Below are 72,089 nucleotides of genomic sequence, written 5' to 3'. Positions count from 1 at the left end.
AGTGAGGACTCACTAATATAATTACAAGGATTGATCGATGCACTCTTGAGATATTGTAATCAATGTCACTTGTGCCAAAGATCAATGGATCAAGATAAAATTATATAAGCTATAATATTATAAACAACAATGTTTTGAATTTTTTTTTTTTTTTTTTTTTTGTTTATCATTTAAAAGTGATCGTCAATAAATGTCATTTTACAGCTATATATATACACACTTTTTTCGTATGGTAAAAGGGTTTCATTCCAAGTCACGTTCAAACCCCTTCAACTACGGGAGCTAGATAGCATGATCACATAATTTATAAATCAATGAAGAATTGTTCCGTAGGAGTGCGTGCATGTATGGAGTTTGAATTGAAACTCGAGTTCCTCGAGAATCCAATTCAATCAGGTAGATTTGAATCTAGCTAGATATAGTCTTAGAGTATGCAACTCTGCTTACTTCTTTTTTTTTAATTAAATCGCATATTTATTTATTTTTTTTAAAGAAGTACTATACGAGATTTGCATACTCTAAACTTATAAATATCAGTTTTTAATAAATAAATAAATATGATCAACATCATTATTCATGTAACCATTTGTCAATCAATGTAAACGGTAGAAAACTGAGAACGGTGTTTAATTTCCTAACCGGATTAAGACCGTCGTTGTTCATTTTTTTACAGGCTAGCTCCGTAAACGTTCGTCTATGGTATAGAAGATTTACACGCAAACCAAAGCCTCTAGTTTTGCTAATTTTTCAAAACATCATGTGTATGTTTGAATACAATTTTTTTTTTTTTTTAATGCCAATTAATCAATAAACAGTCGTGGAAAATTAATACGTTACGGGTGATCACAATCATGGTGATGAGCTGAAAGCTGCATTGCTTTTTAGGATTGGTGTACCTTTCAAACTGCAATGTCTATCTTGTTTGCATCTCCATGGCAAGCCAGCTGCTTCAAAATTGTCCTAATCATGTAACTTTCACATGAGTAAGTTATATATTTGATATATATTGCGCAGAGATTTCTTAATAATTTTCTAGTACTTTTTACTATAGATATTGTATACATTACTACGTAAATTTCATGTTATTAAATTTTATAAACTGATTTGATATGATACGTTATATTTATTTTATAAAAATTACGATCAAGATAACATATAAAATCACAATAATTTATGAATTTTTTTTTATAAGATAAGTAGATGTAACGCAATATTATGAAGCCTAGCTGGCAGATGTAATGTCTATATACGATCAAAGTCGAATGGAAGTCTTTAAAAATATAAATGAAGTGAATCTTACGGCATCTATAACAGCTGAAACGAACCTCTCGAATCACATTAAACATTCTCATGTAAAAGAGAATATTTTATATATTATATTATTATGTCACTAAGTCATGTGTATATAACGGGTTTAGACTTTAGACTTGATTCTAACCAGTTAAATTCAACAAAAGACAGTCGATCCCATTGGTTGAGAAGTGAGAAAGCAATTAATTGCCAGCGTACATCCACTTAAAAATTAATTAAATTAATCACTCTCTATCTGTTTCTTTGAATTTACAATATTAATCCGCGTGCGAGGAGTAGGTGTCACATGATTCATGGGTCCAAAGTAAACGGAAATGATGAAGCGCGTAACTAAATGCTAATTGCTAATTGGTGTTCTGACTTTGATTCTTGGTGTGAGGGAAAAAAAAATATGCACTTCTACTTTTTCAAATTTTTAGAGATTTTATAGATTAGGGAAAGTTTGTATTTTTTTAATTATATATATATATATATAAATAAACAATATTATCATTTAATTATATGACTCTTAAGATGGGTATATATCGGTGATATGAATCTTGATAGTCAAGTCTTAAAAACGTTGCACATTATAATATTTTAATGATTTGAAAATAAAATAATATTATATAAGTAATTTTGATAAATTTTTGTGTATTTATAAAAACTTATATTATATTATATATAACTGATGACAATCGTTTGTTTTCATAAATGAGATGAGATGAGTTGAGATTAAAGTTAAAATTTGAATAAAATATTATTAAAATATATTATTTTTGTATTGAGATTTGAAACAGTTAAAATTTTAATGATTAAATTAGATGAAATGAAATGAAATAAAAAATTTTATAAAAATAAACGAGGTGGTAAATTTGAAGAGATCAATATATGATCATGACGGTTAATAAACGGATTGACAAATAAGTAAGATGAAGACAGTATGGAAAATAAATGCAATATGTAGCCTAAATTTGACTGAGTAGGATTTTCTTGCAATCATATTCACACCTTGTCATGTCCATTCATTAATTTGGACTCTTGTTGAGAAAGTCTTCAATAATGGAAGGAATACATGAGAATATTTATCATTCTCATCAGCTAAAGATATTGATCACTCCAACCGGTATTGGAAATTGACATTATAGATGATATAATAAATTAATTATATCTAATTTTGTGAAAAAAATAATTAATTATATTTCTAGTTTGGATGATAATTATTTAAATATTTAAAAGTCACTTTCATTAATATATTTTAAAAAGATTTTGTTCTAACCATTAGAATATTTGAGCCTCATGACATGACATGATCATCTCATTTAATTATTACAATTTTCTTAAATTTTCTTATAAATATGATAAATAATTCAATTTTTTTAAATTTTAAAATAAAATTTATATTTTAATAATATTTTATTTAATTTTTAATTTTTATCTCATCTCATATCGTGTGTAACTAAAATGTACCTAACAAAAGTTGGAATTCGAACATAAAGTTTACGCTAATTTTCCGTTGATTAATGTTTGAAAGTTTCTTCAATTTGGTATTTGTCGATAGGAAAAATATAGTTGCAAGCATAATTATGCACTAATCTGTGTACTAGTGTGATGTGATTGGTTAAAAAGTAGATCTTATTGAAAATAGTGTTAATTTAAATTTTAAATATGAATAAATCAATATTAATATATAAATTAGTACTCGATTATGCTTGTATATAACAAAACTCTTGTCGATAATTATCATTATCACTACTCATTCAAGTAAATGATAAAGTTCAACCCGTAGTTTACTTGCCGAACAAAAGATAAAGAATCTAAATTTTAAGAATATAATATAATTAATTAAATGTATATACGTCTTCTCGTCAATTTAAGTTTTGAAGTAGTAATTTCAAATATATATATATATATATATATAGCCATCACAGGCCTAACAAGAAATAGTCAAGTCGAGTGGAATAATATAAGAAGGAAAATGTTTCATCTTGTTATGAAACTATCGAAAAATAAAGAGAGAGATAGATTTATTATAAAACTTTCTAAAAAGAGAGAGAGATAAAACTCAGAGAAGTTATGAAACTTATGAATTTCTTAAAGAATTCAACGATATATATAGGCGTACAAAGGGAACTATACTAGCTTACTATGCAGTACTATGCTGGTACTATGCACTGTGCTATGTCGGCCATTCACTATGCCAGTTACTATGTAGTACTATGCTAGCACTATGCTAACACTATGCACTTGACGACTAGATAAATGTGGTTATACAATTCAAGATAGTTTATAACACTTCCCCTTTGAATGACCATATTTAAAGAATATGCCTCGTTAAAACATTGCCAAGGAAAAACCCTGTGGGAAAAAACCAATGGCGAAGGAAAAAGAGTACAATATTCACGTGTATCGCCGAGTGCTTTAGGATTGCCTCATTAAAACCTTGCAAAGGAAAACCCAGTGGGATAAAACCTTAGCGAAGGAAAAAGAGTACAATCAGCACAAGTCTTCAAGACATTACTTCCCCTGAAAAGTGCATGATAACAGCTCTTCAAACCTCCGCATTCCAATGTTCTGCATAATCTTCTTAAATGTTGCAGTTGGTAGTGCATGATAACAGGTCTTCAAACCTCCGCATTCCAATGTTCTGCATAATCTTCTTAAATGTTGCAGTTGGTAGTGCTTTAGTGAATAAATCTGCCAGATTTTTACTTGACCGTACCTTCTTGATATCAATTTCAACTTTCTTCTCATGAATTGCAATGATCTTCTTGTGTATATCTGAAAGATAACTCGCATCTGTACATCCAACTAACTGTGGACTTGATCCATGTTGATAAAATAATCACAATGGATCTTTCTGCTCATCACTACTCTTCTGGAGTTGTACTCTTCTGGAGTTCTTGTAAATAACACAGTTAGTGGAGAATTCATCAATATTAAACCGCTAACCTCATTTTTTAATAAAAACGGTGGCCAGCCTTTTAAGATCAGACAAGCACCACGGATTTTCAACTTCTCTGTAGGTGTCAGGCGTGCTGTCAGGCACCGCAGCTGTCAGGCGCCGCAGAGCTATGAAGCTATATTTCGTCTCTTTTCTCTTGCTTCACGAGAGATGCTGTATCATAATTTTCTCTATAAAAGAGATATTCAGCTCATTTTCATTCGCATCTCATCTTCTTCACTTTTCTGTAATCATACTGCATTTTTACTCTGCAATCTCTTTCTGCATTCTTATCCTACAATGGCTCAGCGATCTTCTCATAGCCAATATATGAGGTACTCTGCACCTCGTTCATCAGCTGTACCTGCTTCTACCACAGGTGCTATTATGCAATATAATGATCTAACTCATAGGTCAGATAATGAAGCTATCTATGAGCTTGTGAGTCTCGGTACCCGATACTCATCATCCATTGTCGCATTTTCTCAGCGACTGCAATCCAGAACTTGTGGAGTTGACAATCTCCACGAGAATATTGCTATACTTCAGCGACTTCTTCTGGAGTCCAACATGAAGATAGAATCAATAAAGCAAGAGAATAGGAATTTAAAATCCTTACTTAAATCTTCTTTTCGATTGCCCACCGCTTTAGATAGGAATGCCATGCAGATTCTTGAAGAACAAGAGCATTTGAAGAATGAGGCAAAGTGCCTTAAATTTCTTTAATTCTTGCTTCAAGATAATAAAATAATATTTCACAAATATTCATATTTGTGTTTCTATCTTTTGGTAGATGTTCTGTGTGCTCCCTTTCATTTCTTTTTTAATAATGCACACTTCATATCAAACCCATAATATGAATATGAAATATTAATTGTATTAAAAGATGGTATTTCATGATTAATAACATCATCCATCTTCCCCTTGAAGCCGCAAGGGTTTCAGATTTATATTTCAAATATGTGCAGTTTTTATGAACTCTTCTGGAGCCTCAATGACATTTAAATCATATATATAAACTGTAATAATAGCTTGTTTTCATTTGCGTTTGGATTGCTCTAGATCATATAAGGATCTTTGAAACTTGATAGAATACATATTTCCAGATGTATTCATATTAGAAGTTTCAGACATTTTCTATCCTTCAGGGATTTTCATATATATATCATGATCCAATGATCCATATAAATATGCAGTTAATCATGCATATCCAAACTCTCGGTAACTTTCAATCTAATAAAAATCTCAATATGATTTCAACCATTTTAAAATCATATCAATATTGTTTCTTCGAGAAACTAACTTGTGATTTCTATATCACATTTTCATATTAAAAGTTTCAGACTTTTTATATCATGTATATAAATATCCACTGATATTTAATAAAAATCACCTCTTTAGGTGTTTGGACTTCAAGTCCATATTTATCACATTTTACTTAGTGATATCAATTCTGCAGGAATTGAGAAACTGACTCGTGATTTATATATCACATTTTTATTTCCTTTCCATAAATACCCACTGACATTCAACAAGCATCACCTCTTTAGGTGTTTGGACTATAAGTCCCGATGCATCATATTTTACTAGTGAATCAATTCTGCAGGAATTGTTTCTTTCAAATATTGGCCAATATTTTACGTCGGTATTCTTCGACGGTTCTTGATTCACTTTCTCCATTACTTCTGGTAATGTCAATTGCCATCTCATATGGAAATACGTTGTCGACAACGATTTTATTTCTATCCATAATTTCTCCATTATTCATGAAATGTAACGAGATCTCGTTATTTTCAGGTACCTGTCCCTCTTCAAGGGAAGATATTTTTATGAAAAACCTCTTCAGGAGGCACTCTTCAAGAGTTTATATAGGAGAATTTTATACAGAGAATTTGGATGGACTTTATTGCTTGTTTTGTGGGTATGGCCTCTTCAGGAGCACCAAATTATTTGTGCCTTTCTCTTTTGAGATACTCTATCTTTTGTATCGATAAGTCTCACATGCCTTTATACATATTTTTAGACTGCTGAATTTCTTAATTGTCCTACAGGGACTTCAATCCTCGCTGGGATTTTAGCAGCTAGAATATGAGACATTTTTATCTTATTGCATCCAAAATTTAATTATCATCTGAATTTCTGGTTCACATATAATAATCAAGATAACGTTGAATAATTTCATCTTATTTGCTTCAAGCAAATTTTTCTTTCCACTTCTGGTGGTAAGACTTTATAGTAAAAGAATCTTCTGGTTCTTTTATGGACGTCCATATGAAAATCATTCGACTTATCGTAATTGATTTTGGATGATCAAGATAACCATGAAAAGATATAAATATTTTGAATCATATCACCTTTTGATGCATCATAATATTTGATTCAATAATTTGTATAATATCATCTCAAAGAGAAAGCTTACAGCTTTTCCAATATGAGCTTCTGGCCCAAAAAGATATTCATTATCACGTCCAATCTCTTAATTTCTTTGAATGAAACGCATAATTCTTTTCACTTCAGGGAATAGAATGATATAAATTCATTATCATTCAATTCAGGGAATGATGTAGATCTAGTAAGACGTGAATAATGATTCTTATAAAAAACTCATTATTTTGCTCAGTCACTGAAAGACCTGACACAAATTTAGAATATATTGTGAACGTTTGCATTTAATATTACTACTTCAGGAGCATACTCGATATTGCTACTTCAGGAGCATATTCGAGACGTTCATTCAAATATATATTTTTTTTCACAATTTCAATTATGCAATTTCAGGTGCATAAATCATAATAAGTTTTTGGTACAAGTATCACTCATATGAGATACTCAATAACATTATTGATTTAGGGCGATCCTTCAGGGATGCTCCATTTCCATTCTCAGATAAATCATATCATCAATAATTTATAACAAGTATAAATAAATAAAACTTTCATTACTACAAAACATTGTAGAATATAAAAATATTTTATAATAAGATAAAGGAAATACATTAATTAAAAAGGAACACTTTCATGATCAACTCTACCACTAGAATCCTCAAAGAAATCAGAAACATCAAGACTTGTAATATCTTCTCCATTTATAGAATCTAAAGCATATGATGGTTCAGTAAAATTTGTTTCAAATTTCTTTGTTTTTTCTTTTATAGAAGATTGGTATAAGTCAACCAAGTGCTTATCTGTACGACAGATACGAGCCCAATGTCCAGTCATACCACATCTATGGCATCCATCTTCATCTTTTTTTAAAAATTTGTTTTGGGGACCTTTACCCTTCTCTGAGTTGAACCACTTCTGGTGGTATGGTGTATATCTATTATTGTCCCTTTTAGTGTGGTCACTTCTAGGACCTCCACTTCCATAGTTTTTCTTACCACGTCCACACCCTCGTTTTCTTTGAAAAGATGCATCATTCGCTTTTACGAATGATGTAAATCTAATACCATTCACTTCAGGAAATGATATAGAACCAGTAGGATGTGACTGGTGATTTCTTAACAAAGCTCATTATTTTGCTCAGCTAATAGAAGACAAGATATAAGTTCAGAATATTTTTTGAACTTTCGCTCTCGATACTGCTGCTGCAGGAGCACATTCGAGGCATGAAAAGTAGTATATGTCTTCTCTAACAAGTCATCATCAGTGACTTTTTCACCATATAATTTCAATAGCGAGCTAATTTTAAAGAGTGCAGAGTTATACTCACTAACACTCTTGAAGTCTTGCAACCTCAGGTGCATCCAATCATGACAAGCTTTTGGGAGGATTACAGTTTTCTGGTGTTCATATCTCTCCCTTAAATCATTCCACAAAATAAGTGGATCTTTCACCGTTAGATACTCAGTTTTTAATTCTTCATGAAGATGGTGCCAAAGGAAAATCATTGCCTTAGCACGGTCCTGCAGGGACCCTTAATTTCCTTCTTTAATTGTATTTCCCAGGTTCATCGCTTCCAGATGGATCTCAGCATCAAGGATCCAAGATAAATAATTTTTTCTAAAAATGTCAAGAGCAACGAATTCCAATTTTGTAAGATTTGACATTTTTTACATATATAAATCAGGAATATAAAAATATATTGAAAAACTTACTTGAAGTAGATGACTACTAGCTTCAAAATCGTCAGAACTTTCGTGCTGATAACGTGTTATGAAACTATCGAAAAGTAAAGAGAGAGATAGATTTATTATAAAACTTTCTAAAAAGAGAGAGAGATAGAACTCAGAGAAGTTATGAAACTTATGAATTTCTTAAAGAATTCAACGATATATATAGGCGTACAAAGGGAACTATGCTAGCTTACTATGCAGTACTATGCTGGTACTATGCACTGTGCTATGTCGGCCATTCACTATGCCAGTTACTATGCAGTACTATGCTAGCACTATGCTAGTACTATGCACTTAACGACTAGATAAATGTGATTATACAATTCAAGATAGTTTATAACAAATCTTTTATTATTATTTTTTTCTTTTTCTTTTGGAAAATTATCTTTTCTTTTTTCCCAAAACGTACCTCTTACAGTTTGAAAAGGTCCATGGGGATCCACCCTGCAGAGACCCAGTTTTTTCTTGTTAAAATGGATTGCTGCCTAACAATTCCTTTTCCTTGTCATAAATATCCCGTGTCAATCCAATTACCAGTATGACGTGTTCATCGGACGTTCCTTTGATGAGTCCCTACCTCCAATTGACAAGTACTCTTCTGACTTGGAATTAATGTTTGGAGAGAGAGAGAGACTTTTGAGAAAATTTTGGTCTCTCTCTGATCTCTCTCCTTCATTCTAATTTCGATTTCTATTACATTCTAATTATTTTCATCAACAACGATATGAGAAAAAAGATTCGCAATATATCATAGAAACAATGATCTTCTCTAATTCAGTTTCTAACTCCAAGTTGTGAAAATTGGAGAAAGATGAACTCAAATGAACCCCACAAACAATGGCACAATACTTAGAAGTTACTGAAATCCTTAAATTTCATCCCTCCCACCTAACCCATGCATTTTGCTTTTTCTTGGCAGTCATCCTTTGACTTCCTCATGAGAGAATACATACCTAAGAAGGAAGCTAAGTTTAATATCATAAGAATATTACATATAGGGTGGGGAAATCTTTACCAATATCAAAACATGGATCAAAAGTGAGGCTATGAGATGGATTTATAATGCTTCCAAATCTTAAATGACCCTTTGAATTCCTTCATTCAAACATGATCTACTTGACCCTTAATTAATTAATTAGCAAGTTAACCATATATTGTTGCCTCACCACAAGTTAACCATATATTGTTGCCTCACGATCTTGTGGTGATAGTTATTATTATTGTATAGACTTAACCAAGAACGTCTTTAAAATGGGTAGAGGAAAAAAAACTGGTCATTAATTAGTTGATTAGATCTGTAGCTTTGATGTCAATTCAACCTTATTTTTGTGTTGTATTTTCTACTTGTAATTAATATTTTGTAGACTTGATGAAAACAAAAAGGACACCATGTGTAATATGGGTAGAAAATACCCAGATTAATAGGATCAATATCTCAACTTAGAAAATTAAGGCCTTGTTCGTTTTGACAAAACTTTCATCTTATCTCATCTCATTTTATCTCATCTTAATCATTATAATTTTTTCAAATTTCTATATAAAATAAAATAAATAATTCAACTTTTTCAAATTTTAATATAATTTTTTTAAATCCTAATACAAAAATAATATATTCTAATAATATTTTATTTAACTTATCTCATCTCATCTCTGAAAATATTCAATTAGAATTCGTTTAAATGTTGAGTTAAGTTGATATCAGTTAAATTCTTTATAAATAATAGTGAGTTGATATATATGATAGAATGTGTTTTATAGAATTTATCTAATATAAATTTAAATGTATTTATAAAAAATTAAAAAATATTATGAATTATGCATGTAAAAATATATTGAATTGAAAATTAAAAAAAAAATATGAGTCACATATATAAATAAGTTTTGAATTAATATGAATTTAATAATTAAATATTTAAATATTAAACTTAATTTTAAATTAAATTAATCTAGTTCAAGCTCCAAACGGCGCTACAGTTTCTTCTGAAATTTTGAGTGTGAACAAAGTCAATGGTCTTGATGGTTCATGATCTGCAACTTGCAAATAGGGGTGACAATATGTTATACGATCCGTTAACTCAATACGAACACGACACGATAATAACGGATTAAGGTTTAGTCTTAACGGGTTCGGGTCAAAACGGGTTGATCCGTTAAAATACGATTGCTTAACGGGTTGATAACGGGTCAACCCGTTATGACACGTTAAGAAAGTTAAAGTTACAATCATACCCTTATACTTATAAGTAAAATTGTTAGAATTTTAATATTGATATTTTTATTGTTTAGATTGTAATTTTAGACTTGTATTTAGTTTTATAATTTTTATAAATATTGTGATTTTTAAATTTATATAAAATTATGCTAAATTTAATTAAGTCAAACTAGTTAATTTCGGACATTTTTAACCTATTTAAATAAATAGTTTGAAACGGATCGTATTGTGTCGTATTAACTTATTTCGTAATATTTACTAATGGGTCAAAACGGGTTGACACGATACGACTCGTTATGTTAACGAGTCGTGTTAAGATTTGACATTTTGATACGATAAATTTAACAGATCAAATTTAAATTAAATTATATAATATAATATATATATTTTGACACGATATGAATATCATCAGTTAACACAATTTGACATTTTTACTTGTAAATATTTGTGGTGCGAAGAGAGAGAGAGGAGGAAAAAAAACAGAGAGGGAGAGAGAGAGAAGAAGACGACGAAAATAATTGTGGTTGCAGAATGTGGAATGCAGATATTCGTTTCGTTTTGTGTGAAGACAACTTCAGTCCTTTGGCACTTTCCGTCGGGTCCAGCTGCCGTCTTATCTTCATTAAACATGAAAACCTATGACTTCAAAAATAAATAAATAAATAAAATATGTCCAAATGAGAATATTCCTCTTTCCTAAAACTCAACAAATGGGTTTAGGCTGTAATTTGAACACAATGATAAAATATCGAACCGATGAATAGTGAGTATGAGCATGAATCTCCACTGAGTTTTGACTTTTGGGTGTGAAAGCTTTACCACTAAGTCAATAGATCACTTGATAGTTCATCCAGCCACAGTAAAATACTTGTGCTACCAACAGAGGAAAAAATAAAAATAAAAAAATAAATAATAATAATTGTGCTTGCAGCATGCATGGTAGAACTTAGATGTCTATGTATTCAAAACAAAATCTCCAAAAATTAAAAAAACGACAACGTTCACCCAAAACTTATATAAAACATAAGTTACATGCTAACTTATGACCTATTCTTAATTGAACAAAAAATTAACTAAAAAAATAAACAAAACATAGAATCGAATGACATGGTGCAAAATCATTTTTACAAGATTTTGTATAGACCAAATAATTTGGTTTTAAAAAAATCCAAAATAATAACAAAATTAAGAATCAAAATCCATGCAGAAAGAAAATCTTCTTTCCTTGAAGCTTTTCAGTACGTGGTGATTTAATTGGAATTGCAATTTATGTTTATAGATCGTATTTGTATCGTGTCAAGTTATGGATATTCGATTATATGAATCAATTCCAACACAGTCTGTTAACCTAAACGAGGTACTAAACCTTCAAATCCTAACACGACCTTTTTAAATAACGGGTCATGCCATGTTACCTATTTTTATCTGTTTAATAATTAATTAAAAATATATTAATATAATACGATTAATTTCAAGTCGTTTCATGTAAATAGGTTGAACTAACCTACATAACTCATTTCATTTGATTAGCATAATTTCACATAAAAAATAAAATCTAAATTTATTAGTTGCCCAATATCTAAAAATAATAACTAAGACTACCTACTAAAAACAATATCAATATTTCTCAAATTTTAATCTATAATAAAACCAATATTACAAACCAAACATTAATAATAAATATAACATTAGTAATAAACATGAACATAGGTCAAGATTTACAATTCCAATAATAAAATCATATTCATATTAAGAAATATCAATATCACAATTTAATAATAATAAAATGATAATTTTAAAATAAAATTTAAATAAATTAATGTAAATTAATTTTAAAATAAGCAAATTAACTTATTATTGATCCGTTTATTGACTATATATTAACAGATTAATCCGTTTTAACTGGAATCATTTATATGAAACTCAAATTCACTGATGTAAACGTTAAGTTCACGAGATCGTGTTACGTATTGCCCCTGATTCAATATTGACGTACGCCTTTCCGCGTGAGAAGAACGGGATTGACGCAGTAAATTAAATAGATAAATCGGAGGATATGCGCCACCTACCCTCCCCTATATAAATCCAAGGTTCAAGCCCATCCAGCTCAATTCCATTTCCATCAACCCAAACTCATTTCCAAAAAAAAAAAAAAACTATGGCGGCCTTCTTCCTTTCGCTGTCTTTGGTCCCTATGCTTCTTGCACTTAGCATCTTCGTTTTCAGACGCAGGTCCCATGGTCCCAAAAACCTGCCCCCAGGGAGCTTCGGATGGCCTATCATGGGGGAAACTCTTGAGTTCCTGTTTGGGAAGCCAGAAAAGTTTGTCTTTGATAGGATGAAGAAGTATTCCCCGGATATATTCAAGACCAAGATTCTTGGAGAGGAAACCGCAGTCATCTGCGGTCCCAGTGGACACAAATTCTTGTTTTCCAACGAGCAAAAGTACTTCACCGCATTCCGTCCTCACTCGATGCAGAAGATGTTCCGGTCGTACCAGACGGCTGCTCCGGTCCAAATTGCGCGCGATGCCGAGGCACAAATCATAAGGTCACCTGGGTTTTTGAAGCCCGAGGCGTTGGTGCGGTACCTGGGAAAAATGGACTCCATCACTCAGGAGCAGATGCAAATTCACTGGGAGGGAAAAGACATGGTCAAGGCCTATCCTCTCGCCAAGACCCTCACTCTAAGTCTTGCCTGCAGATTCTTCTTGGGTACCGATGACCCCGGTCGTATTGCTAGGCTTGTTAGCCACTTTGATGACATTACGCTCGGGATGCATTCAATCACTCTGAATATCCCAGGAACTATATTTTACAGAGCAAACAAAGCAGCAGCTGCAATCCGCAAGGAGCTGAGGACAATAATTCAGGAAAAGAAGGCTGCCATGGCCACCGGAGCACCGATGCAGGACATACTTTCGCATATGATTGTGGTTACCGACCCATCGGGGAAGCACATGCCGGAGGCCGAAATTGCCGACAAGATTATGGGCTTGCTGGTTGCAGGGTATAGCACAGTGGCTACTGCCATGACTTTCTTCATGAAATACGTCGGAGAGAGACCCGACATCTACGAGAAGATCAGAGCTGGTACGTAACAACCCTTTCATTTGTTTTTTGTTTTTTGTTTTTTGTTTTTTGTTTTGTTTTATTTATTTATTTATTTATTTTTTTTTTTTATTTTTTTGGGACTTTCTTTCGCCCACGTGAGAATAGCTTAGTTAATCAAAATAAAAAATTTTATCTTAATTTATTATTATAATTTTTTTAAATCTCCATATAAAATATAATAAATAATTTAATTTTTTTAAATTTCAATACAAAATTAATATTAAAAAATTATATTATAATAATATTTTATTAATTACTATTCAAAACATTTCATCTCATCTGTGTAACCAAATAAGACTTTACTTTATTGTTAACTTTTTTTTTAGAGATTTTTTTAATATTATTATTATTTTAAAATTTTAAAAATTGAATTGAGGCTTGAAAAAATTAAATTATTTATTATATTTTATATAAAAATTTAAAAAAATTATAATAATAATATAAGATAAGATGAAATAATTTATAAATCCAAACGGGGTAATGTTAGCTAAATTGGGTCATATATGGTCAAGTTCGTCTTTCAAGATGGGATTAATATTTTATAAAATATGAGAATTTCTCTGCAAATTTATTTATTTATTTATTTTTTCAGTTTTGATTTTGTCTGTATCAAAGTTTCCTAACATTAGTCTTTACTGAAAACCAGAGCAATCGGAGGTCTCCTCGTCGAAGAAATCAGGAGAGCTATTGGAGTGGGATGACATTCAGAAAATGAAGTATTCGTGGCACGTTTTGTATGAAGTCATGAGGCTCACCCCTCCACTTCAGGGAACTTTCCGAGTGGCCCTCGCTGATTTTACCTACGCCGGTTACACCATTCCAAAGGGATGGAAGGTACGGCCATGCTCATGCTCAAACCTAATTTCTTGTGCCAATGAACTTTTCAATAATATTAAATGTCTAAGAATTTATATAAGATAAGTGTTACAGTTACAAAAAAAAAAATTATACAATATTAATCCCACAAACTTACATAACTTCATGATATCAATCTATCAAAAACTTGTGTGTCTCAGATGAATTTATGAATGGTATTAGATGCTCAAGTGTTTAAGCGATTGTGTATACCATGCAACCAGGACCCATGAGATGAATATGCTTGATTCATACTGTATGTTTTGGTGGGTATGCAGGTATATTGGACAGTGAGCACAACAAACAAGAACCCAGAATTCTTCCCAGAGCCAGAGAAGTTTGACCCCTCAAGATACGATGATGCAAATGTCTTTCCTCCCTTTACATTTGTTCCGTTTGGAGGAGGGCCTCGGATGTGCCCTGGGAAAGAGTACGCACGCCTAGCAATACTCACATTTGTTCACAATGTGGTCAAAAGGTTCAAATGGGAAGTGGTGCTTCCCAATGAAAAGATTATCGGTGACATGATGCCAAGTCCACAAAAGGGGCTTCCCATTCGTCTCCAACCACACTAAGGAAATCATGTTCCTTTCATCGGCCAGTTTTCCTAATACCACAGTGATGCTATTGGAATTTCTCCAAGAAGTCTACTTTATTTCCAATTTAATTGTCTTGATAATTAGAAGATCTCATGTTCCCAATAAATTATATAGTGGCATATATCCATGTTAATTACAAAGAGAATTACTAGGTACGTATGTTGTTATATGAATGACGAGTCCTGTATTATACGCGTCAAATTAATATACAATAAAAATTATTTTATAATATGATATACTATATGCATATTTAAAAGATTTCTACGTTGAACAACCATTTCTCTCCGTTAGATATCAGTTTGTATTTCATTTTCTTTCATTTTTATTTTCTGGGCTTTGGTAATCAATATTTAGTGGTAGGTTTCGGGCAATGGACCAGAAAAGGACACCAAGTTTGAATTATATATGGACTTTCTAAACACGTCAAATGTGAACGGTTTTGTGTACTTTTTTATTACATTCAAATGTCATGTAAATGTTGTTACGTTTGGTACGCCCAACCAACACCCAAAAAACAGTAAAAAATGAGCGTACTTTTTAGATTATATTGACTTCTACTAGGAAAAGTTCCAGCGGGTCTTCTATGACTTGTGTTTTGGACGTTAGTGGAGGTAAAAAAATTAAACCATCTTTAACAAATATTGTGACAAAAATATAAATATGGTGGCAATTAAATCAATTGAAGAGGCTATTTACAACATAATTTTCCCTAGGAATTATGACTGCTTTGCTATTTACAGCATATATAGCAGCAACCCAAGAGTCTCCCTTTAGAGGAGATCTATGCATTCGCGAGCTTTCTACGAGTACGAGACCCCTTCTCTTCTGAATTATTAGGCGTTCTGTACTCATTTTCTACTACAGTTTTAGGAATTAATACTAGGACCAAGAGTCATCATCATGGTGTGGACTTGTCAGCTTTACTGCAACTAATTAATTAGTTATAAAGTCGAGTACGACATTGACATTTTCACTCCATTCCAAGTCTGCCTTTTCTTTTTGTTTCGGTTTTTGATTTATTTTCATGAGTTTGCCTGATAATTTGAGAGAGATCATCTTCTTTAACATTTACGTTGGGATCAACGGAATTTTTTTTTATAAATAATAATAAGTTGAAATAAAATAATAAATGTTGTGAAATTTATTTAAGATATATTTAGATATTAAAATAAATTTAAATATATTTATAATAAATTAAAAAAATTATAAATTTTACGTATAAAAAAATTTTAAATTAATATAAGATTTAAGTATTTAAATATTAACTTCATTTTAATATTTGACTGAAATCAATTCAATCTAAATTTCAAACGTAGCGTTAATTATTTGGATTACCATTAAATATAAGGTCCGGCTCAAATGCTATACATGGGTTTGGCCAATTCCTCGTGGCATCATGCTGCGCGCTGATGTGTCATGCAGTTTAAAGAGACCAATTCAAAAGAGAAAAATTGCTGACTTGTAGTCATCTTTCTTTCTTTTAATGGTGGGAAGAAAAGTCAACGAGGGTGGGCATGCCATGTGCTCCCTCCTCCCCTCTCCACCCCTTCCAATGAGCACAAAACATTAAACTTAAAAATTAAAAAAAATTAAAAAATAATAAAAAAAATTGTATAAGGAGCGAATCTTAAACATCATGCCAAAGCATCTAAAGTCTACTGATAAAATATTTCTTGTTTACTAGCCCAAATCTATGAGCCGGACAAACCAATGGGGTTGATTTTTTATTATTTCGGCACCAAAATAAATTTATTTTTTAATTGTCAAATTTAATTTTTTACAAAATGTCTATTTAAAATTTATCTATTTAGAGTTTATAATGTTAGAGCATCTTCATTGATTTGGACAAATGAAGATGTTGGCCAAAATTTAAATGATTTGTGTAAAAAATACCTAATCTAATACATTTTAAATTTTTGCTATAGTGATTGGCTAAAAATAGAAGAACACTTTCATTCACTAAAAATTAAAATATTAATTTCTCACTCATACACTTTATTTCACCAATTAAAATATTAAAATATTCTATACTTTTATTTCACTAAGTAAAATATTAAAATATTCTATACTTTCATTTCACTAATTAAAATATTCTATGCTTTCATTTCAAATGATTAAATGACATTTGAAAATATGTTTTTTTAATATTAATTTAATTATAATATAATTATTAATAATATTAAATTGGTAGAATTAATGTGACAAAAATAATTTTTTTAAAAAAATTTAATAATATTTTATTATTATATAAAGAGTAAATGATTAATTTAATATGGAGATTGAATTTATATTAAATAGATAAATATAAAAAAATATTGATATTAATTAAATTTAAAAATAAATTTAATTTTTTAAATTTACACTCTCCAAATTTGATGCATGATCTATTTTGTTGTGCACTGCAATGAGGCCCAATTCTTCATGTCGTTTTGTGAATATATATATATACTAGGTTGGGCTCAATTGGGCGTGTAAAGTAGCTAATTAATAGGCACGAAACGATGAAGAGGATGTTTGGTAGTTGCGTGTTCCTTGGGAAAAACATCCACTTTATTTCCCATTGGATTGTATTGATCAGGTGATCTGATCCCAATAAACTACACTTAATTATAAAGAAAATTATGATGTCATATTTTAAAAACTCTTCAAATCCGATTTAAAATCAGTTTTATATTTTATAATATCGGATCAGACTAGTTTATATATTATATATTTTTTATTAATTTTTAATATTATATATAATATATTTTATATTATATATAATTTTTTATATATAATTAAGTATAAAATAATATATTATAATTTATAACATAACATTTTAATCTTAAATATGAGTATTTATTTGATAATATCTTTTAAATATAAAATATATATTAAATACATTTTATTGTCTAATAAATTCTCAACATATTTCTTTCGATAAATACATTGCAACACTAATATACTTAATGTATTAAAACCAAACTGAAACAGGTAAAATGGAAGTAACAGTTTAGAGGAGTAACCATTGTGTAATTAGTTTTAAAAAATGTAAAATTGGTATTGTGACGCCCCCAAATTCCGTTTGGGATTGGACGGATATTTGAAGCGTCGAGACATGCAACACAAGGTTACCTGCCCCCGTTCATGACATATAAGATGCAATAATCCTAACATGCATCTAACATTATGCAATATTCGTAGCGGATAATTTTTTTCTTTAGCAATACTATGCACCAAATTAAAATATCCCAAATACTTAAAACATACTTCATATATAAAGATACATTGAATAACTAAGATCACAGAACTATTCCAAAATAGTTATGATCTAAAAGTACTGGAGATGCAACTCCATCGTACAAGTAGTAATTTAACTATTATATTAACCTTAACGACGCACCGTCATTCAGTCGACTGTATCTAGTTGGTCAGCTCCTGATCTTCCTTCAGGTCCTGTAACAAGATCTACCATTCGGGGGGAATGGTAGTTGGGACTACCACAGTGAGATTTGATTACAAATCTCAGCAAGTTAACAAAAAACTTCCATACAGACTAATGATGCATGTATGACAGTAAAAGCATAAATGCATAATCAAATTCATAAGTAATTAAAGTATAACTTAGCGTACAACATAGCATAATTGACATAGCTTAAATTGAATTATGAACTAAACTTGACTTGACATGAATTTGATCTGAAACTTGACTTAGCATGAACTTGCTCTGAAACTTCAATTAACATGAAAAATACATACTCCACAGTTGTTGTGGCCCCATGTATTCTACGTGTAAATACATACTCCACAGTTGTTGTGGCCCCATGTATTCTACGTGTAAATACATACTCCACAGTTGTTGTGGCCCCATGTATTCTACACAAACTTGACTTAACATTAAAAATACATACTCCACAGTTGTTGTGGCCCCATGTATTGTACGTGTAAATACATAATCCACAGTTGTTGTGGCCCCATGTATTCTACACAAACTTGACTTAACATTAAAAATACATACTCCACAGTTGTTGTGGCCCCATGTATTCTACACAAACTTGACTTAACATTAAAAATACATACTCCACAGTTGTTGTGGCCCCATGTATTGTACGTGTAAATACATACTCCACAGTTGTTGTGGCCCCATGTATTCTACACAAACTTGACTTAACATTAAAAATACATACTCCACAGTTGTTGTGGCCCCATGTATTGTACGTGTAAATACATACTCCACAGTTGTTGTGGCCCCATGTATTCTACACAAACTTGACTTAACATTAAACATACATACTCCACAGTTGTTGTGGCCCCATGTATTCTACGTGTAAATACATACTCCACAGTTGTTGTGGCCCCATGTATTCTACACAAACTTGACTTAACATTAAAAATACATACTCCACAGTTGTTGTGGCCCCATGTATTCTACGTGTAAATACATACTCCACAGTTGTTGTGGCCCCATGTATTCTACACAAACTTGACTTAACATTAAAAATACATACTCCACAGTTGTTGTGGCCTCATGTATTCTACGTGTAAATACATACTCCACAGTTGTTGTGGCCCCATGTATTCTACACAAACTTGACTTAACATTAAAAATACATACTCCACAGTTGTTGTGGCCCCATGTATTCTACACATCATAATGTACTCAAGATGAAATGTGATTGGAATACGAAAGGACTGAAATCCTGACGTAACATAACGTGACTTGAACATAACTTAGAATACATGACCAACTTGAGATAGAAACATTTCGTAACATGGCATAACATATAATAGACAACATATTTAACATGACATACTTGCAACAGTGAATATTACATGACTTGACATACATGTAATAGATGGCATACTTAGCATGACGTACTTGTAAGGTACAGTAATACATGACAGAATATATTATGTAACAGATAAAAAATTGATGACAGAATAAATTCTGTATAATAGACAATTACGTGATAACTTGGCATGGCATGACATATATGATAACACACATACATACACTGTAGTTCTTTTACTTAGTACACATACACAGTAGACTGCTAGTAAGTTAAAAGCTAACTTACCTCGATCTCCGCGTTTCTTATAAAACTTCAAGTGCGATCACGAGGAACTGTAATTAGTAATTCTAAAAGTTAGAACTAAATCACTAATAATTTGAAATATGGAAAATACTAACTTAAAGAGTAAAATTTTCATTTTACTCTCTACATGTGGAAAAATGACTGTTTTACCCATAACTTAAGGATTTTGCATACTAACTCTAAAAGTTTCTAAAATTTACATTCCTCATGTAAATTTTATCCTAAACTTAAATATCAACTCAGAAAAATTTAAAACAAAACACAACTATGAAGAGCACACTACGGTTGAAACATCCATAGGCCATTTCCCTTTATTTTTGTTGCAATTCCTTCCAACTTCAAAACTCATGCTTAAACCAAAATTTTGCAACAAACATCTTCCAATCCTAAGTTCAAAACCATACTTAAAACATCCATTTAGAAAAAGCTAATAATCAACACCAAACTTTTTTGTAAAAAGATCCAAGCACTTGAATCACAAGTTTTGACATTAAATCAAAACATCTCCAAGAGTTTCAAAAAATCAAATCTTACTTCTAACATATTCATAATATCATCCTAACATCAAACATGCTTTAAATCATCAAACCAAAGTCACCAAAATCACAAAATAACATTTGGAGTTTTTGGTTTTACACTTAATCCAAAAACAGAAACTTTTTCCTCAACTAGTTTTGATAAATATCTTGATCTATGACTTATAAATATATGATCTTCAAACCAAACCATCACATGGTTTAAAAAGATGTCCTAAAACATATATAAGCTTCTAATTCAAGATCACATGGTTAGAAATTAACCAAAACATAAATTTAGCCAAGAATATCCACACTTTGGCTTGTTTGAATATCTCTTTGCATAAAATTTCATATCTTTGAAACTAACATCAAATATCTTCAAAATAATAATATAACATGTATATAAGATACTTAGGATCCTCCAATAAAATTATTAAAGTCATTAGAATAGGTTTATACCACCAAAGAGTTAAACTTTCTCAAAACAGAAACTGTTTTTCTTCTTCCAGTTTCTAAGTTTCTAAATCTAAGTAAATCTTTCATCAAAACCTTTAATCATGCAAAAATCCTCAACCAATAGTCACATATACATGTTAACAATACTCCATAAAAATTTCGGACCAATATCTATCCATTAGCTTGGTCAAAAACTCCAAACTATAACATATTCTCCAGTTTATCTCCCAGAATGACCTTTCTATAGTTTATACAATATTTGACTGACCAAATGATCTTCAAATGGGGCAAATAAGATATCCATGTAAACTAGACTCAAAAAGGAACAACTTATATGAAGGAGACTTTATGATAAAATACTTACAACAGCTTCGAAATGGGCATGCAAAAGACCTCCTAAAAGCTGTCCGAGAGAGAGTGTTTGATAATCTTTTATTGGAAGGTGTAATTAGATAATTTCGTGGGGAGAGGTGGCTGGAGATAATTATGGATGAGATATGGAAGAGATGAGGCTGGAGTTGAGAGTTGAGTGTAGTTTTCTCCTACCCAAAATATCTATAAAAGATTATCTCATAATATTTTATCTAATAATATCTATAAAAATCAACTCAAAATATTTTTACCCAATAATATTCATGAAAATTACCTCAAGATATTTCTTTTTATCCAATAATATCTACAGTTTTAAACAGACGTTTTGACCGAAAATATGAAAAAATGTTATTGCGCCATAAGACTTTAAATAACCCTCCGAGTCTAATGGCACAAACCATAATACATTTTGACACTTCTAACTATCTCCAATAATCAAAAACACACTTCTGATACCATAGTAAATAATAACACTAACTATGTAATTAGACAAAAACCTATATGATTAATGGATTCGTGAAAACTTATGGGGTTTTCACGAGGTTCTTAAAGTTAATAGAAATTTCACAATTGAATTTCTAGCGGGCTGTTACAATCTCCCCTCCTAAAAAAAAGATTTCGTCTTCGAAATCGAAGTAAGTAAGAAATAACAAGTTAAGAAATATGTGTTGCTTACCAACCTGGTGTCTATCCCGTATATATTTACCTTTGAGATTATGTCATTCCTTAACTCTCTTATTTTAATCAACAATTATATTATACTTCTTTGCACAAGGTTGGCCAAGTTGTAACGACATACTCTCCAAACCTAAAACTTTAAGTAAATAATCTTCCGAAACTCTTCTTTAAAAAAGCATAGGTGATATACTTTAAATGTTCTTGTAAATACCATAGTTAGTAAAGAATTCATCAAAATTAAACCGTTAACCTCTCTCTTTTTAACAAAATCGGTGGCACTTTGTTTTAGACCAGACAACTCTGATCCGCGTGATTTTTATAGGTCTTCTGTAGTTGTCAGGCGCCGCATAGCTACGACACTACTTTGTTCTTCTGTAATTGTCAGGCACCGCAGCTATGATACTACATTGCTCTTGTCTCTTGTAGAGAAATGATTCACGAGAGGTGATTCGTCATAATTTTCTCTATAAAAGAATTATTCAGTTCATCTTCTTTCTCATCTCATCTTCTTCACTTTTCTGAAATTAATCTGCATTCTTACTCTGCAATCTCTTTCTGCTTACTCACTTTGCAATGGCTCAGCAATCTTCTCATTGCCAAAACATGAGGTATTCTGCACCTCGTTCCCCAGTTGTTTCTGCTTCTTCCATAGGTGCTATTATGCAATCAAATAATGATCTGACTAATAAGTCAGAAAATGAACTTATCTACGAGCTTGTGAGTCTCGGTACTCGATACTCATCAGCCATTGTCGCATATTCTCAGAGACTGCAATCCAGGACTGGTGGGGTTGACAAACTCCACGAGAGTATTTCTCTGCTTCAGAGGCTTCTTATGGAATCCAACATGAAGATAGAAGCAGTAAAGCGAGAGAACAGAGATTTAAAATCTTTGCTTAACTCTTCTTTTCGAGTGGCTACTCCTTTAGATAGGAGAGGCATGCAGATTTTTGAAGAGCAAGAACGTTTAAAGATTGAGGCAAAGAGCCTCAAATTTCTGTAATTTTACTTTATGATAATAAAATAATACTTCACAAATATTCATATTTGTGTTTCTATCTTCTGGTATATGTTTTATGTACTCCATTTTATTTCTTTCAGGGATTTTCATATATATGACATGATCCAATGACTCATATAAATATGCATTTAATCATGCATATCCAAACTCTCAGTAATCTTCAAGTTAATAAAAACCTCAAGGAGTTCTACTAGTCTAGGACTAACTTACTTCTTTATAATCGCAACAATCAGTCATCTTCCTAGGTGGTACTTTGATAACTGACCAGTTAATAACTTAAACTTGAAACTTTCTATCTTATGATTGTCATAACTCTTCTATCCATCATAAGTTATCAATTATTCTAACTCTAAATAATTTGTTCCTAATGTTCACATAAATCCTCAAGACCAATATTTTACTCTCCATATAATAGTCTTCAAAAGAAGATCGATCTATGTATCCATAAAGATAGTGCTTTGCCAGAAATCATTTACTGGCGGTGTGGTAATACTATTATCATAAATGAATCCTACTAAGGCTAAAGCTTCTCCTAATCAAATTACTCTTCCAAAAATAATTTCTATCGTATTTTTAGAATCAAAACAATTCTCCAAATATGTGGAATACCATTCATCAATCCTACATATCCTTTCTCATATTACTAAAATGTATTCTATATCTACATTGGTATGAACAATAATACTTCTAATGAAAATTGTTACTCTTACCACTAGGGTAACAATTTAACTTCCAAGCTGAATTCTCAAGCACCACAATTAATAGAAACAATGACTCGTTTGAATCAAACAATGTACAATTTACCAACTCCAATGACTTGACCTACTCCAAAATAACAATAATGCAATACTACCATCAATTGCAATCAGATCAACGTTAACTATGTTTACCTCAACTAATTCTTCATCCATCGGGAAAATTCTGATCCTCTTGATTGTTATCTCCCTTAGGATTCCGAGGTATTCTATCACGAGTCATGTGTCCCTTCTTGAAACACACGAGCATATATATTAAAACCACATACTACCCTTCGTACCTTAAGAAATTCAAGCCTACTGACGACTAAAATTTCAAGCCTAATGTTTGGTGCATTTCCTAAGGACATGTGGATTTATTGCCCAGAGACGTATTGCTCTGATACCACCCTGTGACGCCCCCAAATTCCGTTTGGGATTGGACGGATATTTGAAGCGTCGAGACATGCAACACAAGGTTACCTGCCCCCGTTCATGACATATAAGATGCAATAATCCTAACATGCATCTAACATTATGCAATATTCGCAGCGGATAATTTTTTTCTTTAGCAATACTATGCACCAAATTAAAATATCCCAAATACTTAAAACATACTTCATATATAAAGATACATTGAATAACTAAGATCACAGAACTATTCCAAAATAGTTATGATCTAAAAGTACTGGAGATGCAACTCCATCTTACAAGTAGTAATTTAACTATTATATTAACCTTAACGACGCACCGTCGTTCAGTCGACTGTATCTAGTTGGTCAGCTCCTGATCTTCCTTCAGGTCCTGTAACAAGATCTACCATTCGGGGGGAATGGTAGTTGGGACTACCACAGTGAGATTTGATTACAAATCTCAGCAAGTTAACAAAAAACTTCCATACAGACTAATGATGCATGTATGACAGTAAAAGCATAAATGCATAATCAAATTCATAAGTAATTAAAGTATAACTTAGCGTACAACATAGCATAATTGACATAGCTTAAATTGAATTATGAACTAAACTTGACTTGACATGAATTTGATCTGAAACTTGACTTAGCATGAACTTGCTCTGAAACTTCAATTAACATGAAAAATACATACTCCACAGTTGTTGTGGCCCCATGTATTCTACGTGTAAATACATACTCCACAGTTGTTGTGGCCCCATGTATTCTACGTGTAAATACATACTCCACAGTTGTTGTGGCCCCATGTATTCTACACAAACTTGACTTAACATTAAAAATACATACTCCACAGTTGTTGTGGCCCCATGTATTGTACGTGTAAATACATACTCCACAGTTGTTGTGGCCCCATGTATTCTACACAAACTTGACTTAACATTAAAAATACATACTCCACAGTTGTTGTGGCCCCATGTATTCTACACAAACTTGACTTAACATTAAAAATACATACTCCACAGTTGTTGTGGCCCCATGTATTGTACGTGTAAATACATACTCCACAGTTGTTGTGGCCCCATGTATTCTACACAAACTTGACTTAACATTAAAAATACATACTCCACAGTTGTTGTGGCCCCATGTATTCTACGTGTAAATACATACTCCACAGTTGTTGTGGCCCCATGTATTCTACACAAACTTGACTTAACATTAAAAATACATACTCCACAGTTGTTGTGGCCCCATGTATTCTACGTGTAAATACATACTCCACAGTTGTTGTGGCCCCATGTATTCTACACAAACTTGACTTAACATTAAAAATACATACTCCACAGTTGTTGTGGCCCCATGTATTCTACGTGTAAATACATACTCCACAGTTGTTGTGGCCCCATGTATTCTACACAAACTTGACTTAACATTAAAAATACATACTCCACAGTTGTTGTGGCCCCATGTATTCTACACATCATAATGTACTCAAGATGAAATGTGATTGGAATACGAAAGGACTGAAGTCCTGACGTAACATAACGTGACTTGAACATAACTTAGAATACATGACCAACTTGAGATAGAAACATTTCGTAACATGGCATAACATATAATAGACAACATATTTAACATGACATACTTGCAACAGTGAATATTACATGACTTGACATACATGTAATAGATGGCATACTTAGCATGACGTACTTGTAAGGTACAGTAATACATGACAGAATATATTATGTAACAGATAAAAAATTGATGACAGAATAAATTCTGTATAATAGACAATTACGTGATAACTTGGCATGGCATGACATATATGATAACACACATACATACACTGTAGTTCTTTTACTTAGTACACATACACAGTAGACTGCTAGTAAGTTAAAAGCTAACTTACCTCGATCTCCGCGTTTCTTATAAAACTTCAAGTGCGATCACGAGGAACTGTAATTAGTAATTCTAAAAGTTAGAACTAAATCACTAATAATTTGAAATATGGAAAATACTAACTTAAAGAGTAAAATTTTCATTTTACTCTCTACATGTGAAAAAATGACGGTTTTACCCATAACTTAAGGATTTTGCATACTAACTCTAAAAGTTTCTAAAATTTACATTCCTCATGTAAATTTTATCCTAAACTTAAATATCAACTCAGAAAAATTTAAAACAAAACACAATTATGAAGAGCACACTACGGTTGAAACATCCATAGGCCATTTCCCTTTATTTTTGTTGCAATTCCTTCCAACTTCAAAACTCATGCTTAAACCAAAATTTTGCAACAAACATCTTCCAATCCTAAGTTCAAAACCATACTTAAAACATCCATTTAGAAAAAGCTAATAATCAACACCAAACTTTTTTGTAAAAAGATCCAAGCACTTGAATCACAAGTTTTGACATTAAATCAAAACATCTCCAAGAGTTTCAAAAAATCAAATCTTACTTCTAACATATTCATAATATCATCCTAACATCAAACATGCTTTAAATCATCAAACCAAAGTCACCAAAATCACAAAATAACATTTGGAGTTTTTGGTTTTACACTTAATCCAAAAACAGAAACTTTTTCCTCAACTAGTTTTGATAAATATCTTGATCTATGACTTATAAATATATGATCTTCAAACCAAACCATCACATGGTTTAAAAAGATGTCCTAAAACATATATAAGCTTCTAATTCAAGATCACATGGTTAGAAATTAACCAAAACATAAATTTAGCCAAGAATATCCACACTTTGGCTTGTTTGAATATCTCTTTGCATAAAATTTCATATCTTTGAAACTAACATCAAATATCTTCAAAATAATAATATAACATGTATATAAGATACTTAGGATCCTCCAATAAAATTATTAAAGTCATTAGAATAGGTTTATACCACCAAAGAGTTAAACTTTCTCAAAACAGAAACTGTTTTTCTTCTTCCAGTTTCTAAGTTTCTAAATCTAAGTAAATCTTTCATCAAAACCTTTAATCATGCAAAAATCCTCAACCAATAGTCACATATACATGTTAACAATACTCCATAAAAATTTCGGACCAATATCTATCCATTAGCTTGGTCAAAAACTCCAAACTATAACATATTCTTCAGTTTATCTCCCAGAATGACCTTTCTATAGTTTATACAATATTTGACTGACCAAATGATCTTCAAATGGGGCAAATAAGATATCCATGTAAACTAGACTCAAAAAAGAACAACTTATATGAAGGAGACTTTATGATAAAACACTTACAACAGCTTCGAAATGGGCATGCAAAAGACCTCCTAAAAGCTGTCCGAGAGAGAGTGTTTGATAATCTTTTATTGGAAGGTGTAATTAGATAATTTCGTGGGGAGAGGTGGCTGGAGATAATTATGGATGAGATATGGAAGAGATGAGGCTGGAGTTGAGAGTTGAGTGTAGTTTTCTCCTACCCAAAATATCTATAAAAGATTATCTCATAATATTTTATCTAATAATATCTATAAAAATCAACTCAAAATATTTTTACCCAATAATATTCATGAAAATTACCTCAAGATATTTCTTTTTATCCAATAATATCTACAGTTTTAAACAGACGTTTTGACCGAAAATATGAAAAAATGTTATTGCGCCATAAGACTTTAAATAACCCTCCGAGTCTAATGGCACAAACCATAATACATTTTGACACTTCTAACTATCTCCAATAATCAAAAACACACTTCTGATACCATAGTAAATAATAACACTAACTATGTAATTAGACAAAAACCTATATGATTAATGGATTCGTGAAAACTTATGGGGTTTTCACGAGGTTCTTAAAGTTAATAGAAATTTCACAATTGAATTTCTAGCAGGCTGTTACAGGTATTATCGATTTTGTCCTAAATTTTATCCAAAACCGAACTAAACCGAACTAAACCGAACCGGTTATACCCTTATATTTTATACCATGATCTCTCTCTCTCTCTCTCTCTCTCTCTCTCTCTCTCTCTCTTCCCCTTTGAGAGAGTCCTAGGCCCAGTTTGGTTAGCCAGTTTAGATGAAAACATCTTATCTAGAGTTATACTATACAATAGTTTTGACTATCCAAACGTAATATTTCATCTCTTAAGTTTTGAAAATATCAACTTAAATAAACAGTAAATAAACAGTATAAAACAGTGAAACCTGACATGATCAATGCAAAATTGACGTAAATAGATCATGAACAGTGTCTAATTCAGATATTCTATTAATATTATGAGGCTCACACCTTTTTCAAATCTCAAAAACTAAAAATTATCTCATCTTATCTCACTATTCAAACACATATTTTTTAAACAAACTATTTCATGTAATCTTAACTCAAAAATTTCATTATTATCTAAAATATTTCATTTCATCTATTCTGATCTGCGGGGCGTTAGTTTCTAGTTGCGTGAACAACATCATTCAAATTATTTGGCATTTCGCATGCTAATTGCTATTACTGTTGCCTGTCTTTGGGTTTTCCGCATTTTGTTTTTTTGTTCCTCGGCTTTCATAATTAATTAGTATGGTAGGTTTCAGGCGAGGAAAAATGTTGAACAATTTCATGTATTTTTTTTAGCTCTTGAAATTTCATGTAAATATTATTATATTTGGTACGTATACCCAACCAACCCCCCTCCCCCCCCCCCCCCCAAAAAAAAAAACAAAAAGTAAGAGTAATGATAAATATAGTCCTAGGTGTGCAAGCCTTGCTGCTTTGCATAGTGTTTATGCCTCTTGTTGGTTGTTGTGCTTTGTGAAGGAGTGGTCTGCAGGTTACCCGTGAAGATCGTGGGGTGCTGTTAGGAAACTTATGTGCAGAAAGTAGTTGGGCAAAAGGATAGTGGGCATACGGCGCCTATGAAGAGCATAGTGCGTTTCAGTTTGTTTTTTTACTGTGGTTTGTTAGTGTTGTTTTATTTTAGATTCAAATAAATATATTTTTAAAATAGGCAAATCCCTCTCCTCTTTTGGAGATGAGGATCGTGAGTCCTCTCCTCCTATGGAGGGTGAAGGTTGGGAAGTCTCTCTCTTCTTTTGGAGGGTGGGGATGTAATGTATTGTTTTCTCGCAGACGAGTTAAGATAGACACTTCTGTTATTCAGAGTCTCGAATCTCAGTACTGTTTTGTCAATAGAGAGCTTAGAAGTTTTAGACATTGTCCGGTGCAATAAAAGTTATGTGCGGGGGAGCGTACAACTAATGGGTAGTTGGTTTGTAATCGGGACTTGTTACTCGTAATTATTGGTCACAGCTGTAACTTCCTTTATTTAGGAATAAATTGAAGTCTATTTCAAAAAAAAAAAAAAGTTGTGCAAGTCTTACTCATTTTAAAAAATAATGAGACCCACCATTACAAAGTTAGTTTTTTCTTAGAGATTCCAAATTTATCTATTTTTTAAAAAAGAGAATGCGCAAACTTACATACTCTAAAATCATACAAATCATTTATCATAAAATAAGTGCTACATTGGCTATTACAAGGAAAAACTCCCACAAGTCTTCTAGCAATGACTTGCGACGTTTTGGATTTGGTATTTGTTCAAGACTTGTTCCACACACCTCCAAACATGTGACCTGCAACAAAGAAGATGGTAGCATGGTGTGCTAAGAAGACCTCTAATGTCTATGTTAGAAAAGTGATAATGAACAGTATCTATAAATGAATCTTATGCATTACTTTTGAGTATTATTTATAATTACATAAATTGGGTGATGAGTATTAGGAACAGACTAACCGCCAAGCTAATCCTTTATTATTTGAAATGATCTGATAAGATAACCTTAACAGTGAAGGCATTATCTCCTTATTACATTATCCCTCACCTACTTGTTGGTTGAATAATGGGCCTTGCAACCCAACTGGATTATTGGACTTGATTTGTTAAGGCTTGGACTTGGGCTTTCTATTTCAAAGGCTTACTTCTCCTGGGGATCAAATAACCTTTCCAGTTATCATGTTAATTTTCTTTGTGCTAGCTTGTTAGAAATTTATTGATTTGTTTTCTCCTTACCTCGCCGTTTGAGAGCATGTTGAGAAATCCTAGGAAAATTCTCCCCCGCTAATGTAGCAAGAAGTGCTAGTGGGTATTAGTTCTACCAACTAGAAGTGCTAGTAAGTTTAGTGCTTTGGCACTAAAGAGAACATTCAAGTGGAAAAAGAACTATTACAAATTTCTATTTCCAGAACTATTTACCTCAGTTCTTCCATCACGTATCATATTGATAGCAGCTGTGACGCCCCCAAATTCCGTCTGGGATTGAACGGACATTTGAAGCGTCGAGATATGCAACACAAGGTTACATACCCCCGTTCATGACATATAAGATGCAATATTCCTAACATGCATCTAACAATATGCAATATTCGCAGCAGATAAATTTTTTTTTTTTTTTTTAGCAATACTATGCACCAAATTGAAAATATCTCAAATGCTTAAAACATACTTCATACATAAAAACCTATTGAACAACTAAGATCACAACACTAGTCCAAAATAGTTATGATCCAAAAGTACTGGAGATGCAACTCCATCGTACAAGTAATAATTTAACTACTATATTAACATTAACGACGCACCGTCGTTCAGTCGACTGTGTCTAGTTGGTCAGCTCCTGATCCTCCTTCAGGTCCTATAACAAGATCTATCATTCGGGGGGAATGGTAGTTGGGACTACCACAGTGAGATTTGATTACAAATCTCAGCAAGTTAACAAAAAAACTTTCACACATACTAATGATGCATGGATGACAGTAAAAGCATAAATGCATAATCAAATTCATAAATAATTAAAGCATAACTTAGCGTACAACATAGCATAATTGACATAACTTAAATTGAAACATGAACTGAACTTGACTTGACATGAACTTGATCTGAAACTTGATTTAGTATGAACTTACTCTGAAACTTGAATTAACATGAAAAATACATACTCCACAGTTGTTGTTGCCCCATGTATTCTACGTGTAAATACATACTCCACAGTTGTTGTGGCCCCATATATTCTACGCAAATTTGACTTAACATGAAAAATACATACTCCACAATTGTTGTGGCCCCATGTATTCTACGTGTAAATACATACTCCACAGTTGTTGTGGCCCTATGTATTCTATACATCACAATGCAGTTAAATACATACTCCACAGTTGTTGTGGCCCCATGTATTCTACACAAACTGAATGTACTCAAGATAAAACGTGACTGGAATACGAAAGGACTGAAGCCCTGACGTAACATAACGTGATTTGAACATAACTTGAAATACATGACCAACTTGATATAGAAACATTTCGTAACATGGCATAACATATAATAGACAACATATTTAACATGACATATTTGTAATGTACAGTAATACATGACAGAATATATTATGTAACAGATAAAAATTGATGACAGAATAAATTCTGTATAATAGACAATTATGTGATAACTTGGCATGGCATGACATATATGATAACATACATACATACACTGTAGTTTCTTTACTTAGCACACATACACAGTAGACTGCTAGTAAGTTAAAAGTTAACTTACCTCGATCTCCGCGTTTCTTATAAAACTTCAAGTGCGATCTGCAGTTAAATACATACTCCACAGTTGTTGTGGCCCCATGTATTCTACACAAACTGAATGTACTCAAGATAAAACGTGACTGGAATACGAAAGGACTGAAGCCCTGACGTAACATAACGTGATTTGAACATAACTTGAAATACATGACCAACTTGATATAGAAACATTTCGTAACATGGCATAACATATAATAGACAATATATTTAACATGACATACTTGTAATGTACAGTAATACATGACAGAATATATTATGTAACAGATAAAAATTGATGACAGAATAAATTCTGTATAATAGACAATTATGTGATAACTTGGCATGGCATGACATATATGATAACATACATACATACACTGTAGTTTCTTTACTTAGCACACATACACAGTAGACTGCTAGTAAGTTAAAAGCTAACTTACCTCGATCTCCGCGTTTCTTATAAAACTTCAAGTGCGATCACGAGGAACTGTAATTAGTGATTCTAAAAGTTAGAACTAAATCACTAATAATTTGAAATATGGAAAATACTAACTTAAAGAGTAAAATTTTCATTTTACTCTCTACATGTAGGAAAATAACCGTTTTACCCATAACTTAAAGATTTTGCATACTAACTCCAAAAGTTTCCAAAATTTACATTCCTTATGTAAATTTTGTCCTAAACTTAAATATCAACTCAGAAAAATTTAAAACAAAACAAAACTATGGAAAACACACTATGGCCGAAACATCCATAGGCCATTTCCCTTGATTTTTGTTGCAATTCCTTCCAACTTCAAAACTCATGCTTAAACCAAAATTTTGCAACAAACATCTTCTAATCCTAAGTTTAAAACCATACTTAAAACATCCATTTAGAAAAAGCTAATAATCAACATCAAACTTTTTTTTTTGTAAAAAGATCCAAGCACTTGAATCGCAAGTTTTGACCTTAAATCAAAACATCTCCAAGAATTTCAAAAATCAAATCTTACTTCTAACATATTCATAATATCATCCTAACATCAACCATGCTTTAAATTATCAAACTAAAGTCACCAAAATCACAAAATAACATTTGGAGTTTTTGGTTTTACACTTAGTCCAAAAACAGAAACTTTTTCATCAACTAGTTTTGATAAATCTCTTGATCTATGACTTATAGATATATGATCTTCAAACAAAATCATTACATGGTTTAAAAAGATGTCCTAAAACATATATAAGCTTCTAATTCAAGATCACATGGTTAAAAATTAACCAAAACATAAATTTAGCCAAGAACATCCACACTTTGGCTTATCTGAATATCTCTTTACATAAAATTTCATATCTTTGAAACTAATATCAAATATCTTCAAAATAATAATATAACATGTATATAAGATGCTTAGGATCCTCCAATAAAATTATCAAAGTCATTAGAATAGGTTTAGACCACCAAAGAGTTAAACTTTCTCAAAACAGAAACTGTTTTTCCTCTTCCAGTTTCTAAGTTTCTAAATCTAAGAAAATCTTTCATCAAAACCTTTAATCATGTAAAAATCCTCAACCAATAGTTATATATACATGTTAACAATACTCCATAAAAATTTCGAACCAATATCTATCCATTAGCTTGGTCAAAAACTCCAAACTATAACATATTCTCCAGTTTATCTCCCAGAATGACCTTTCTATAGTTTACACAATATGTGACTGACCAAATGATCTTCAAATGGGGCAATTAAGAATACATGTAAACTAGACTCAAAAAGGAACAACTTATATGAAGGAGACTTTATGATAAAACACTTACAACAGCTTCAAAATGGGCGTGCAAAAGAACTCTTAAAAGCTGTCCGAGAGAGAGTGTTTGATAATCTTTTTATTGGAAGGTGTAATTGAAGATAAGTTCATGGGTGTTGGCTGGACATACTTATGGACGAGATAAGGGAGGTGATAAGGCTGGAGTTGAGAGTTGAGTGTGGTTTTCTCCTACCCAAAATATCTATAAAAGATTATCTCAAAATATTCTATCCAATAATGTCTACAAAAATCAGTTCAATATATTTTCCAAATGTGGAGTAGACTTGGAAGAGTAAGGTGGCTAAAATATTTCCATGTGTCCAAATAAAATTTCGCTAATCTAATTTGGACATTACACACTGTGATTTTGAAAAACACTGCGCTTAGTACGTTTACCGAGGTTACTATTTACTCCAAAAATAAACGTAACAAACTTAGTACTGAAAAATCCTAAATATTCAATTAAGCCTAGTGGTGTAGACTATAATGTATTCTGACACTTCTAACTATCTCAAATAATTAAAATCGCATTTCTAGCACCATAGTGAGTGATAACACTAACCATGTTGACATGCTAAAACCTATGCGATTAATCAATTCGTGTAAACTTACGGAGTTTTCACGAGGTTCCTAAAGTCAATAGAAATTCCACAATTAAATTTCTAGCGGCTGTTACAGCAGCAACCTCAACTATGTTGAGCTCTGCACCAACCATGCCATCAATCACACTAGTAATAGCAATATAGTCCACATATTGAGCCTTAGGTTTCTTACAAGCATGAACTTGTAACCAAAAAAATTGGAGAAACATAAAATTACTAATTGATAGCACAAAAGTATTGAAGGGAGACAAAAATGGCAATCTTGCAACACCACGTGCAGTATCCAACATGTAAAGAAGATGCAGGCTAGTAACGAGTGCCTTCAAAATTTCAATACGACTAATAAGGCCAGGCTTGAGGATATATATTTTCTGCTCAAACTGCCCACATCTCACAAGTAGTACTGGATCTAGAATATCTGGTCTATTCGTGGAAGCAATGGTCATCACTCCCCTCTTCCTTCAAATGCATCGAGAAGTTGGGCTTCAAATTTCATTCCCTTTGATTGGTTAATATTTCTCCAACTGAAATTGCCCCTAATTTTGAGGTAGAAAGAAGCTTCCAGAACATTACTTTTTTGTCTTTCCTCTTTGCATGAGTCAATCCTTTTGTCTCCCTTATTTGTTTTTTTTTTTTTTGTTCATCCACTTGACGTCTCTATCTTCATAGTTCTAAACCATTTCCTCCTTGGACTCGAACTTGTTTACTTTACTCTTCAAAAAACATTACAAAAACATGTCTTTGTTTGCTTTCACTTTCCCTCTTTATTTATGTGAGATTGACGAACACACTAGATAAAAAGGATAATGGGGAAATTTTGGGCATTAATTACACATTATCCTTTTCCTTTCACTTTCCGAGTAAGCTTTTATGTATATCTTCTTTTTTTTATTTGAAAATGTTTCCCAAATATAAGTTCTTGTTATTGATGATTCATGCAAACCGCTGTTGATATTGTTGTGCCCATTGTGAGTATTTGAAATCCTTTTTAGTTTTTATATTACTTCTTTCAGCATTCCATCTCTATTCAGAATTTGGACTTCTTAAATTCACCCTTTAAGATCTAATATTTGCAGGAATATTAAGAAAAATAGAGAAATAATAGCAATACCAGATTTTACGTGGAAAACTCCCAAAACAGGAGAAAAACTACTATGTGAAATATTATTACAATCACACAATTTCTCTCATCACCCCAAATACACCCACAAAAATTTTCTCGCTAGCAAAACTTTAACGTCACACATCTTCCAATTTTATAAAAATAGACAACTAAGGAATTTAATTAGAGTCAAAAGTCACTAGCTAAGTATTTGACTGGTACACTTTACCAAGAAGACTAAACCTCATTTTATAAGCCTTGAGCTTTGATCTTTTTTCATTTCCCACCTATGTGGGACTAACTAAAGGAGCAAAAGACCCAACAATTTCTTAGCTTTTGACATGGTGTTCTCTTCTCCCGTTAGCCAACCATTTCTTCAACTCTAGGATACTCAAAATTGTGCAAAAGTTGAAAGCTTCTAGATGTGCCACTTCGGCAAGCCCAATGGAAGGCAAACTGTTTAGTCCTAAGGTAAGCACCATTGAAAAAAGGCTGAGGGGAACGAAAGCATTGGTTCCAAGGCGAGAACCAGAGAAAGAAAAAGTGTTCGCCACCCAAACGAGCACCACAGGAGCTAAAGTGCTAGCCACCTCTATGAGTACTATGCTAGGCAAAATGGTAGTCACCACAACGAGCACCCTGGATCAACCACAATGCCCCTTCATTGGTGAGCATCAAGAAAGAGCATGAAACTCACCACCTTAGGTTTTTGAGAGGGAAAGTGCTTACTCCAAGCGAGCAACATAGCAAGCAAAAGTGCTAGTCACTCGGAAGCACTACGAGAACAAAAGTGCTCCTCACCAAGTTGAGTGTTTGTCATCAAGGCAAACACCCTAGATGAAGAAGCACATTGTCCTCATCTAGGTAAGCACAATGAATGAGCATGAACCTCACCACCTTGGCTCATGGAGAGCAAAAGTGGTTGCCCCCCAAGTGAGAAACAGGAAGAGAAAAAAATGCTTGCCCTTGAGCGAGCACTGCTCTCTCCCCCCACACCCCCCCCCCCCCCCCCCCGGGCTATGGCACCGCCGTGAGAGGTGAGTACCATGGAGAGTAAAAATGCTCGCCCCCAAGATGAACACCATAAGGAGTAAAAGTGCTGTTCAGGCGAGCACCATGAAGGAGCATGAGTCCGGCCATCTCAGCTCATGGAAAGGAAATTGCTCAACCCTGAAAGTGAACACTAAAGAGAGGAAAGGTGCTTGCCACTCAAGTGAGCACCATAGGAGCAAAATTGCACATTAGCGAGCACCATGGGAGGCAAAGTGCTTGCTACCACGGGGAGCACGATGAAAGAGCATGAAGCTTATCGAGATGATGAGCAATTTCCGTCTCTTGGTGCTCACCGAGGTGGCAAACATTGTTGCTCCCCATGTTTCTTGTCTAGGTGGTGAACATTTTTGCTCTCCACAGTGCTCGCTGGAATGCAAGCAGTTTACCTCTCATGATGCTCGTCCCAAGGGTAAGCACGTTCCCTTTTACAATGAAAGGGAAAGTTCTTCCAAAAACCTACTTCCCTCTCACAATTTTGAGGCGAGTACTTTTAATTCCAAAAATTGATTCGAATAGCAAAAATATCAAACACCAATAATCGAAATTTAGTCATGAAAAATATTGCAATATAAGTATTTTTTAAAATATAATTTTTTTATTTTAAATTATACGTATAGGAAAGAATGGTTACTACATTTTTAAAAAAGACAATTTGATTTTAGCTTGAGAAAAACTTTAAATAGCATGTGGTGTGAATTTGCATTTTACACCCTCCAATAAAAAAGGGACACCTAGAAGATTCACATTACTCATTGTGGGTGCGAGTTGAGGAAACATTTTTCCCTTTCTATCTCTGTCTCTCATTCTTCTAAAGCTTCAATTTCTTCTCCCTTTTGATTTCTAGAGTCTCCTCTCCCTTTCAATCACTCTCTTTCTCTCATCTCAAACTCGTTGTCCATTTTTTCCTCACGAAGCCCTCTCTTTTGACAGATCTCATCAGTTGCTCTCTCTCTCTCTCTCTCTCTCTCTCTCTCTCTCTCTCTCTCTCTCTCTCTCTCTCTCTCTCTCTCTCTCTCTCCCCCTAAACTCGTTGCTTCTCTCTTCCCAAATAGTCCAAAACCATTTTGGTGTCACTTTTTCTCTCCTCAACAGTTCGAAAACTCGATTTGGAACCCATCTCCCTCGGCCAAGGACCCCTCAACTCAATTTGGAACCCATTTGACTATGGGTGTAAAAAAAATCGAAAAACTGGTTGAACCGGCCAAACTGGTAGGTTTGGTCCGATTCATAACTAGTCCAAAACCGTTTCGATTCTGATTTGTATACTTTATATAATATAATTTTTTATATTATATTATATATTAAATATTAAATTGCTAATTAATCATATGAAATTGTAATCTTATTACTCATGTCTATTAATCTTATAACATTTAATATAACATAAAATTAATCTTATAAAATTTAATATAAAATTGGATTTTCACCATCGAACGGCAAAAAGTTTTTTTTTTTTTTTTGTTGCTTTTTTTCAAACATTTTTTTAACACTTTAAAAATTTTAAAAAAATACAAAAAAAACATTACAAATTCATTAAAAAACACTTCCTTAACAATTAAGTAAAAAAAAACAACCCAATCGTATGGCTTGTCAGTGGGTTTTGTAGGTAGGTATAGTTTTCCCAAATTTTAATCTTATAACATAAAATTTTAATCTTAAACATGAACATTAATATTAAATTATTAATATAAACCCACTTTATATATATATAGGATAAATACATTTTTGACATAATAAATTATAATATAAATAGTCTTTTCTATACTTGTAAAAAAGAAAAAAGAAGTTTAACCCCTAAGGGTTGGCTTAAGTGGTAAAGGCCTTAGGCTTGGTGGTACACTCCCTCCAAGTCTAAAATCTCAAATCCCCTTGGGTGCAAATAATTTTTAGGGGCCATCGGATTGGAGAATTTTTTCATTGAATTACCCATGGTGCACTTCTGAGAAATTCCTTGCCGAGAGTCTGTGCTCAGATTTAGTCGAGATGTTGTTTTGGACATCTAATGCCAATAAAAAAAATAAAAAGAAAAGAAATGTTCCCTTGAGGAGAACAAGCGTTGGAGGAACCATCTCTCAATTTTGAACTTATCACATGTAAACGGTAAATTAAAAAAACTAGTTCGAATTGAAAGTTCCAGTTTCGATGATGAATTGATTTGTATTGGTTCTTAAATTTTTAAAACTGCTATATATCGGTTTGTTTCCAAAATTTATCAAAAACTAAATCAAACCAGACTAATTATACCCCTACGTACATCTCCCTCAGCCAGAGAAAGAATTGAGTTTTGTTTTTCTCTTTTAAGTGGTTTAATATATTCTGCATATGATTTTTTTATATAGTGCATATGATTTACGTTATACGAGATTGTTATATACTGCATATGATTTTGTTAAATACAAAGACAGAGGAAATGGTTTAATATATTCTACATATGATTTACGTTACATGATATGAGTTTTGCTTTGTTCAGTTGTGTCTTACAGTGACACAGGAAATGATTTTGTTATATACAGAGACATTAATGGTGGTGTGTGTTTGTAACATCTTTCGCATTGGTGTCCATAAATTTCATTAGCCTTTTTTTTTTTTTTTTTTTTCTTTTTGGTAGTGGTTGAGAGTTAAGGTTTTTTTCGCCACTTACTATTTTTTTCTTTCTGTTTTTTTAGGTAATCCTACCATGCCCCCTCAATTTGCCGCCCACTTAGTGTACCCCTCGTCCATCTGCTATTCGACAAATCCCCATTTTATGTCAGACACGAAAAATCCCCAAAAGCTACCACTAACAGCTCCAAAACTATACCTCTCAATCCACGCTATTTCTAAAGAGTGATACTACAGGTATTGAATAAAGATCTCGAAAATTCTCACTGAATGTTTTTTTTTTTTTAATTTTTTTTTTCATTCATTTTTTTATATTCTTAAATATTTTTTTTTTTAAATTCACACTATCACTTAAAAAATTTTACTTAATCACTAAGTTTAAAAAATAAAAATAAAAACATTCGGTTAAAAAAAAAAAAAACTCCCGAATTTAGGAGTTTTGCATTTCTTATTTCGAAAACACTTCCAACAAAACTAACACTCAAAATTCAACTTGGTAGTTCCTTTTTTTTTTTCTTTTCCTCTTTTGGAAAAAAATAAAACAGGTTCCTGCTTGTGAACTTTAAAGTTTTGCTTGAGAGTTAAGGATCATACTCTAAAGTTTAGAATACGTTTTGGTCTCCAGCTTGTCATTCCAAATTGACCAGATCGTCAGCAAGAGGCGGATGGAAGGCAAATAGAGTTGGTTATTATTGAAATATTCTTTGATTTTGAATTCAGTTGTTGACGGATTATTTTGTTTTTGTTTGCAACAATATGGAAAGTAGTGGTCTAGACACTATATCTAGTTCACGGTCTATGCAAACAGAAGATGAAGTGATCACGGGACAAAGACCACTATGTAATCGTGGCATCCCCTCCAAACTTAGATGTCAGGCAACCTAAAATGTTTGGTTAGCAGTTTTTCAATTGTCCATATTATACGATTAAAAAACAGTATAAATTTTCAAATAGATTAATCTTGAAATAGAACAACTAAATTGTTGTAAGTGAAACTTAAACTTTGCATAACCACAAAATGAAAGGATAAATTCAAAATGTGCAAAAATTGAATACGCAAAATTCCATCAATGAAGAATATGTACAAAGATGCCTTGATTGCGTCTTGAGTTGTAACTTGTATTTATTGCATTATTGGTTAGTCTGAAATTTTATAAAGTCAATGATAATATAACTCGATTAATACCATATTAAGATGTATTTGACTTATCAGGACAAATTGTATTTAATTTCTATATCTGTCTATGTGGATTGTATTTATGTATGTAATTTCCAAATCAGTCTATGTGAAACAAGGGTACCTTTTTCGTGTATTAGCGAAAGCAATACATGGTGTGCCTTCTTCATAAACGTCGGCGGCTTTTATATGTTCAAGTCAGAATTTATATTTTCATTTGGCTCACCTAGCTTTTCAACAATAAAAAAAATATGTACTGTGTTTCGAAGTTTAAACTGAGATTATTTTAAGAATCTCATTTAAAACATATGAGATGAATGTTAATTCTGGCCTTAGTGAAAGACAAGCTAGCCTCCCAAGTACATTGCCTGTGGCCCTGTTGGATAGGAAGTTTCTGGGGATTGCTATACTCTGATGTAGAGGGGACAACTTTGCCTGTTGGATTGAGGGATTGTTCTAATCCGATAGAGATGAGGTGTTAATTAGCATGTTCTTTTTCGTCTTATTGTGCTCTTTTTACTACTAACATAAAAGCTGGCAAAGAAATTCCTTTTCAACACGATAAAGGATACATGCACTGCAGCGCAGCTTGGTACAAATCCAACAAAACCATTTCAGAATTGCGTCAAAATGCCTTCTCAGAATGTCATATTCTTTGGATTGTTCTTACAATGCCTTCTCGGCACAAAATCAACAAAATCATTTCAAACAAATTTGAATGAGACTCCACCGGCCCCTCAATGTTTCCATCATCAACATTCATCAAGGAACATTCATTCATCGATGTTTTGGCTATGGACCGTATGTCCCTCAATGTTTCCATCATTAACATTCATCAAGACTTGCCGGATATTCTCAATGCCCCTACAAACATGTTCATATCTCTGAATAGACTGTGACCCCATCTCGGCAATTTCATAAAACTGTCTCATCAAACGATGTTTCATGGCTAATGCAGTTGGAACCGTCTCCACTAGCCCCTCATCGCCACATATCCCATGTACCACACGCCTCTTTGCATTGATCGTCCACCTCTCTAAAACATACGATTGCAATATACTGTTCATTATAGATTTTTTTCCCAAAATATGTAGGCTGTGCCGACATAAAAAGCCAATAAATTCAAACTTACAACATGTACAATAAACATTGTGCTTCTCCCTCCCAAGTGTTACTTCATATGCTGGACTTTCTTTCCCATCAAGTGTTACCAAATATATTTTTTTTCCATCTTCCTCACGTGTTTTAGAGGCTTTGTACCGTTGGCTATTAAATAACTCTTCTTGAAAAATCAAAAATGATTTTCTTGTGTAGATCTTGGCTACTTCCTCTTCAACTTTGTAAGAAGTTCTCATAATTGGTTTGGTAGTTTTTGTCTTCACATCATTTTCTTTCTCAATGAGATAAAAGGCGTCCAATGCTTTATCATATTGATGAACGAAATCACTAACCATCGTACTTGAACGAACATAATCTTTAAAAAACTTGTTCATACTCTCACTTTGTTGAGTTGTGGATATTCCAGCGCAAAATATACCTCTCAAGTAAGCTGGCACCCACTTTGTCCGCCTGGTATAAATATTCTGCAACCAACTATTTTCTTCCAATTTATACTTTAGTAACATTTCAGTCCACTCCAACTCAAACTCTTCAACTGTGAGTGTTTCATGAATACAATGGTGAAAATCTTCTTGAAATTGTGGATATCTATTATAGACATGAGCTAGATGTTCACGAACTTTTTGTAAGAGATGCCATACACACAATTTGTGGGTTGTATCGGGCAATACCTCAGCGATGGCCTTAGCTATTGCCTTGTCATCATCAGTGATTATTGTAGATGGAACACGACCAAGCATCGCTTCTAGCCATGTTTTAAATAACCACGTATAAGACTCAGATGTCTCATTTATGAGCAAGGCACATCCAAACATCACAGATTGATGATGATGGTTAACTCCAGTGAACAAAACAAAAGGCATCTTGTAGCGATTTGTGAGGTACGTAGTATCAAAAGTCACAACATCTCCAAAATATTGGTATGCAGCCCGTGATCTACCATCTACCCAAAAACAATTCCCCATCGACCCATCTACATCGACTTGGATCGAATACACAAAACCTGGATTATTACGTTCGCTTTCCAAAAAGTAAGTGTACAAACTTTGTGCATCTTCCTCTCCAAGAAATTGTCTCCTTCGTTTGCCCAAGTAATTCTGAATGTCTTTACCGATGCAACCAACATTATAGTCACCACTAGACTCTTTACTCAAAACAGACATTATTTTCCGTGTTGGTATCCCTGATTCATTTAGCGTATCTATTAAATTTTTTTGCGCTGGTGTCACCCGTCTATGCCCACGAAGCAAACTTGTACTCCTAGGTGATAGCAACTCATGATTATGCTCGAGTACAAACTTGGACACAATCCATTTTTCTCCATCCTTTCTTATTGTCATCATCGCCTTACACCCAATTTTTGTTTCTGCAGTCTCAGGTCTTACTCTTTCTTTCAATTTAGAATAATGGCGACGGAATCCTTCTCTCGAACAAACATATTCTACCCCAATTAATGATCTGTCTTCCTTTGACAACCGAGTATGGTTTGTTCGAATGCTAAAACCAGTTCTTCTGGAGAAGACTTTATAGCAAGTATGTGCATCTTCTAGATCATCAAACTGTAACCCCACATACGGCTCCACATATGAAGATGACATCATCTTTGGTTCCTTGGGCAAGTTCCTATCTTCTACAACCTCAACATCCAAATCTTCAATCATCTCAACTCCGTCGGCACTACAATTAGCAGAATCTACAATCTCCACATCATCCTTGAAAACACTCATCATTCAAGTTTTTACTCAACCTGATATCATAAAACAACAGTCTTTTAGAGAATTACAACACTACAAACTCTACACCATCTTATTTTAGATGTATTTCTATGTTTGTTCAGATGTATAACATGACAATGAGAACATACGACCATAGCAGTGAGGTTTTTACAGTCCAAAAAAAAAATTCATGCACGATATAGGTGGGATTTTAGAGAATGTATCATGTGACTTAGAAAATGTTTGACCAGTCTGAACAGGCAGATATCTGCAAGTGTCGAAAACTAATGTTGACACAAGAATTTCGAGTAGAAGATGGCACCACACACTCGTTTGGTCTAAACCAAAAGTCTGGTTCGAAGATGTTTGCCTATGTTCTAAAGTTGTGTAAATGGGAGACAGCAAACTACTTACAGCACAACAAATATACAGCAACAAATTCACCACAGCAACTACTTACAGAGCAAACGAGAATCACAACATCAAATACACCACAGCAACAAATACAGAGCAACAAATTCACCCAATCAGAGCCTCTAAGCAATAAATTCACCTACCCAGCCCCTAAAATATACCCAATCAACTACTTACAGAGCAACAAATACACCAACCCCTAAAATACACGCAACAAATATTAAGCTTACTTACAGAGCAACCGGCCTGTCGACGGAGATCGACTGAGGGGAAAGGGAGGGAGAGCGCCTGAGGGGTGAGAAAGAGAGTTTCGGGCTTGAGAGAGAGAACCAAGTGCGATGGCTCGAGGGAAGAGAGAGGGAGAGAGACTGAGGGATGAGAGAAAGTGCTTCGGCTTGAGAGAGAGAGAGAGAGAGAGAGAGAGAGAGGTGGGGCGAGAACCAGGTACGCCCAGTTCTGCTGCGATATTGAGCGGAGAATAGAGGCGGAACTCCGGGGAGAGAGAGATTGACGTGGGGAGACGAGAGAGGGGGGAGAAAGTTAAACAGAAATTACCGTGGGGTGAGGAGGTATTAAGGATTTTGTTCCCTACAAGCAATTTTATTTTTTATTTGCTGGAAACCTTACGTGTCACATGGTCATTGCATGGTATAAACCATACGTGTGACTGCCCTCAGTCCTCTCTGTCTCATATCATTACCGCACGTCTCTCCTGTGTGCCTCTCCGTCGGACGAATCCGCCCTCGGTTGGAGCTCGGTTTATGACTGACGACGCCACTGCTGCCTCTACCGATAGAGGCCGCATTTGTGCATCGCGAAACCCCGTTGGAGCCTCTGTCAGTGATCTTCGGTTGGAGACTGGGTTGATTCTCTTGATTATTCGAAATTTGCAGTGTTCTTTGAGGATTCTATGGAGTTCGGTCAGTGATCCTCTACTGGTCTCACAGTCATTGTAGACGGTTTTTCTGTGAGTATTGCTTAAATTCTTTAGTTTGCCGGTCTGGATAATGCTAGCTGAAGGGATTTTTTAACCTGTTTCGTTTAGTATTCATTGTTCATACTAGAGTTTTCTGAGTCTGTCGGTATTGGAAAAGCTGGGTGTTCCAAGTAAAGGATTTCTTCTAGATTGGTTTTGCCTGATTTGATTGAATTGGGTTTTTTCGGGTTTATCAATTCTGAGAGGATACGACTATACTTACTTTGTTTGCTAAGGGGAAGACCTTTTCTGGTATCGAATTGTGCTCTGGATCCCGAATAATTTGGCGCTTGAGGAAAACTGGGACGTGTGGATGTTGGTCAAATATCCATAGAACGTCTTCTAGGGGTTCACTTGAAAGGCAGTCCATGCCCAAAATTTCCAACCCTTCAACTCTTCCAATCTTCTCCACAGCAACTTACCAAAGATTTCTTCTTCTCAGTCCACAATCAAAACCCATTTCATCATCGTTATCCCCATCATGGTCGTCATCATCATCTCCTGTCCCAACCCAGCAGCAAATTGCCCATTTAATTTTAGAGCAAAAATCCGTCTCCCAAGCCCTCCAAACCTTCAGATGGGCCTCCAAACTCCCCAAATTTACCCACTCCCAATCCACCTACCGTGCTTTGATCCACAAGCTCTGTGGTTTCCGTCGTTTGGATGTTGTGAAGGAACTGCTCTGGGAAATGCCCGACTCCATTGGTTCACCCCCAGATGAAGACATTTTCATTACCATCATCCGTGGTCTAGGGCGGGCAGGCATGGTTAAGCCAGTGATCAAAGTTGTTGACTTGGTTTCACGGTTTGAAAATAAACCATCTCTGAAGATTTTCAATTCAATACTTAACGTTCTTGTTGGGGAAAATATTGACTTGGCTAGAGAGTTTTACAGGAAACGAATGATGGGTAGCGGTGTCCAAGGTGATGATTATACTTTCGGGATCTTAATGAAAGGGCTTTGCTCGACCAATAGGATTGGTGATGGTTTCAGTCTATTGCAAGCAATGAAGTCTGGGGGAATTACACCAAGTACCGTGATTTATAACACATTGCTTCATGCACTTTGCAGGAAAGGCAAAGCTGGTAGAGCAAGGAGCTTGATGAATGAAATGGAAGAGCCCAATGATGTGACTTTTAATATATTAATTTCTGGTTACTGTAAAGAAGAGAATTTGGTTCAAGCTCTTGTTCTGTTAGAGAAGTGCTTTAATTTGGGTTTAGTGCCTGATGTTGTCACAGTGACAAAGGTGCTGGAAGTTCTCTGCAACGCTGGTCGTGTAACTGAGGCTGTTGAGATTGTGGAGAGATTTGAGAGTAAAGGCGGTATGACTGACATTGTGGCTTATAATACTTTGATTAGGGGTTTTTGTAAATTACTGAAAGTGAAAGTTGGGTATCGCTTACTGAAGCAGATGGAGAGGAAAGGCTGCCTTCCAAATGTAAACACATACAACATTTTGATCACTTCTTGTTGCGAGTGTGGTATGTTGGATTTGGCTCTTGATCTGTTTGATGAGATGAAAACAGTAGGGATTGGCTGGAACTTTGTTACGTATGATACACTTATTAAAGGTTTATGTTCAGGAGGAAGAATGGAAGATGGGTTTAAGATTTTGGAACTGATGGAGGAGAGTAAGGGGGGATCCGGGGCTCGCATTAGCCCTTATAATAGTGTGTTATATGGTCTTTATAAGGAAAGTCGATTGGATGAGGCCCTCACTTTTCTGACCAACATGGGGAAATTATTTCCTAGAGCTGTTGATAGGAGCTTGAGGATTTTAAGTTTTTGTGCAGATGGCGCTATTGAGGATGCAAAGAAGGTTTTTTATCAGCTGCTTGGAGAAGGGGAAGTTACAAATGTCCTTGTTTATGACCATTTAATCCACGGTTTTTGCCAAGAAGGATGTGTGCGTGAAGCTTTTCAGCTGGTGAATGAGATGGTTGGTCTTGGTTATTTTCCACTTGCAACAACATTCAATGCTCTGATCGGTGGTTTTTGCAGGCAAGGAAAAGTTAGTAGTGCTTTAAAGCTCATAGAAGACATGGATGGGAGGGGTTGCATCCCTGATATAAGAAGTTATAATCCCTTGCTCAGTGCTCTTTGCAGGAAGGGAGATTTTCAAAAGGCTTTGGGGCTCGTTTCACAAATTGTAGAAAGGGGAATTGTTCCTGATCAGGCTTCATGGAACTCGCTGCTTCTTTGCCTATGTCAAGAAGCATCGGGGGTAGAAAGCAAGAACATGTTCCAACTAACTTATCTATTAAAGCAAATTGCTGAGTCTTGAATTAACTTATGTTACTGAGATTATAGATAGAGTGTAACACTTGGAAGTTTTAGTTAAGCAAATGCAAGTAAAGTAACGGCTCCAATAGCTTCTTGGCCTTTTAACCAATTTTGCATTATTTAAATGGTAAATGAAGGTTTTCCCATATTCTCCAAGCAAGGGGTTTGAGAGGCAAAGATGGTTTTTTTACAAGTCTGTCGAACAATTAACACTGTCAACCAAAACACACACACGCATGTATTTTTACACATTAAAAAAATGTGAATATCTTAGTATGTTTCCTAATGCCGTGATTTGAGTGTATTGCTAGAGCCAGACACTATGTCACGAGTCTACTGTTCGACTTCTGTTGGGGTGGAGTGACGGGCAATATTTTTAAAATCGTACCGTACGGCTGGTATATTCCGTAAAAGCCACCGAACCGGTATAGAAATTCTATATATTTTGTACCGGTTTAAATACTGGCCAATATTTCGACCTGTACCGGTTGGTATTTCGGTCTCGATTTTTTTTTTTCATTTTTTCAAACTACAAATTTATTTTTTTATCCTCATTTTAGACTAAACTATTTATAATTTATATAGATATATGTATTTATGTATAATTTATTTATTTATATATAAATTATTATTTTGAAATATAATTAATATATATAATTTATTTATATATCGACTATTCCGAAACGGTATACAAAACGGTATCGGTACCGAAATATTTCATTTCCGTGCCTTGATCGGTACGGCATCCGGTACGGTATTCAAAACATTGGTGACGGGCCATAATCTGGGACCTGTAAAATCACGTTTTGGATGCATTGAAATGTGCCCAACAAGGTCTGGACTTTTGGGATGGGCTGTGCATGAAAGCTTTTATTCAATCTAGAATGCATACAACGTGTTTGATGAATTCCGACAAATAGAAATCTAGTTATTTAAAAAAAAAAAAAAAACAGATGAAAAGTGATCAAAGACAACTATTTTTTCAACATTTTATAAATTTATTTTAAGATTTTAAATGAAGAGTTCTTTTTATAAAATAGAGTTATAAGAGTATTATTATTTTATAAAAACATCTTCCATTTAAGTAGAGGTTTTTTTTTTTTATTAACACCATTTAAGTAAAGTTATGAAAACAAAATTAATTGTAAGAACTATTTGACTCTATCGTTACTCTTTTCACATATATGGAAAGAGAGAAAAGGGGTCAACGAGTAATCTGAGTTGGGATTTTTTATTTTTTATTTTATTTTAGTTAATTTTGCATTATCTCTTAAAGTTTTAATGTTTTTAATATGAATATCAAATTATCTTAATTTTTTGGCCATTTGCTTTCTTTTCTCGAGTTCTACCTATAAAATTATCCCCTCATATATTTTTGTTTAATGATATTAGAACTTATGTTTTAAGTTAGGGGTAAAATAATAGCTTTGATAATTCGGTGATCTGACTACAAAAAGATCTAATTGACATGAATTGAGATAAAAGTTAAAAATTAAATAAAATATTGTTAGAATATATTTTTAATATTATTATTATTTTAGGATTTGAAAAAGTTGAATTGTTTATTATATTTTATGTAGAAATTTATAAAAATTATAATGATAAGATGAAATGAAATAGGTTAAGAGCTTCTCTCAATCTAAACTAAATCCTTTTAAGGAGGCGAAATATAGTTTATTAGATAGAGAACTCCTAGAGTTTTTTTTATTGAACTTGGAATTAGATATATAAAATGGATTCACAACGTTATCTAAACAACAAATAATGTATGATACAGTCGTATAGTATGCAAGCACTGCAGAGTTTTTTAAAATTAAAAAAAAAAAGTAAAATTTATTATTAAAAAATTAATTTTTTTTCGTATAGATTCAATATTTATTGCAAAAAGATTTCGAGTCACGCATGTACCTATATTGCAAATATTATTTTTCTAAAAATAATAATATTTTATAAGAATATCCTCAATTTAAAATATATTTACAATTAAATTTCATTTCATTCAAATATTTAACGGGTGCGAAATAAGTTCGGTATCATTTTCATTTTTTTGAGTGATAAGTATGATAATATAATCAGTTCTAATAGCAACATGCACAAGAACTCTTTGTAGCTGGCCCTCCCTGTGTACGGAAGGCTCTTTGGTACCTCTAACCTCTCCCCCAGATCTGCAAACGAAATCGAAAATCCAAACCAAAAAATCAACAATGGCGGCAGCACCAGACCATTTGTTCAATCTCCGGAACAATTTCTTCTTAGGAGCGTTCCAGGCAGCCATCAACAACAGCGACGTCCCCAATCTCTCCCCCGATGACGCCGTGGAGCGCGACTGCCTCGTCTACCGCTCCTACATCGCCCTCGGCAGCTACCAGCTCGTCATCAACGAGATCGACGACTCCGCCGCCACCCCCCTCCAAGCCGTGAAATTGCTCGCCCTCTATCTCACCAGCCCCGATAACAAGGTCTTTTCTCTTTGGTCTTATATCAGATCTGAGACCTCTGAATTTTGCTCTTTTTTTCTTAGGTTTAGCAAGATTACGATCTATTAAGGCCGCGTTTGGTTGTTAGAGAAATTTGACTACCGGAGACGGAATCCGAAACTTTACTTTGCTATTTCGGTTGGATTCGTGATTTTGAATCTTTTGAATCGAATCCAGTCCTGTGCCACCAAACGCGATCTTACTGTTGGTTAAACTTAGATGGGAGAGAAAGGAGGTCTGACGGTGATGATAATTGTTATATGGTGTTAGGAGTCGACTATCTCGAGTCTGAAGGAGTGGTTAGCGGATCCGGCGATTGCGAATAACGCGATCTTGAGGTTGATTGCTGGGATCATATTCATGCATGAGCAGGACTACAATGAGGCTCTGAAGCACACAAATGCTGGAGGCACTATGGAACTGTTAGTCTCCTAATCTTTTCCTATCTCTATCGAACCTACTACATACAGTTCTCAATACGTCGAATATTTGCGTACTTGATCTGGCCACGTTTTTTTTTTTGGGGGCTGTCCAGCAATGTTGATATTCTTCATGTTTAGTCACTCTGGTGATTTTCTCCATCATTATGTAACCTCTGTTTATCTCTGAATTCTGCGCCTTAGTGTTTACCGACTTGAGCTTGGGTGATTCTAATTGGTCATCTATGAAGATTGCAATATTAATTCTCTTTCCTAAATGAAGTGTAAGCTTGAGAAATATGTAAACCTCAGTTTTCAAACGGTAAATTGTTTTAGATATTTATTTAATGCTACCAGATCTTCATTTTATGTATTGGATCTTCATTTGGATTATGTGAAATATATGATCCACTGTAGTGTATATCACGAGCCTGACCAGGGAGTGATTGTGTCACTGCTGAATCTTTGAATCCATTTTATTTAGTCTGTTGATTGGGTTCAACCAATCTATATTCGTATAATATTTCAAATCATTTTCAGTCCTATCATATGAAGGTTGCTCCTGACTATTACGATTGACTTAAAATAAAATAATATACCTTAGACTGCGTGGTAGCATGTTTGAGTGTGATAGTTGAAGGCTTAAAGTAATCTCTTCCATGTTCCATCAACATAGCCCTTGAATTGCAGGAGGGTGAAAAACATCCTTGGATTTTCAGTTATGGAATCGTGTTCAGTCCCACATCAGTAGCCAACATAAAGATAGGAGAATCTTCTGCTACGATGTGAGGCGGGTGACTTGGTTAGGTGTGAGAACTTTTTTATTATAATGATGGCATCTAGTTTACCGAATTTTGTGAAAAGATAATGAGGATACTATCAAGATGATAATTGACCTCATCTTAGGATCGATGGTTGTAGATAAGATCTGTTAGGTTTGTGATGCCCTAGCTGACACCAATGTTATATCGTATTTATTTAATTGAAGAAATGATGATGATATTGATTGATATTTTGCAATTTTTTTTTTCATGTTTAATGGTTTGAAAATAGTGAAACATTGTAATGGCTCTTTCTAGGAAACCTTTGCAAATTACCAAACTTTATTTGTTACTGCCTGCCTGGTTTTGTGTAACTAACATTATAAGTGTCGGTGCTTCATGACTCGTTTAAGGTTTTTCTCCTCTTAAGGTGTTTCCTCAACTATACTTCCAGTATAATTAGGCTATGCCTACTCTTCTATTAGTATGAATGAAATCTTTTACTTATCAAAAAATAAGGTTCTGTACCATATATACTTCTCACATTTTTGGATTGCATATACATAGGCCTTCCTACATAGTTTACTTATAAAAAAATGAAAGCGAATTTAACTTTTTGTTTTAGGATGTACAATTTTGGGTAGCTTTTTTAACCTCAACGGGTGATGTAGTGGTCCTGGGGCGAGTCATATAAACTAGATGTCTAGGGTTCAAAACCCTACATTCACGCTCTTGGGGCCATTAGATTAGGGGAACTTCTCATTGAATTACTTATGGTGAACTTACTGGAAACTCCTTGCCATGGGCCTATGCACCGCAGGAATTAGTCAGGACTTTGACCTAGATACCCATTGCTAATAAAAAAAAAAAAAACTTTTGAGTAGCTTATTTAATTTCCTTCTGATCTTGTTTAATAAAGTTTTAATTTTATCTTTCATGGAAAATGGCATTACGGATATGATGCCTTGTATCCTTGTTCATCAGTGTTTTACAGAGAAGCATAACAGGCCTTCTTGAGAAGAGGAAAAATATTTCCCAGAATGCTTCTTGTCAGTTACTAGCCTTATAGATATGGTCTGCTTTTGCAGGCACTCCTTGAATGTTCAGATCTTCCTCAAAATGCATAGGTCTGATTATGCAGAGAGACAGCTTAGGGTCATGCAACAGATTGATGAGGACCACACACTAACTCAACTTGCTAGTGCATGGTTGAATTTGTCAGTGGTACGTATGTTTGCCATATTTTCTCAAGAATTGAAAGTAGTTGTTTGCAATCTTATATCTTCTTTCGAATCAGGGTGGTTCCAAGATACAGGAAGCATATCTCATCTTCCAAGATTTCTCAGAGAAGTATCAGATGACAAGTTTAATCCTAAATGGGAAGGCTGTTTGCTGTATGCACATGGGAAACTTTGATGAAGCAGAAACACTGTTGCTTGATGCATTAAACAAGGCAAGTTTCAAACCAATCAATCAGCTGGCTTTTGTTCACTACTTAATTAGCAAACTGGTAGTGTTTTTGTTAGTCATTGGAAAACTTGCTCAAATTATGGAATTGATGATATTTAATTTGTTTTAGTTGGGCAAACAAGGAAACTTGAATTAACTCTCTGTTTCTTTCTACTTTTGTACCTTTTCTTTATTATTTCTTATTTGTTGTCTCTCTCAAAATCCCTTTACCTATGATATTTTCATAATTTTTTTAATTAGTCATGATACCAAAACACATAGTAACTAGTAAATATTGCAATACACACACACACCCTTCACGCCTCCCTCCCCCTCTCCCCCCCCCCCCCCCCCCCCCCCCCCTCCTTCCAAGCTCGCACACGGCCACACACCCCATCCATGTTAATTGGTAAATGTTAATAACAGTTATGTTGAATTGGCATTAGATAAGTATGGAATAATTTAAAAATATATAGGTGATGAAGAGCTGTTTGGTTATTTGACACAGGATGCAAAGGATCCAGAAACTTTAGCCAATCTGGTTGTATGCTGTCTTCACCTTGGTAAACCGTCATCCCGTTTTCTAAGGTAAACTGTTATTTCATGCCCCATAGTTGTTTCTCCTTTTAGATGACTCTATCCCTTAGATTTTTCTTTTCCTGCTCAAATGTTCTTCTGAACTTGTTAAAATAATGCCCTTCAAGCAAATTGGCTGTTCAAAGCCTCATAAAATCTGTTTGCAAATTTTTGTGAAAACAAGATACCAATAGAGGGGGACTTTCAACTCGATATCAATAGAATGCATATAAAGGGTTTTAAAAAAAATCTATTTTTTAGTTGATCTGTAAGTTTCATGTAAGCCTTGATGCTTGCCAACGCATGGTGCATCTTAAAATAAATAGCTTGAAACTTCAGTTCTTGTCAAAAAAGAGTGGACACTCATTTCTTCAGATGATTACATATCCAAAAATAAAAGCTGTCATATTCAAGGATCAGTGTGCGTGAAGGCATTAATATGATTTCTCTTGCATCAAGCATCAAGAATTCTTAAAACATCTAATTAGTATTTTATCTGTGTTCTTTTTCTGCAAAGAAAATCCATGTTTTTTTTGTTTTTTGTAAGTAAATCCATGATCTTTAAAGCAGATTGAATTTCGGAAGTTTGATTTTTATTTTTTACTTTAGACATACCTAATCATGCTCCAACTTTTGTATATGTTTGAATATGATAAATATCTTGTGGCCTTGTAGTTGCTAGTTTCTAACTTTCTATCCTTCCTCAAATATTATTGGAAGTTTGGCCAGCTATACGTTCCTCATTTTGACGGCAATATAGAATGCAGTGTGATCTTATTGTGCAATTGTCTTAATGCACGTTTCTCTCTTATCTTGATCGAAGTGCTTGCTACAAATGAATATTTATTTATTTTAATGGTGGCTGACTGCTTTAAGTCACTGTAATGCAGCCAGTTGAAACTTTCACATCCAGACCACGTGCTCGTCAAACGGTCATCAAGCGCAGAAGAAAGCTTTGACCGAGCTATTCAATCAGTTGCTTGATTGATGACCTCTTGTTGGGCAAACGGGTGAATGAATGGTGTTGCTCTATATTTAGACCTTAAATTGTCATGATGGATATTTTGATTGGTTTCTGTAAGGTACGAGAGAACATATAAACTGATTGCAAAAGATGTATTTGGCAACACAATAGAGTTTTGGAATTCATAGTAATTTCACTTTTTTTGGTGCACAATTGTTCAATGACACAGGTCATATATTGAACGTTATGAGAAATTTAATTCATTTTGGGGGCCTCCGATGCGTATATGTCTTGGCTTCGTTGAAAAAAAATATATTAAAAAGAGAAGATATGGAATGTAGTCCTGGTAGGAGGGTGGTTATTTATCAGTTCTCTCTTTTGCCACTTGTTTCATAACTTATTTAAAATAGAGTTATGTTACATGCAATCACTTTTGTGATTGGTTAAGGGGTGTAATCGGTTTGATTCGGTAAGGCTTTAGAGAAAATTTAAAACCGAACCAATAGGTACCGGCTTTGTATTTTCAAAAACCTGATTATCCACCAATTATCTTCCTAAATTGGTACGTTTGGTTTTACTAATTTCGATTTGGTTCGGTCTAGTTTTTAAGTTTGAATAAAAAGCAAATTTGTAAAAAGAAAAATGCAATATAATATGATATTTACATTAATATAGTATACTTTATATATATATATTATTAACATATATAAATATTAGTAATACTATTGATACTAATACTATAAAGTTACTAATACTTAAGACTAACCTATAAATTATCATTATAGAATATCACTTATATGATCATTGGTTATATCACTATAGTATCATATAGCGATATATATAGCATTAGTATAACTACTAAAACTATTAAGTTACTACTACTTAATACTAACTACTACTACTTAATACTAACATATTATGATAGTTAACTATACTAACATCATCCTCACTATATATTATACTATTATAGTGATATCACTATAGTGTCTATATATATAGTGAGTATAATGTTATATAAATATATATGTATATATTATAGTGATATCACTATAGTATTATATCACTATAGTATCATCTAGTGATATAGCATTAATATAACTACTAATACTATAATGATTTATATAGTTGTTTTATGTTTATATACAGACTTAAAGTAATCTACTAATCCTATAATGGATTTATCAAAAATTTAAAAAAATATGTTGATAATTTATTATGCCATAAAATGTGATTAATATAATTTTTGTTATTAATAATATATAACCAAACAAATTACAAATATTCATATTTAAGGTTAAGATTTATGTTGTAAATTATAATATAAAATTATATCATTTATGATATATAATTATATATATATATTATATATAAAAAATTCATATATAATTATATATAAATATTATATATACATAAAATATTTTATATGATATTCAAAATTATATAAAATTAATTTTTATATATTAATTGTTTCACAACCGATTCGGTCCTGGAAAGTAGGAAATTGAAACCGGACTGGTTCCGGCCGGTTTGCACAACATAAGAACCGGTTTCAGAACCTGACCGGTTATAAACTGGTCAAACCGGGCCGATCCAGTCTAATCCGGGTTAGTTCACGGGTCCAAAATTACACCCCTAACTACATGCTATATATTACATTCTATTGATATGATTGGTTAAAACAATTATTTTATATTAAAAAAATGACAACCAATCACATTAGTGAAGTACACAGAGAGTACGTAAAAGTGATTGTACATCGAAATTTTGTTTAAAATATGATTGGAGAATAGAATTTGCGTTTTTGCTTTAATATTTTTTTTATGTTTTGGGTCCAAAAATCAAAACCTACAAATAAGCCCTGAAGAACCGAAAGGGCATGGTATTCAAGCATCCCTGACTGAATGGAGCTGATTAATACACCCACCCCCTAGCAGCTGCCTCTCTACAGCATAATGCCATTTCATTAGTAGTTATTTAAATCCAGAGCTCATATCGCTCATTGATTATTAGTAGTGAGGTCAAAGCTTAAATAAGGGATTGAAGTATTGAACCCTACGGGAAGAGAGGGAGAGAATATAATTGGATTAGTTATTCCTTCTCTCTAAATTATTAGAATATTATTTCTTTTATGGTCATGTTTTTCAAAATTTAAGGGTCATTTTTTTCTTTTATCTAACGGTCATACTTTTCTTTCTATCCAACACTCTTTTTCAATATACTTTTATTATTTATCCTATTTTCTCTAAAATCAATTTTTTTTATTCATTTAAGTTTTCAAAGTTGAATAGTTATATTTGTTACTAACATGATCATGTTTTTCTATCTACTAATAGGGCATATTTTGTAACCTAATTTTATATAAATAGAACAAGCAGTGCTACTCGGCTGCCTAAGTAGCACCGCTCTATTGACCGCTAGCACACTTTGTATGTTTTAGTGTTTTTTCTTTTCATATTTTTTTAATATATTTAAAGATTTAAAAAAAAATTAAAAAAATACACTAATACATCAAAAATCACTTCTTTAATCATTAAATAAAATAAAAAATAAAAATATTGAACGGTACACTTGAGCGGTATAATACAGGCAGCAAAATAATATTTCTAAATAAAACACTAATTTCTCTCAAATTTTCATTCAACTAAGCTCAAGTTTGGCTTTCATTCCTTCTTTGTTTTCTCTATAGTTCTTGTCCACATTATTAAGGTATGGTGTTTCATAAACCCAGGATTCACTGATAAATAGTCAAGAATCAAGTGTTTAAATGATTCAAGGAAACACTCAATGCAGAACAGAATCCATTAAATCATCTCTCAAACTTGCCCTTTTGACCACCAGGGAGAAAGCATCCTATTGGCTAGTTTCTCCTTTACCATTGGAAGTATTGGATCGAGCAGGGCTCCTTTCAAATTTCATTTGCTCAAAGAAAAACAAAACTAAAAACACGAAGGCTTCCAACAAGTTCTAACATTAAAATGAAACGCAAGAGGATCAAATAGCCTATTAACAGGAGCTCACTATTAACATTACTCTTTTATTTTAGAAGGGCCATCTGCGCAAAATATGACCTCACATCCTATCCTTGGCTATCACAAACCAATGAGGGGAGTAAGAAGGGGGACGACAATAATCAGTGACAGTTGTTGACCAATTATTGGTTCCGATACATGTAACAAATGGGTTGCATACTACTACCATCTCATACTGCCAGACTATAAAAAGAAAAATTTCTCAATTTCATACCCCCATCCTATGAGAGCAACAGAATGCGGCCGAAATCAGTACTGCATTGGGTCTCCGCATTAATCTTCCGCTATGGAATGGTGTGATCCTTTCAGTAAGACACTGCAGATTGGATTCCATACCCATCACGATGTAACTTTTGCCATCTCCAGGCAGTCTCCAAACTTGCTTTAAGATCGGTGTGTTGTGCCGTCCAGTTCAGTTCTTGCTTGATTTTAGATGGGTCACTGTAAACTTTGGCATAGTCACCAGGCCGACGGGGTAGGTAATCAACCTTGATTTCTACTCCGGTAGCTTTTTTACATGCCTCCACAAACTCCTTAACAGATTTACCTGATAAAGCAAATAAAAAATAAGCCTTGGATCTCTACTGAGAGTATAAGAAAATCCCCCAGGTACAGGACAAGAGAAAAATGCTTATATATTATAATGAATTCTCTCTTTGCTTATCGTACCTCTTCCAGTTCCAACATTGTAAATTCCAACCTTTTTCGGTTGTGCCTTTTCGAGAGCTTTCACATGAGCATCAACCAGATCAGTTACATCAATGTAATCCCTTATGCAAGTGCCATCAGGAGTATCATAGTCAGTTCCTCTAACCTGCAAAGTACAGAAAACTAGGATTAGAAAGTCTACTTATATGACTACTCTAAAAACTAACATAAGAAAATTTTGCAACATCATGCATTGAATAGGATTGTGATAATTTTCAATTGAAAAGACACGTTTTGTTAACTCTAAATTATAGTTGAAAGATTTAATACTATGTGCCCTTTGGATTTGAGTTTGAGGGCATTAAAAGCAATTTTAATAGTTTAAAAGCTCTTTTGAGGAGAAAATGGTATATTTTTATGTCAAGTTCAAACTCTAGACAGCTGAAGATTATGGACAACCCCTCCACAGATTCTATTCCCCACGTACAGGTCTTGCAGATTTACTTTTTGTATTTGTCAAGTTTAAATTTAAGGTTTAAAGATTTATGAAAAATAAATCTGATAGACTTGGACCTGGTGAATAGAATCTGTGGAGGTTGTTGAGTAAAAAGTAGAATCTGTGCAACCAGGTCTCACAGATTTATTGAGTGGCCTAATTTTTTCTTTAAATTTGAGGATGACTTCATTTTGAAAAGATGGATGGAAGAATCATACTCATCCCTAACACATCCCCAAAGATTTGTATTGTAAGAAATGTGCATTAACCCTATTTGAATGTGTAAAAATATAAATTTATTTCAATAAGAACTCAGCTTACCTTCAGCCCAGGAATAATACTACGAGCTGCATCAAAACAAGCACCAGAGATTCGTCCGTGCTCACGAAGTTCAGGCCTAGGAGCTTCACCTAGTCTGCCCTCTGGATCTGACCCAATCACATTGAAGTATCTGGCATTTTCAAAAAGGAACTATGACAATCCGTATAATCAGTATAAATGATACTTGTTTATTGAATTTCTTATTCTTATAGGAAATGAATGGGAGGGAGTCAGAAGTGAAGTCTGGCCATCCCTTATTGTTGGCATGTAGAAAACATATATATATATATAAAGTGAACAGGTAGAAACCAACCTCAGGATCATGATTGCCATGTCTGACTTCTTAGAAAAATCAAGGATGATATCTTCTGCCATCTTTTTAGCCTTTCCATATGGATTAATGGGGGCCTGAATTCATGCAACAATGTTTATCAGCTGTTTAGCAAAAATATCTGTATGCACCAAAATTATTTGTAGCATGCGACTCCAAAAATCTTATTGCCTTGGATGAAAAAAGAAGAATAAAACCAAGATTTTTTTCTTGTTATATTAATAAGTAAACAAAATAACGTAAAAAATAAAACCAAGATGCCTTTTTTTTTTATTGTTCCCCATACACACCCAACTTTTAGCAAGAAAATATAACTTAAGAATGATATTTGAAACCGAATTTTTTTTTATCCCTCACCTGCAGAGTTCCTTCAGTAATGGGCATCTTTTCAGGTTCCCCGTATGTTGCACAGGTACTAGAATATATCAATGTCTTCACACCATGTGCTGCCATGGCCTCTAATACCACCAAGGTGTTTGATGTTATGTTATGATAATACCTACCCAACAAGGTCAAAGATAAAACAAGTACCATGATTTATTAGTTTCCACTGATAAAGCACCATTTTGCTTTCTTACTTGAAAATGGAATCAAACAAAAAAATATGAAAAACAACAGGTATAGAAAATTACAAGATTAACCCATATATTGTAGTAGCACACTTGTATCATGTTCAAGGAGCAAGACTAGTCAAGATTCAACCTATATCCAAATCTAACTTCCTATCCAACCTGATAAAATGAATTCAATCACATTGATATATGTTCACGCTATATCCAAATCCAACTTCCTGCCAAACCTAATAAAATGAATTCAAACACATCGATATAGGTACAACATCAACAAGTTACCCATTCTCCCAAACCTATTCTTCTAGTGGATGTGCCATAGCAATCAACTAGTGTAGTGACATGAGAAGAGAAATAGATTTAAAAAATACGACATATTTAATATCAGTTTCACTTTCGGAAGGTTTATATTTTGTTCTTTTGGTGTTTTCACTTGCTTGAAGAAATGGTACATAAATGATAACTTCTAAAGATTAAAGCCCAAAAATGCCTGACATATGAACCATTTTCAATACTACAAACTCAAATTCCATTTTGCAACCAGACATTTCAAGGCACCACTCATACATGATCTTATCTATCTCCCCACCCATAAAAAGGCCTGTTAGAAACATCATGTCTAATTTTTTTTGTCTGAGTTAAAACATCATAAGCATGCAACGATCAATTTAGTGCTTCAATGGTGTCATGATTCTTTTTATTCATTAAGAAGTTATGAGAGTCAAAACAAAACATCAAATAAATATGGACCCATGCTCATCTATCAAATCCTCAAGTTTATTCTCTTAAAACAATATTAAATATAAGTATTGTACTTTGGCATAGTTGAATATCTCAGTATAATGAACCAATAAAGGGACCAATATCTAAAGACAACATAGTCAATCTGTGTTCATCTTGTTATGGGGAATTGGTTTTTTAAGGGAAAAGGGAAGAAAAGGAGTTAAGCAAACAAATATACCCCACATTCTGTAATGCCCCAATGGAAGGCTCAAACCACATGACCTATACTCCAAAATGACTAGTCAATGATACAATTGAAACTCCATTGAACCTTATAAAGAGCAAGAACTTCTCATTCTCAAGCAATGTGGGATCCTGTACACCACCTACCCTTAATCTTATCATATAGAGGTATCACAATCTACCCCCTTTAAATTCTCAACGTCCTTGTCGAGCCTGTCTGTTGTAGGTGGCACGGCTCAAGTCCCACATTTCTAGTTGGGATGGGCTCTGATACCATTTGTAAAGCCTAAATGGAAGGCCCAAACCACATAGCCTATACTCCAAAAGAACTAATCAATGATATAATTGAAGCCCCATTGGAACCTTATAAAGAGCAAGAACTTCTCCTTCCCAAGTAATGTGGAATCTCATACGCCACCTACCTTTAATCTTATCATATAGGGGTATCACAATCTACCCCCCTTAAATTCCCGACGTCCTTGTCAAGCTTGTCCGTTGTAGGTAGCATGGCTCAAGTCTCATATTTCTGATTGGGATAGGCTTTGATAACCCACAGGTCACAAGATCAAAAACTGTCTCTAATACCATTTGTAACGCCCCAATGGAAGGCCCAAACCACATGACCTATACTTCAAAAGGACTAGTCAATAATACAATCGGAGCTCATTTGAACCTTATAAAGAGCAAGAACTTCTTATTCCCAAGCAATATGGGATCCCATACACCACCTACCCTTAATCTTATCATATAGTGGTATCACACATTCCCTAAGCTACATCCCTTCTTTCTTTAGAATTATATTATAATTCATAAAACCAAGGGGGTAGAGTTGAATTTATAGGTCAACCAGGCCTAAATTATACAGTTTTGAACTTGCTTAAATTTGATTCATAAAGGCCTCACACACGTGAGCTCTTTCATGCTATTACCAAAGAGTTGCTTACATTGAAAAATCTAGTCACACCAAATGAACTACCGATTAGGTCAACTACAAAACTTTAAGGTGTGTCATTTATTATTTTTCATGTCAACAAGTTAATGATCCTTTCTTAGTTCTGCATCCATGGTTTCTGTCTTATAAGTTATATCAACTTGTCCTAAAAGGTTTGAAATCATGGTAGCAAAAATACAGGCCACACAAGCAAAAAGAGCATGATTTGCATTGCAGGGTTGACATTGTAAATAGGCTAGATATTGATCAAGAAAAAATGCTTACTTAAGTGGATCAAGGGTGCTTTCACCAACATATGCAACAGCTGCAAAATGCATAACCGCATCGAAAGCATTCTCCGAGAATATTTTATTAACCTGAAAAATCTGTCAAGGAAACATCCAGATGCGGCTGTTTATATTCAAATCACAACTCTTCTTTTCCCTTTTTTTGACAAGGCAATCTTATTCAAAACACAGAGCTGCGAAACCCAAGTACACAAGAAAAGAGGGCATGATAAGGATACAGATTTCGCATCCCCCAAGTCAGCATAAATAAACTGAAGCCTTCCAGGTTCTGGAAATAATGCTTGGAGAACTTTCACAGCACCCAGGTTTCCCCGTGAGAGGTTGTCCTGTCAAAAAGCGAAATCTCAACATGTTGTAATTAACATTGAAAAGTATAAATAATTAGAAAAATAACAGTTTCTGGAAAAAAGCATACCACTATAGTTACACGGTATGAGTCCTTCAAAAGCCGCAAGCTAGCATGTGAACCAATGTAGCCAGCACCTCCTGTTACCAGGACATGCATAACCCCATCCTCATGATGGGAGAACTGAAGGAATAAAAAACCGTTAAACAATTTCAGATTTGGAAATTTCAAACTTCTTTCACTTGCTAACAAGTCATACAAAATCCATTTGGTTGACATTCTAACCATATGTGATCACAGAAAGCAAATTGAGCATTATTTGGGGAGAGGGGTGACCAAATAATCAACTAAGCAAAAGGTTAAAATAGGAGTCCACAAAATGAAAAACACCACTTAAGAGCTATACTTTTAAGGGAAACAAAAATCACATCAAACAGGCGTATAAGTTAATCACAGTAGATAGCCATTATATGTTTTAAATATGTAGATAAATCTGTGATGATTACCTAAAAGGAATATTTAGCCAAAAAAAAAATCGATCGCTTTCACACAAAAGTTTGCACCATTGACAATTTTCATCAAGTACATCTACTAACATAAAGAGAACGGTATCTTATACAAGTCAACAACACCACTTGGAAAAGGCAAATGCTGCTGAGCTCTGATGTAATATGCCAGCCAAGTGAAATCAGAATAAAACTAGTTATGGCATCACAGCAAGATGAGAAATTGCGAAATATCTGAACATTGAGCTTGACATAGGATTAAAATAGTGGTTATAGACATGCGATAAAACTATGCATGCATTCATGTAAATTATATAAAAATAAAAATAAAAAATCACTTCCAACACAATTGAGTACTTGTCATTGAGAAGGTCATTCAAATATAAGAAAAGGGAGTTACCGGACTTGGACTAATAAAACTTGTAGATCCCTTGAGGAGAAAAATGCATGATACAGTGAGGACAGCAACTAAAATCATTTTTCCTACAAAGCTGTTCTTCTTTTTTGGATCTGCGTAATCCATGCCTGCAAGTGTGACAGGGGCTCAAAATACCAAACATAAATATAGAAACCCTTGAAACTCTAAAAAGGAGAATCAAGAGATAAATATAATTCGTGCAATGAATTAAACAATAGGCGGTACATAACCGGAGAGGAATCACAACTTTGCAATTTGCAAATAATTGTCATGAAATTATAACCAGATAGGTTTTGGGTGACCTATGTTTCACTAAAGAAAAAAGTATCAACAAACAGTTTTACCTCCAAATGGCATAGACCTAGTGGACCTTGGCTGAGTTCTGGCCCTGCCAAAATTTAGCATCTGTAGAACTCCCAACAATCCTAAGTTGTTATGCAAATAGGAATCTAATGCTTTGTCTTAATATCAACGATCAAAGTGGATCCCTCTTTTGGTGTAATGTGCTGTAACAAAAATCAAACTATGAAACAGTCGCTTCTGGAAAAATAATAACTGAAGACACAATTCATAAACAAAAGTAATTATAACCGGGCCTTAATAGAGAGAGAGAGAGAGAGAGAGAGAGAGAGAGAGAGAGAGAGAGAGAGAGAGAGGTTGACACAATGTTATGTAAAACGTCAAAACTTGTATGCAACTGTAAGCGTGGAAAGTTCACCCCTCAATTTCAAAGTTCCCGAGACGAAGATAGAGAAAGTGTGATAGAATTTCAAGATCCAGAGAGACATAGAAGCCGAAACCCATGTAAAATGAAATGATCACTGGGATTGAAACAAATAAATGCGCAAAAGTTTTCAACTTTTCTATTATTTATAGTCTCTGTTTGGGTCTAAGCTAAACATTCCAAAATATAGAAATGGAATATGCAGATTTTTTTCTTTGTCAGTGTATGTCTGGCATATAAAAATAGAGGGAAAAGACCCCAAGAAACCAGTTTTCAAATTCGAAGAAACTAAACCCAGAAATTAAGATTTGAAAATAAAGCAGACCACACGAGATAGAAAGGAAGACATTAAACAAGAGGAAAATTTCGATTTCAAGATCCAAATAGTCCCATACGGATTAAATTCACAAACGCAAATATGTAACAAATACCAGAAACAAACCCAGAGAGAGAGAAACCAGAGAGAGAGAGAGGAAGGGGGTGCAGAGGAAGGAACCGACAAAAATCAGGGAGGGACGGAAATAGTTTTCCGAAGATAAAAAGTCCCAGAGATGGAGAAAGCGGCAATATAAGGAAGAAAAGAAAATGCATCGCCAGAAAAAAGAAAAAAAAAAACCACGAATCAAAATTGAAAACTCCCATAAAACACGAATCAAATTTAAAGAAACCCACAAGAGAAAACAACTAGAAGCAAAAGCGTACCTTAACTCGAGTAGAACCCACGACGATCGAAATCGTAACAGAAAGAAAGAAAGAAAGAAAGAAAGAAGGAGAGAGAATCAAAATCTCAGGCCCAGCGAGAGAAAGATAGTTAAAACGTGCAAGAAGAAGGAAAGGAAAAGGGGGGAAAGAGACGACCAAGTCCAAGGATCGTGAGAGAGATGAATAGGTGGATGGGATGTTTGAATAGAGCTTAGTATTATAGTAGACCAAGAATTCTCTGCATCCATACTCGTGTAGTTAATGTGCTGTGTTGGAACCATTTCCTTCTTTTCTGGTTTTATTTTTATAAAATATTTATTGTCCAAAGAATCATATTTTTCATCACTGTCCAATCATCGGCTTCCATTTGTGTTCTGACGCGACGAATGCGGAGCTTCGCCCTTTCCATTCACGAATTGCGCGCTCACGGTCTCACTGTGACTGGCTTTCTCGATTTATCCGGGGCCCACACCTGTATGGCGCCCTCCAAACTCCAACCTTGCCCTTCTCCGGAACAATCTTTTTAATAATTATTAAATAATTTTTGGATTATAATTATTAAATAATTTTGGGATTATTTATTAAATATACTATTTATATTGATTTGTCTATGCATTTATTTATAGCAAAAAAGTATGATAAGATTTTTTATTTATTTTTTAAACAAGATGATGAAAATCTAAGATTTAATTATTTTATCTAAGTTTTGATGAGTTATGTTATGTATAAATCTCATTTATTATACTTCTAAAAAATAAAAAATAATATTTATTTAGCTAAGCCTAATATGGCAAGTCTTTATATCTTCCATTACTGGTATATGTTGGTGTATCAAAACATATAGGCTTCCATATAGGTTGGTTTGATAACACAAAATCGAACTATCTTATCTCATTTTATATAGTTATTATAATTTTTATAAATTTCTACATAAATATAATAAATAATTTAATTTTTTAAATTTTAAAATAAAATTAATATTAAAAAATTATATTATATTAATATTTTATTCAACTTTCAAGAAAATATCTCATCTCATCTCATCTAAACTGTATAACTAAACGAATCACATTTTTCATTGTTTCTATCAATCAAAACTTGTAAAAAAAGTTACAATATTTACATGATTTGATTTAATAACGAGATTTTTCAAGGGGTTGATATATATTGGGTGAGTAGTGGCTCCTCACACTACTCACCTAGAAGGCTATTTTCTTTCTTCCTTTTTGTCTTGATTTTCATACATTTTTTATTTCCTTAAATATTCTTTTAAAAATATTTATAATATTATTAAAAATATATTTATTTAATCACTAAATAAAAAAATATCTCGATAGAAATGCTCGAGACCCAAAATAGAGACCCAAGCATTTCTCATATATATTTGCACCAATTAAAAGTCCTTTTTCCCTCCTTTAAAAAGAAACTTTTAAATTTAAATTATGGGTCCAAATTTCAACCATCATACCATTAAAAAAAAAAAAAACAACAACAAACTGTTGTAATAATAACTTATAAAGGCCATTTCCGCATTTTGGTAAGCAGATTGTCAAATTAAATGATGTCACACTTTAAAAAGTACTTAATACATCCACGTACGGTTTGTTGAGAATATTGAAATTAATAAATAAAATTATCAAAATATCACTTTTTTTTAAAGGAAATGTAATTCCATATTTTGCATTAAATATAAAGTGAAATTCAAAAAAGAAAGCCCTTTTTCTCGACCTGTGGTTGTCACCTACGACAACACTACTCTTCCATTGCACATAAAAGTTAATGTTGGGTGTCGTGGCTTGAAAGGTGACAACCTTGGGAGGAGGGGAAAATAAAAAATGTTCACCCCCCCTGTGGTGTGGTGGTAATTGCAATCGTACAATGTTTATTTTTTTCTTTTTTCTTTTTTTCCAAGTTCGTATGGTCGGTGGATACGATAGATAGTAGGTGCAATTAAAATCTTGTATAAATTCTACTCTAATAAATTTTATATTCTTTTTTTATTATTTTTAAATCTTCTTATTTAAATTTAAATTATAGAATAAACTTATAAAACTTAAGTGTTTGGATAGCGAGATGAGATGATTTTATATGAAAGTGTTTGGATAGCGAGATGAGATAATTTTATATGAAAGTCAAAAATTAAATAAAATATTGTTAGAATATTATTATTATTTTGAAATTTGTAAAAATTAAATTATTTATTATATTTTGTACTAAAATTTGATAAAATTGTAATAATGAGATTAGATGAATTGAAAATATTTCTCAGTTTAAACGGCTTCTAAGTAATATAATATGAGTTTGTCAGTAACAAACTGGCGTGTTAACATGTTATTTATTGTGAAAACTATTACAATTTGACAAAAATCAAAGTGCCAAACATTTTTTAACATAACTCATGTGGATGGTTTTCTTATCAAAGGTGTGATTGATGTGTTAACATGAGACTTATAAATAGATTTTTTTTCCTACCATATATATATGACAATAATAGGTATGTGTATGGAAATTTTTTAAAAGAAAAAGATGCATGAGATATTTTTAAAAAATTTCATTGTACATAGACCCTAATTTTGTTTTAATTCTATAATCCAAAATTCTATGAGAGACAAACATGTCTATTTCTTATTCAAATTTTATTAACTAAAAAAAAAAAAGGATAAAGTAATCATATTAATTGAGAAAAAGAGGAAAATGAAAATGTCAAATTTTATTATGACTCCAAAACATTTGAATTTGTTTTTTTAAAAAGAAAAACACAAATTCTAAATAGAGAAAATATTGGGAGCAGCCACTATTCACCACTGCACACCACACCCTATAAAAAATATCTATATATTCTATGAAAAGTATCCCTACACCCTATAAAAACCTATAAGTGTGTGGTGTACAACATAAATAGTGGCTGCTTCCTAATAAATCCCTTCTAAATAGGACAATACTAGGGGGCCACTTAGCATTTTAATGCATGGGTCGTGCACATACTTAGTGCATTTCTAGGTTTTTTTTTAATATTTAAATTTTTTTTAAAAAATATGCACATTCATTAATAGTCAATTTCTTAATCATTAATAATAAATAAATAAATAAATAAATAAATAAAACACACGAACAATCAAATTGATGAACAAAATCAGAGGTTACTTAACATTTTCCTTTCAAATATTGTAGAGAATATATATATATATATATATATATATATATATATAAAAGATTTTAGAAAAGAATTAAAGATGACTATTGGAGTGGATTGCTAATGAATTTCGACTCATTAAGGTTCCAATGAGATGTAGCTCAAAATATAAATTTTGAAAAATAATTTAGAGATAGTATAGACTATAAATAGCCAATCCATTTGTCTTCGTTAGAATTTATGGATTCGAAAGGGTAGGGAGGGGGGGAGGGTTGGTAATAGAACGCCCAAAAGAAAATATTTAATTACCAATTACGTAGTAGATACGATTTCAATTTAATTTTGGAATTAAATTCTTATAATCGAAAAGGAATCTTATCAATCCAAAAAATAATACTGAGTAATCTAATTATAATTTATTATTCCTTTTTTCTTCAATAATTTGGAAATCATTTCGAATCTGGACATCCAAAAAAACCTAAGACTTTTTGAGAAAATAAATGAAAATTAAAAAATAAAATAAAAGCCTCAATGCACTCCATGCAATAGGGGTGGATGCCAACGACCTCGATCCTTAAGTCGAGGGGACCTCCTCGTTATTTCATCTTTTACAATACGAAAATCTATAAAAATTGATAGTATTACCTATCATAATTATGTGTTAAGAATATAATATAAATAAATAAATATATTTTTTTATTAAATATTTTATTTCTTGAATTCACTCGTTGAAAATGGTTGGTCCACTCGTAGAGATAGTATTAAGAATAAAATGCAAATAATTAAATATATATATTTCTATCAACCTAATTAATTAGGGAATAAGAAGTGTAATTCTTCCTTAATAATGTCTCAACAGTATTTGTGTGGCCATAAGTCATATGCTCGTACATTATAAATAAATAAAAGAATAAAGTTTGACTACAATAAAATAATCTTAATTATCCATAAAGAGAGCTAGTTTTAGGGGCGGTTTTTCATCACTAATAATGGCGTTACCCTAGACTACTCACATTAGAGGCCTTTGAAGAGATAAAATAATTTTATATGAATAATATAAAAAATTTATTTTTAAGTCGATATATAGGACATACTTTTCAACGTAAGTACTCTCTTAAATGTGTCCATACTTAACGGCAAGGTTGGCTAGGTGCTCTCGCAACCAGACTGGTATGTGGCACCCCTAGTTTGGCGTGTCCACGCATGTACATCGTGGCTAGCGTGGGACACCCCTATCCGTGTCCACACATGCACGAAAATGTAACACAAAACCACAAAATGCATGTTCAGTACAAAAGTCAAAAGGCAGAAAGCACCACACCCAGCTAGCTCAGCTTGGACGTCCCCGGCAGGCCAATCAGTGTCAAGACTCAAAACGCATAGAAAATATAAGTAGTGATCTTTGGTTCAATCGACCCCTAAAACAATAATAAAATAAAAATAAAATCCCTCCAAATACACTGTATTTAGGATTGTAGCTAAATATCTCAATCGTGAAGCTAGCTAGCTAGCCTTGAATCCAATAATGAAGTTGCCCATCCATCGTGGGTGTCGTCGTGGCCAAGTCATCATTTGTTACTTTCCAATCAACCTGTATTATGCTATATATGCTTCTCATGATACTTTATTCCTCTATCTCCTATTTAATTTAATTCATTTGAAACATACTATATGTTTGTTTTTGGATGAGAAAAATTAAATTTCTTCAAAGTTTGAGGGAGATAGACAATATATGAATGGGGTTGTGCATTATTTTTATGAAAAACTCTACTAACTAAACTCTTATCTTACTAAATAATTTTTTTTTGCTTTTTGTTTTACTAAGAGAGTGAGGGGTTTTGAATCCAAATTTTTTATGTGGAAAACCGGATCATATGTTGTCCAGGTCATCAGCCTCTTAGCCTTACTAAATTGTAAGGATGTCAATTTGTATTAATGAGTCATGTTTATATCGTGTCAAGACAGACATATTATACCATATAGGTAAACTTAAACTAAATTTATTAAGTTTATCGTGTCAAAATATCAAATTTTAACACAATCCATTAACATATACAATAATTTTTAAATTTTAAATTTTAAATTTTTCTTTAAATACAATAAAAAAAATTTACAATAGCACTAATGAAAAGTGTCATATTTATATAGGTGAGATAGAAGTGCAAAATATGTATTATTATTACTCTATTTTTAAAATTTTTATTATCCTATAAATTCTAATTTAAAGTTTGATTATTAAATTCTAATTTAATTGATTTTAAATTTAAACACAGAAAATGAAATATTCATAACTATAATAGGACAAATAGCGGGCTAGATGTCGTGATCCTAAATAAGCTGGACGTCGGAATTAGGAAATTAGGCAGGCAGGCGGTATCGGTCGTTGTTTATTATTCAATTTCTATGGAAAAAGTATAGTTGTAAGTATAATTGTACACTAATCTGTGCATTAATGTGATGTGATTGGTCAAAAAGTAGATTTTATTGAAAACAGTATTAATTTAAATTTTAAGTATGAATAAATCAGTGTTAGTACATAAATTAATGCGCAACTGTACTTATATGTAGCAAAACTCATTTCTATGTGCTCCACCTAACTCGGGATTGACTTCTTACGCGCAGCCGATGACCAAGTTTTTTGCTTGGCCCTAATTTTATTTATTTATTTATGTTTGCTGCAGGTTGGGGCAACCAATAATCGAAAAAGATGCTTTTCAATATGGTTTGACATTTCCATCCTAATCCAATTACAAACCCAAATTTTAATAAATAATTCAAACATGGAGTTCCCACAAATTCAAATCATCATATCATATCACAAATGGTAGATATTTACAATTATAAAATATAAAACTAATATTTTAAATTTCGTACTGTATTAGCTAATATTTACCATGTCGGGATAGTGACTTGTACAAAAAAGTTATGTATTTTGTACCGAGTTAAATATCAATCGTACCGGTACGTTTTGGTCAATACTAGCAAGTTTTTGGTGTATCAAGCGTAATTTTTTTATTTTTTTGTAATTAATGTAAAAATTTTGGTGTTTTTCATAATTTTCACTCAAATTCTCACACCTGTAAACTATTTTCTTTAACTTTTTTTTAATCCCATTTTCTCAAAGACTAAAAATCAAATTCTTATTCCCCTTTTTGTGATGAAGATGAGTAATTATTTTTTTAAATAGTTGGATTAAGAACTTAGAAGTATTATTGAGTTTTATAAATATATATTTTAACTTTTTAAGACTTACATTTATGTTATTTTGAAATTTAATTTATACATATATAATTAATTTATTATATCTAGACTATTCTAAAACAGTGCTGGTATCGAAATATTTTGTTCCAATACTTTAATTAAAATGACCATCGAAACAGTATTCAAAACTCTTTATACAAGTTCTGTTTTTTAAGAAAGTAGGTAAATTTAAAACTTTTTAATTATGAACATCACTTTTATTTAAAATATATACACGTAAATTATACACTCTAAAACTATATATAGAATTACTCTTCGTCAAATCCAGCCGCCTCATTAACACATCAAGAGATTTTCAAAATAATTGATTATATCATTATCATGTGTTGGATAATTGAATCATGAATATTGGGGCCGGGCATTAGGACCAACGTCCGTCTGTGTGCTTCCTAGCTAATACATAAAAATAAAATAAAATTTTAAAAGGTTTAGCTTATAAAATAATCTTTGTTTATGGTGCAAATTGAAGTAATTAAAAGCTTGAAATTGCATTGGGTCTTTATTTTATAATTTGAAAGCTCACATGTCGTTGTTGAGTATGGCTGCAGGCTGCACCACCAAAAGTAGTACTACTTAATTAAAAGCATCTTAATTCAAATATTTAAGCAGTAATGATCAATTGTCATGTCCAAGGTCCACCCCAGTGTGGATCATCATCCCGTCCACATAATTAGCGATCAAAGCTGAAGTTATCAAGATTCTTGTGAAGCCCTGGCTAAAATATAAGTAACCATTGGGAAACCATGCTCTATTTTTTCAAGGGAGGTGGACGGCACCTTGACCTTCATGTACTGTATTTTTATAATTAAAAACTCTATTTTATAGGGGAAAAATAGCATATTCGTGTGGTCACAGATCATGTCCTCTCTTTATAAAAAATCTAGCTTTATAAAGAGATCGAGGACATCTCCTTAAGGATTTGATTAACGAATTGAATGTGCATCACTCATCATTTGATTTCGAAGACTTGATTAATCAATAGATTATGACATATAACTATTGCTAGCTGATGAGTTGTACGTATGGATGGTTGCTTTTCAGCTCTTTACCATAAGAGAGATATAAAGTTGATAACATTGGCCGTGGAGTACGTGTTACTTACCAACTCAGCTGCATGTGAATGCATGGTATATGTCTCATGGCTTTCTATGGCAAAAAGAGCTTGAAAAAAGGATGGAAAAGAGTGTTTCTAATGCTACAAAAAGGGTCATTTTAAATAGAAATTACACTAGAGCTTGAAAAAAGAAAGAGATCGAAAGGACAAAAATCATAAGAAGGGAGATAGATTATGATAATGTACTTACAAATGGTTGCATGCGTTGGGTGCATTAGGTACGTTACGTACGATTAACTCAACAGCCTGCTGCCTGCCTACAATTTCACTCCAACTAAGATATCTTACACTTTGCAAAAGGTCGAAAACTTTGGTGAGGTACAACCATAGAGCGGTGATAGCTTAGCTAATTTGCCAACATTTATTTATGAATTATGAGTCATGTTGAAACTAACTAACAATCCAAGCGCGCAGCATCTTCACATTGAAGGATGTCTGACATGTGCCATACATCCACCTGAATTTGATGGCCACACGTGATCACACATAAACTAGCATATCTTCTATGACAATGAGAGATATCATGGTAACTCATTAAGGAATTAATCATGTTTTATTGTTAGAACTGTACCCAAGTCACAGTGCCTTGCTACATCAGTCATTTTTTTTTTCAAAAAAAAAAAAAAAGAAAGAAAGAAAGAAAAAAGAAGAGAGAAGTGAATTATTTATCAACAGGGGTGGAGGCAACTTAACATTTTCCAACATATTAGTGCATTTAAAAACAAAAGATGGTAATTAATGGCGAATTGGTAAAACCCCAACCATTTAGTGATATAAAAAAATAGTTTGATATTTGAAAGAATCCACATAGCAGAACTAGAAGCCAGTAATTTAAGCCAGATTCT

The 72,089-nt window shown here is 33.0% G+C and overlaps 5 protein-coding genes across 5 annotated transcripts; 3 read left to right on the top strand and 2 right to left on the bottom strand.

The window, feature by feature from the left end:
* The first annotated feature begins 12,660 nt into the window (after nt 1-12,660).
* LOC122274987 (beta-amyrin 28-monooxygenase-like) lies at nt 12,661-15,383 on the top strand. Its single transcript, XM_043083876.1, has 3 exons — nt 12,661-13,652; nt 14,320-14,507; nt 14,807-15,383. The coding sequence occupies exons 1-3, from the start codon at nt 12,719-12,721 to the stop codon at nt 15,101-15,103; spliced, it is 1,419 nt and encodes a 472-aa protein (XP_042939810.1). The 5' UTR covers nt 12,661-12,718; the 3' UTR covers nt 15,104-15,383.
* A 25,436-nt stretch (nt 15,384-40,819) lies between these two features.
* On the bottom strand, nt 40,820-44,072 carry LOC122276081 (protein FAR1-RELATED SEQUENCE 5-like). The gene is made up of 2 exons (XM_043085534.1): nt 43,767-44,072; nt 40,820-43,150 (listed from the first exon to the last, which is right to left on the bottom strand). Exon 2 carries the CDS (start codon nt 43,131-43,133, stop codon nt 41,058-41,060), a length of 2,076 nt encoding a protein of 691 aa, XP_042941468.1. The 5' UTR covers nt 43,134-43,150; nt 43,767-44,072; the 3' UTR covers nt 40,820-41,057.
* Nucleotides 44,073-44,148: 76 nt separating this feature from the next.
* On the top strand, nt 44,149-46,883 carry LOC122276082 (pentatricopeptide repeat-containing protein At2g17525, mitochondrial). The gene has a single exon (XM_043085536.1). The coding sequence runs from the start codon at nt 44,877-44,879 to the stop codon at nt 46,794-46,796; it is 1,920 nt and encodes a 639-aa protein (XP_042941470.1). The 5' UTR covers nt 44,149-44,876; the 3' UTR covers nt 46,797-46,883.
* A 1,959-nt stretch (nt 46,884-48,842) lies between these two features.
* Nucleotides 48,843-53,715, top strand: LOC122276080 (coatomer subunit epsilon-1). The gene is made up of 6 exons (XM_043085533.1): nt 48,843-49,254; nt 49,543-49,694; nt 51,541-51,676; nt 51,750-51,905; nt 52,410-52,489; nt 53,368-53,715. Exons 1-6 carry the CDS (start codon nt 49,000-49,002, stop codon nt 53,459-53,461), a joined length of 873 nt encoding a protein of 290 aa, XP_042941467.1. The 5' UTR covers nt 48,843-48,999; the 3' UTR covers nt 53,462-53,715.
* Nucleotides 53,716-56,390: 2,675 nt separating this feature from the next.
* Nucleotides 56,391-64,002, bottom strand: LOC122276079 (UDP-arabinose 4-epimerase 1-like). Its single transcript, XM_043085532.1, has 11 exons — nt 63,737-64,002; nt 62,655-62,816; nt 62,293-62,417; nt 61,456-61,569; nt 61,259-61,366; nt 61,018-61,109; nt 58,624-58,765; nt 58,249-58,343; nt 57,936-58,065; nt 57,140-57,284; nt 56,391-57,017 (listed from the first exon to the last, which is right to left on the bottom strand). Exons 2-11 carry the CDS (start codon nt 62,713-62,715, stop codon nt 56,776-56,778), a joined length of 1,254 nt encoding a protein of 417 aa, XP_042941466.1. The 5' UTR covers nt 62,716-62,816; nt 63,737-64,002; the 3' UTR covers nt 56,391-56,775.
* Nucleotides 64,003-72,089: the final 8,087 nt, after the last annotated feature.

The sequence above is a fragment of the Carya illinoinensis genome, chromosome 9 (assembly GCF_018687715.1).
Source record: "Carya illinoinensis cultivar Pawnee chromosome 9, C.illinoinensisPawnee_v1, whole genome shotgun sequence".
In the NCBI taxonomy this organism is placed as follows: Eukaryota; Viridiplantae; Streptophyta; class Magnoliopsida; order Fagales; family Juglandaceae; genus Carya; species Carya illinoinensis.
The sequence above is the reverse complement of the archived record's forward strand: the minus strand, read 5'-3'. Positions and strand labels throughout refer to the sequence as shown.

Coding starts and splice junctions, on each gene's coding strand:
- LOC122274987 (XM_043083876.1), top strand. CDS start 12,719: ATGGCGGCCTTCTTCCTTTCGCTGTCTTTGGTCCCTATGCTTCTTGCA. Junction 13,653..14,319: donor CTACGAGAAGATCAGAGCTG/GTACGTAACAAC, acceptor ACTGAAAACCAG/AGCAATCGGAGGTCTCCTCG. Junction 14,508..14,806: donor CCATTCCAAAGGGATGGAAG/GTACGGCCATGC, acceptor GTGGGTATGCAG/GTATATTGGACAGTGAGCAC.
- LOC122276082 (XM_043085536.1), top strand. CDS start 44,877: ATGCCCAAAATTTCCAACCCTTCAACTCTTCCAATCTTCTCCACAGCA.
- LOC122276081 (XM_043085534.1), bottom strand. CDS start 43,133: ATGATGAGTGTTTTCAAGGATGATGTGGAGATTGTAGATTCTGCTAAT.
- LOC122276080 (XM_043085533.1), top strand. CDS start 49,000: ATGGCGGCAGCACCAGACCATTTGTTCAATCTCCGGAACAATTTCTTC. Junction 49,255..49,542: donor TCACCAGCCCCGATAACAAG/GTCTTTTCTCTT, acceptor ATATGGTGTTAG/GAGTCGACTATCTCGAGTCT. Junction 49,695..51,540: donor GCTGGAGGCACTATGGAACT/GTTAGTCTCCTA, acceptor CTGCTTTTGCAG/GCACTCCTTGAATGTTCAGA.
- LOC122276079 (XM_043085532.1), bottom strand. CDS start 62,715: ATGCTAAATTTTGGCAGGGCCAGAACTCAGCCAAGGTCCACTAGGTCT. Junction 61,367..61,455: donor CATACCGTGTAACTATAGTG/GTATGCTTTTTT, acceptor GCTTTTTGACAG/GACAACCTCTCACGGGGAAA. Junction 58,766..61,017: donor AGCACCCTTGATCCACTTAA/GTAAGCATTTTT, acceptor CTTGTTGGGTAG/GTATTATCATAACATAACAT.